Source organism: Polyodon spathula, chromosome 2, assembly GCF_017654505.1.
Source record: "Polyodon spathula isolate WHYD16114869_AA chromosome 2, ASM1765450v1, whole genome shotgun sequence".
In the NCBI taxonomy this organism is placed as follows: Eukaryota; Metazoa; Chordata; class Actinopteri; order Acipenseriformes; family Polyodontidae; genus Polyodon; species Polyodon spathula.
Window position 1 is genome coordinate 65,136,975 of NC_054535.1, and position 72,089 is coordinate 65,209,063.

Consider the following 72,089-nt stretch of genomic DNA (forward strand, 5'->3'; position numbering starts at 1 on the left):
AGACTGAAAAAAAGTGATAATTTGCTCAATATCTTAATATAACAAAAATCATAAACACTGCACCACTAGAATATAAATTGAATTAGCATAATAAAATTAGTGTGTAGCATAGGCTTTTGTCTATTTGCTTACAAGTATCTGGGAGATCTTGTTGTTTATGATTATTAGGCTATTATCTTGTTTATATTAAGCGATGAAATGGTTGAATTGATTATATGGAAATGTGACGTTCTCCTCGTAATGACGCCATTTGAATCAAAGTACATTTTTAAACAAGGTATAAATATGAATACATTTATGAATATATTCATGTTGTTATTAATAATCAATCAGATAACTAGCCTAATGTAAACTAAAGTATTCATGTTTTTAAAAACAAATATAATATCCTAATAATAGCTTGTGTTATGTGTTCAAAGTCTATGTATATGTGTATAATATATTTTTACTTTTGTCCTACTTGTTATAATAGTAGAGAATTGTTCATATGCAAAAACTAAGAGTTGCACCATCAATACAAAAATAAATAGCAATCCAAAAATATCCTTTAAGATATGCAGAGAGGACTACAATCTAAATGGAGGGATTTACTTTCTATTGCATATAAATATCATGTTTAAAATCAACTATCCTGTGAAAAAATAATGGATATTAAACACAAAAGGCATGTTTTATTTGATGGTAAGAGCTGACAATTCCGAAAAAGATGGGAAATTGCCAGTATGGCCACCACCTCACCCTTACCTGACCCATGTTCTGACAAGGCTTTCCAGCACACACTGCTTAACTGGTGCAGTAGGTGGGTTCACGTCAGACAACATGTGCAGTCACCAGTGGGTTGCTGAGAATTCAGAAGTTCTCTGAAACAGCCTAACATGTATCCTTGACAGTGACTCAGTGACTGTTAAGTCTAAATGGTTCATGGATTGATTGGTTGGAAAATGCTTGTGTAACATATTTGTCTCCTTTCAATGACCTCATTACTACAGACCCCTAAAGGGGCACTGTGTAAATTAAAAAGGGAGGCTATTATCTCGTGCACACAAGATATGAGGTCCTGCGCACCAGGGAGGAAGTCAAGCACACGACATAGTAGCCTCCCATTTAAATTTTTACACTATGTACCTTTAAGTGTTCTGTACATTACTAACTGTACCAGTTAAGCAGTGTGTGCTGGAAAGCCTTGTTAAAACATAGGTGCAGTGACAATTTCCCACATTTTTTGACATTGTCAGCACTTGCCGTCAAGTAAAACATGTTTTTTTTTGTATTTAATGCGCATGTGTGTGTGTGTGCCCTAGACCTACATTATAAGCAGTGATTGTCTCAGCTGAATGCAAAAATATGTACACTTGCTTTCAAAGATAAACCTTTGTTTGAGATTATCACAGCTGACATGTTTCCTTTTTAAATTATTTTAGGATGAAACCAAGGGAGATTACGAGCAGATCCTGCTGGCTCTGTGTGGAAGCAAGAACTAAATTCCATGCCAGAATGCATGCGAGTTCTTGCAGTGGAAGAACAAATAATCTGCTTTTACACATACCTCGCTCCCTGAAATATATATAACGGTAGATAAATATATGTATGAAGTAACTTGTTTGTTGTAAAATGCTGATCATGTAAAATTGGCTGAGATTTTTACCTTTTCTGAGCAGGGTGGTTGTTGTGTGCAAATAAAGCCAGTGTGCTCCTTATAAACGTATCAACAGTTTTTCTTCATTAGTCTCTCTTTCATGTTGCAGATATATTACAAAAAGTTCTAAAATTGACCTCTTTCTATACATGTAACATGTCACAAAACATGTTCCAATTTTAATTATGTAATGCACAAGTATTTTGAAATGGAGGAGAACTGACATATTTGTATTACGTAGACTTAATTGCTTGTACCAAAGTTGGCTTTCGAGGCTGGTTTGTAAACTCAACATATTGCATATAGATTGCTTAGGATCTTACTGCTAATCAAAGTGCACATTTCGCCTTCCACGCCACGATCACGGAGAAACTATATTCATGACAGCAACCATATTGGCAAGGTTTTAAAAAATCACAGCTGAGGAGCCTCTTGCAATTCCATTCAACTGCAAAGTTCACTCTAAACAGTATTCTCTTCATCAGCCTTTTCCCGCTTTTTAATGATATTGACAATGGACTAATTATAGATTCCACCATACCCAGATGTTTGCCGTCCTATAACCTATAATACAGTATGTGCTACACCAACGTCGATTACAGCGTTAAAAAAAAAAAGAAGACATTTTGGTGTCCTTATATACCCATATACATAAAACCAATGTGTTGGCGCTGAGGCTTATAAAGTTATCCTGCTCATGCATGTAGAGAAGGATACAAATGCAGGAAAGTATTGCAGGCTGCACAACCTCACTCCTGCTTGTTTCACATCTTAGATATTCTTTAGATGAAATATGATTACACAAGACTGTTGTGTAATGCCACAACTCAGTAAAACACTGTTCTTAAAATGCTGTTCACACAGTAATCATACTTCAGCCTGAGAAAAGAAAGTTATACATTGATGATGCAATCAAGAATGTACCACACCCTAGTTTAGTTTTTTTTTTCTTCTTTTGTTTTTGGCAATTTTCCATTTGCAGTTATCCTTGTCTGAATCATACAGGCAGTGTAGCCTGGAATTAAAATGTATTCAAATAGTTTTTTTTTTTTTTTTTTTTTTTTTTTTCATTTATCAACATATCCTACCCCACAACTTCCAAGTAAATAAAAAATATTCTAGAAATTTGTAGAAAATTAATTAAAAATGAAAACTGAAATAGCTTGGTTGGATAAGTGTCCACACCCCTTGTAATAGCAATCCTAAATTAGATCAGGTGTAACCAATCGCCTTCAAAATCACACACCAAGTTAAATGGCCTACACGTACTTTAAATTGTAGTGAGTCACATGATTTCAGGATAAATTTAGCAGTTCCTGTAGGTTCCCTCTGCTGGGTAGTGCATTTCAAAGCAAAGACTCAACCATGAGCACCAAGGTGCTTTCAAAAGAAATCTGGGACAAAGTTGTTGAAAGGCACAGATCAGGGGATGGGTATTAAAAAATATCAAATGCCTTGAATATCCCTTGGAGCACAGTCAAGACGATTATTAAGAAGTGGAAGGTGTATGGCACCACCAAGACCCTGCCTAGATCAGACCGTCTCTCCAAACTAGATGATCGAGCAAGAAGCAGACTGATCAGAGATGCTACCAAGAGGTCAATGCCAACTTTACAAGAGCTACAGGTTTTTATGGCCAAGACTGGTGCATCTGACAACAATATCCCAATCAATCCACAAATCTGGCTTGTATGGTAGGGTGGCAAGAAGGAAGCCATTACTCAAGAAAGCCCACCTTGAATCCCGTTTGAAGTATGCAAAAAAACAATCAGGAGATTCTGTAGCCATGTGGCAAAAAGTTTTGTGGTCTGACAAAACTAAAATAGAACTTCTTGGCCTAAATGCAAAGCATTATGTTTGGCGCAAACCCAACACAGCGTATCACCCAAAGAACAGCATCCCTACTGTGAAGCATGGTGGTGGCAGGATCATGTTATGGGCATGTTTCTCATCGGCAGGGACTGGGGCACTTGTCAGCATAGAAGGGAAAATGAATGGAGCAAAGTACAGAGAAGTCCTAGAGGAAAACTTGCTGTACTGTGCAAGATAGCTGAAACTGGGACAGAAGTTCACCTTCAGCATAACAATGATCCAAAGCACATAGCCAAAGCTACACTGGAGTGGCTAAGGAATAAAAAGGTAAATGTCCTTGAGTGGCCCAGTCAGAGCCCTGACCTATATCCAATCAAAAATTTGTGGCATGACTTGAAGATTGCTGTCCATTAATGCTCTCCAAGGGACTTGACATAGCTTGAACAGTTTTATAAAGAAGAATGGTCAAATATTGCCAAATCTAGGTGTGCAAAGTTGGTAGAGACCCATCCCAACAGACTCACAGTTGTAATTGCTGCCAGAGTTGCTTTCACTAAGTATTAACTCAGTGGGGTGGAGACTTATCCAATTATGATCTTTCAGTTTTGTAATTTTAATATATATATATATATATATATATATATATATATATATATATATATATATATATATATATATATATATATATATATTCTCAATAAAAATTTTTTTCCCCTTAACAGTGTGGCGTATGGTGTGTAGATAAGTGGAAAAAAAAAATCCTCATTTAAATGCATGAAACTCTGAGGCACTGACACAACAAAATGTGAAAAAAGTTCAAGAGGGTGTAGACTTTCTATAGCCACTGTATATGCGGCATATATAAAACCATGCAAAAAATAATAAGAAGAAGACTTTTATTGTGACATATGCCCAGTCCCATTGTGTATTTTATTTAAAATGCAGTAGAGTATACAGTTTGTGCACATGAAAAACATAAATCTTTATAGGGTTTGCAAAGTTAAAGTGCATGTTTTATTTCTTAAGGCTCAGATAAACCAATTTCTAATGTTCAGCCTTACCATTTGAAAACAACTAAATTCCTCAACATGTTCAGCACCAAAACTTAAGAGACAAAGCTTAGTACACAACACTTTAAATTACCAAAGTGTGGATATTGTATTCTGTGTACTGGTGTTTAAAAAAAAAAACAAAAAAAAAAAAAAAACAGACATACTTTTAAACAGCTTTCTGTTCTGTGCATTTGTTTGTATTGGACTGAAGCCAGCATTAAGTAGATAATGATTCAAAAATCAAAGCTTACATTTCTTTAAATAAGGATTTCTGGTTTAGCAACCATAAACATTTATCTGCAGTATGTAACAATAACATATGTGATCCCTGCAGCAGTGTGAACGAATAATGTTTTATTATAAGCATACAATGTATTCTAAGTTGCTTAAGCACACTGTTAGGTTAAATTACTATATGCTTGACGGACCAGTGTCCTATTTGTACTAAGTTAATAGTTCTGCGTTGTTGTGTATCTTTTAAATTTATTTCACTGTTATTGCGTTGGTGTATTTCTTGGGAAACTGCGTAATATAAACTTCTACGACCACATGAGTCATAAATTACCAGTAATTTGGGACTCATTTCCCGCTAAAAGAAAATGTTGGGTATTTTTCTAGCTGCAGTTATGTCTTTGACCAGCTGGCGGAGCTGTCTTATCTTTTAACAATACATTTTTGCCTTATTTTCTCTTCTGCTCAGTGTCAAAGTCTTTGTTTCGTTGAGGAAGAGAATGAGGAAGTACAGCACAAAAAAGAAGTTGGCAATTGGACCTAGGTTCGTTTTTATATGTATATATAAATAAATGTGTGTCACGTTCATTTTCTATACCTTCTTTGCATGTTGCCAAACAGTGAAAATGGACCACCTGAGCAAGAACTTATTTAATAATAATAATAATAATAATAATAATAATAATAATAATAATAATAATAAATAAATTACTGCTGGATTATATTGTTGTAATAGACTACATTTCGTGTTGCTTTTTGGATATCTTTTTGAGTTAGAAATGTAGAGGCGATACAGTTTACAAATACTGTACTACAACATTTTTTATGTACAACAAAAAGGGGTACGGAACCCACACCCGGAAGACAGACAACAAACAAGAGGCTGCTTTCCTGGCGATAAACTGTGTAGCTATACGCAGCTCTGATGCGTGTGCTAGTACTGTTGACATAATGATGCATTTTCTGTTGCAGGGTGTTGATGGCACATTCAAACTAGATCAGAATATATAGTTTGCACATTAAAAAAAAAAAAAAAAAAAAAAAAAAAAAAAAATTATTCAAGATCGAAAATATCCTATAAATATCGATTTGTAATAGGATACGTTTGGTACACAGTTTTCTATCAACACCATGAGTCATTTGCTGCTAGTGATTATTATTATTATTTTTTTTTAACTTTTTTCTTATAAAAATATTTGTTTTACCCCAGCCTAGATTACAATTACAACTGTGACATGTATGCTTTGTTGCCTGATTCGTCCTTTGTTAGTACATCAATTTAAAACATGTATGACATTGTCTGAACTAAATATAAAACACTTATGATAGTTGATTTTGCTTTTTATAGGAGACGGTGACCTAGGCTGATCATTACTAATAATGAATCCTAAACTGCCTTTGTTGGGCCTCCTGTACTTTGTGCAGGGAATCCCCTACGGTTTACAGTCTTCTCTACTGCCCATCTATCTCAGAACAGCTGGACTTTCCTTTACTAAAATCAGCTTGACCAAAGCACTTTACTTCCCTTGGATTCTAAAAGTACTCTGGGCTCCATTTGTGGATCAGTTTGGCTCAAAGAAAAAATGGCTCCTTCTTAGCATGTCAGGACTGGCTCTAACCTGCTTAATCAGTGCCGCCCTTTCCCCGGAAACCAACTTTGCACCTGTAGCACTGATTCTGCTCTTGATGAACTTCTGGGCTTCAGTTCAGGACATTGCTGTTGACGGTATTGCAGTCCAGCTCCTCAGAAATGAAGAAGTGGGTTATGGAAACACAGTGCAAGTGGTGGGCTATAAGCTCGGCTCGGTCTTGGCTGGAGGTGGCCTTCTGGCAGTGATGGATGTGGTTGGATGGGGCTTCCTGTTTGTATTTCTAAGTGCCATTTATTGTACTATTACACTGTATTCTTGGGGGAACCCAGCGCTTAACATGCTCTCTAAAACCTGCAGCAATGAGCAGAGAACCAAAATACCCAGTTTAAATCCCTGGCGAATTTTGCAAGAACTCCTCAGTGTGCCAGGGACTTTCTGGACTCTCGTTTTTGTTCTTGTTTACAAGCTTGGTAAGTATGACAAATTAATCACAGGAAGAATAACACCTAATTTCCAATTGCTTTAAAATCCTTTATACAAAAGCTCTGTACATTAAGTAACACTTAAAGGGATAACAGTCAAGGGTTTAAAATAATTCTCATTACATAATGTTGCAATTCTCTTTGTCCATTTATTCTGCAACCATATAGAATCACTCCATTTTCAGAAGGTATATTTCAACTTAAAGTTCAGCAAACCAATTTGTGCTCCCACAACTTAGTTTTATAGTAGCACTTTGTTTATGCAAAACCGTACAGGACTTGTGAGAATTAATTTGTTTTGTGACACTTGATGTTTTGACTGTGGGGTACTGTTACAATTTTATGAAGAACATGACATATAATTCATAAAGAAAGTAGCAACATCATAGCATATTTTTCTATGTAGTCTATAGTTTTGTATGAGATTTGATTATAAACTAATGTATAAATCAGTGTTCCACTGAAGGTTTGGACAATGCCTTTCGTTTGTGTAAAATAAATACATTATTAGACCCCTTGAGATACTCAGAAATTAGGAATGTTCAAAGAAAAATTCAATTAGCAGTTATAATTCCCTGGTAATTCATTCTTCTGGGTATTTAAATTTGAGTAATTATTTGCCAAATTAATGGAGTTGGTATCTCACTTGCACTAATTAGCATTAGTTTTGAGAACTACTGTAACTTGATAATACTATACCTCAGTGGTTTTAAACAATGTGCAAATGTGTTAAAATAGTTGTGCCTTTGTCCATATGATGCGACTTTTTGGGTTCAAGAAATGTCAAATTACAGAGTGTATGTGGGGACCTGAACAGGTGAAATGACATTTTGTTTTTTTTCTAAGTTTATATTTTACAGTAGGGTGGCAAGTATTTTAACATTAACCAGGCAGAATTTCAGGAAAGAGCTACTGCTTTTAATTTGTTTCAGGTAAAAAGACAATTTATTGGGTAATACTATTTGAATTGGACCTAAATTATGGGGAGGAGTTTCCATCGTCTGTGGTTGATGATACATCACAAGTAATTGAGAAAATTGTGTGTTGTGTGCAGGCAAGAGAAAATGTTTGAAGATAGTAAAAATGGCCATTTTGATAAACCTTGTACTTATGTTATCCATGTTGGGGAAGGCCTAAACAAATAAGCCTAATGTTTTTATAATTTTAAAGGTTTTAAGATGTTCTCAATTTCAGTGAGCAATGTGTCAGTTGTTTGCCGCGTAGATGATTGTAAAACAAGGTATTAAGTTAATCCAGTGACTCTTTAGACCAACGACTGGTTCCACACAAGAAAAAAGTGTTGCACTAATTTTTACTTGTATGAATAGAACCCGTTGGTGTTTATTTTCGGCAAAGTAAACAAATACATTTTTTTAAAATGTAATAAAATAATGAATAAAACATCATTCAGTACATGGAAATCAAAAAAGTACAATTTCATCAGTTTAACTTTCTTCCACTGTAAATGCTGACATTTAAAAACTTGATCAAAAGGTTACAATTAATTTAAATGGATTTAATTTACTAGTATCAAACAAACTAGGAGAAAGAAAATTATGCAAAACTAGTCTTGTATTTACCCAGTTTAACGTTACGTGTATACTGGTCAAAAATGTTTTTTTACCCAGTAATCCACATAGAGCTAATACACTGTGATTTTAAGGTTGAAGAAGTGGCAGATTCTTGATATGGGTTGATTATCACAATTGTTTTTATAATTTAGGCACTGTGCAGTTATTTAAGAAGAGGTTATGCTTGATTTGTCCTCTAGGTGTAGCTATTGTTCTTTCAGTGGTGTGTTTTGAATTTAAGGTGTTTCAAATTTAAAAGGTTCAAGGAATGGATATAGGATGGGAAACCTGCAAATCTGTATATTTTATGGCAAGGTAGCTTCAGTGCCCCAGTCAACAAAACCAAAACCAAAATAGATATAAGAGAAAAAAAAAAAAAATGTAGCAAATCAAAATACTGAGCCATACTGAAGTGGTGAATTAATATAAAAATTCAGTTTTGCACCAGAAGGGGATTATATAAGGATTACATTGTCTTTGTGTCTGTCACATTTATATGTTAATGAGAAAATTGCCGTGCAGGTTCCTTTCGCAGCGACAGTGTGCTTTAAGAGCTGGGATGCAGAAGTAATCTGATAAACCGCAATTACCACAACGCCAGACAGAACACTAAAAATAGTATAATGTAGTAATCTGTCTGGGGTACTACAGCACTTGGATTCATTAATAAAAATATATGGAAGAATGTAATGTAAGTTGCAAAAAGAGCCTTCTGTTTAGATCAAACAACCCCGTAGAATTTAAAAACTTAACAAATCTACAAAAATACAAACAACATTACAATTAACATAAAACAATGAATGGATAAACCATCAATGAATAGGTTCATGTTAGCCCCCATGTCAAATAGACTCCCATACTATAATTAAAATCTGCAACTGTGGAGACGTGAGACGCCCATTCTGACCCCTGTGCATTGAAAGGTCATGATGTAGTCTGGTCAGTTTCCATGTCTAGCTTGTGCACAGGGAGGCTACTTTCCTTGTGAATGGGTGGGAAATAGTGATGAAGTGAGCTGTGGCAGCTGATCGTTTGCTGAGAACAGCACAGGTGCCTGAGATGATTTTGGCGGCAGGCAGTTCTCACAGGGGACGCTTGGGCTTTCTTCAGCTCCTCCCCTCCCAGCAGGACTCGCTTGAGATAAGCAAATATTTCTAGAAGGAATGTGTTGGACTACAGGGAATTATACATACATTAATAAATTAATAGATACCACATGGCAAGCGGCAAATATGGAATTTACTGACACATTTCTCATCTACTTTGCGTTAGTATGTTCTGTTAAAAACATTATATTTCTGAAGCTTGCATCTGGTGTTCTGTATGTATAATTTACTGTATGTGTGCACACTGTTATCCAAGAGTATGGAAATTAGGTTTTATTAAAAGCAGGTTTAATAAAAGAAACTGGTATTTGTAGTGTCAAGTGCTGTCAGTATTTGATATCATTCCTGTAAGTGCAGATATATTATAAAATACATGCAAAGCAGTAGGAGAGGATGGCTGGTGCAGTATGTGTGAATGTCAGAGCAGTAATCAGAAACATTCTTCTATTTTTTAAAACTAAATCGTTATGGTTGTAAACTTTGACACTGTTTGCCAGCAGTGCATTGTTCATTTTGTAGCTTGCACACTGAGGCAGTACATCTTGACCTAATATATTCAGTATATATACAGTATATACTAAATTTATATTGTGCCATATTTTATGTAAAAAGACAGGTCTGTGGTCTTCATTTTGTGTCTTAGATGTGCCTTTGTTGACCTATGTCTGGATCAGAAGCATAGAAAGCTCATAGTCAATCATCCAGCTGGCACTAAATGCACTCATCCAGCAACAATAGAGGTGTTTCCACAGCTCATCTGTGCACTCCAGTTTGATTTTGGTTTGGCTGCAAGCACATGCTCAGATACAAACATCCACATGGAAAATGATGGGAAGAGTCTGTTAATGTGTGACATGTACAACATATAGGGCCTATATGTATGTGTGTTTTATATAATATATGGATAAGCCGTATATTTGCATCTCAGACTATACAGGGGAAAATGTCATAATTAAGTGATGTAACAACATGTCTATTTATGACTTTCCCAATTATTTTTCTTGGAATTCTCTATATGTCTTTTAAACTGCTGGCTGCCCATTTTGAAATGATCACGATAGAAGCCAGAGAATCATTCATCAGAGACTGAAAGACTGCCTTTAATATAAACCTTGTGAAAACATACTTGTGACATTTTAGGGAGCTCGATTTTCATTTAGCCAACCTGCTAGTCTGTATAAAAAACAAAAACAAGACGGGACTGTGAGAGGTATCTTTGGGAGTGTAGACAGCTATCGGAACTTTATTTCAACAGCACCACCTAGGTATGGGCCAGTGTCATAGGAAAAAGAAAGTAGGTATCTTGCCTGCTAGTGTGAAACTACTCGCTCCTAACAGACCGTTTAATAACTGCTAACATATGTTACGGGGTGCCACGAGAGAGCGCTGTGCTTATTGAATGCACCCCATGTTTTTAATATGCTGCATCATGCCCCATAGCTTCAATACTGCTATTGTGATTAGGATTCAGTAAATAATAATACAGCAGGGTTGAGAAGCACTGCAGATAAAATGCGATTTTATTTTGTGCATGCATTTTTGTTTTAAATACATGCTAAGCTAATAAGCTAATAAACATAATAAGCTAATGTGATTGTCATTTAATGAAAACAGTTAATACGATTTCAATACTGATATATAGATTATATTACAATAAATAATAGGCATCATTTCCACTCAACTGAGAAGGGGTCATACAAATTCCTCTTAATTTTTTTTTTTATAAAAAGATAACACATTTAACATATATGTAATTGCACATACAAGTAAATCACACATTAAATGCATAACTAGTCACAAATATAAAATAATGCATTTAATAATTTGTACAATGAAAAATATACTGTTCCCGGCATTTAAAAATGTAACTTCATCTTACCACCCTGTAAACAGGGTAGTAAGGTAAGGTTAACCACTATGATTAAATGATAATAGATAACAAAATGACATTACTATACAAATTAATTTAATGGCATGTCATATTAAAAAGTGTTATTATTAAAATGGTGTGATTTATGTCTAACGTATATTAGCGAAATATTTTTTTTTTTCACGTAAAATGGGGACAGACTAAAATGAATGACAAAACGGATGCCCATTGATTACGAGAGAAAAGAATGCCCATTGAACGTAATAAAAAAAGATGAATAAGGAATGAAAGTTTGTATCTAATACCTAATACCATTTCTTACAAATACATTTAAATACCAAATAAAAGTGGAATGACATGGAATGACAGCTTTTTTCCATGGAATGACAGGAACCCAAAAAAACAGTAAATATAGATGTAAGGAATGACAGCTTGGATCAGAAAATCCCCAACCGAAATCTTAAAAGCCCTACAGGGTGTGCAGTTCATATTGCCCGACGCCGGGACAACAAGATTGGTATGAAGGACAAGTTTTATACTTTATCCGTCAGACAAGTTGTCTATTTATTTATTTATTTATTTTCCCTATGTTCATTCTGTTGCTAGAAAGACACTCCAGTATATTTCTAGAGAGCCACGCAAGCTTTTGAAAACTGAATTGCGGAAGTCTAACACCTACACACAAACATTTTAAAGTGTTTACGTCCCACCTATATCACTTTTGATTGGTTAGCTGTGGAAGAAGCTGATCTTCTATTGGTTACAAACAAACCCAGAAATGACTGCCAGAGAGCCTCTGGCAAGGCACAGAGCAACCTTTTAAACTTAAGGTGTTATTTATGTTTTTTTTTGTAAAGGAGCAAATAAGTGATACTGCTTTCCTAATACATGAACCTGACATTTAAATGCAGCAATCTAGTAAAAAAAAAAAAAAAAAAAAAAAAAAAAACATAAACACCAGAGTCGCTAAGGTATTAGCGGATTCGAAAAAAATCACATCAAGCGTGTACTGGGATGTTTAAAAAAAAAAAAGAAAAGTTTACTTTAGATGCATTTCAAGAGAAACACTTGCTGGCAAAAAAATATAAGGATTTTTTTTTTTCTTTCGATGTCAGTGTTGCTATCCTAGTTTGCTATTTACCATATTTACATATTTTTTTACACTGTATTAAAAAACCTTTTTTTAATTTTTTTTTTTTTTTTTTTTTTTTTTTTTTTTTTTTTTTTTTGATTTGAACAGGTATTAGTTATTCACTGGACATGCACAACCCATTGATTTGTGAAACTAATAAAACATGAAGATTGACAAATATGATAGAAATTAAATGCTTATATATGAGATTATCTGTAAAATATTTTATTATTACAGTAATTTAAAATAAAATACAGACTGGAAGTGTCATAGCAATGTGGTTATGCATGAATTCATTGCTGTATCTATTTTTCAGTGAGCATAGTGCAGGGAAAGAATGTTACCCTCCTAAAAGGTATGAAACCAGGATCACCCTGCTGCAGCAGTGTTCCAGTTAGCCATCATGGGACAAGATGTAAGATGAGGAAAAAGAGCTGTAAGATGTTGTACACATATTAAAAACATATTTTGTCTTTGCAGAATTTGATGGAGCCTACTGTAAATATTGCGTGCATTTTGGTAGAAAAACGGTCAAAATGCAGAGAAACCTGACAGGTTATACACAAGTCCTTTAAAAATCTGGGGTTCAGCAGTTACAAAACTGAAAGAACATCAAGAAAAATCAGAATTCCACAAAGCAGCAGTAATAGTTGGCAATCATTTTGTATCTGTTGTGTAACAAACTAAAACACGTCAGGAGTTGGATTCAACTGATAGAGTGGAAAAAAAAACAAAAAAACAACCAGAAGCTATTTTTATATTTGAATAACTCCCAAAGTATTTCTTGTTATAGTTGTACTCTTTGTATGATACTTAAATTTACTAGCAAATGTGTTCCAAACTGCACTGATAGGAAAGTATGTTATACATTTGTTGAGGTGAGGTGGGGTCACAGGGAACCTTTTGTGTATCTTGAAGAATTTAGAGAACCTGTCAAGCTACAAGGCTAAATCCACCCCTGTTAATCACTAATTGTGTTCACTGTTAAATAAAACCAAAATCCTAGAAGTTATACTCTACTTTTGTGTGTGTGTTTTGTGCGACGGGGAGGGGGCACATAGATTTTTAAGAAGGACAAGTAGTGTTTTTTTAAGAAGGACAAGTGGATTTTTAAGAAGGAGAAGTAGATTTTTAAGAAGGACAAGTAGTTTTTTTTTAAGAAGGACAAGTAGATTTTTTCTAGCAGTTTTTGCCTTGGACAACAATTTTTTTTTTTTTCAAAAATTGCAAATCCCTGTACTAATACCGGTGTTGACAAATAAACTTATGTAAAAAATAACAGTGGAATCATATGGAATGACAGGCTTAGAGTGCATAACATGCAGTGTATTGTTTGTTTATATTTTAAACCGTAATGATACATTATTTAACAAATAAATAATAGTTATGGTTATGTGTATTCTAACAGTGTTATGATGTAAACTGTGTTCATTGAATGATATAATAATAATATAATAATAATAATAATAATAATAATAATAATAATAATAATAATAATAATAATATACATGTTTATTATTTATTGAAAATGGTTAGTGAGAAATATATTAGAAATAGTGAGGCACAGTCTTAATAGGTAGATTATTGTAGAAAACAAAATTTAGCAATAAGTATACATGCAGAAGTATCAGAAACATGATTTCAATTGTTTATACACTGGCATACATTAAAATAAGAAAGAAGAGATGAACAGCAATAAAGAGATGTACAGCATTCCATTAATTCAACTTATTTTTCGTTCGCCTTACATACTTAAGAATATTAAATTGTCCATCCATAGCTGTTACTATCTAGTAATTGTCTTTATTCAAGCATAAAGCAAGATAATGACAGAAAAAGAATACATTTCTATTTTGATTTTTTTTTTTTTTAAGTTTTTATTAATAGTCTATGGAGTATTATATTATTCTGTGTTTTTTCGTGGATGGCTTATTTACTTTTGAAAGTGGAGGAGCCAATCAAATGCAAAAGGGGAAGGTGCCAGATGTTGAGTTGCAGCTGTGACAGTTATATTGCACTGCTCTTCATCACTCAGAGACAGAGAGAGTACACATTTGCTTTGACTTCAGTTTCGTACACCTTTTGTACACAAAATAACAATATTTAGATGCAATTATAATTCTGTTATTAATAGAAACAATGTTTATTGCTTTCTTTATTAATCCAAAATTGTAAATTTCCACTTACATTTTTAATATGTTAATGTTATTTTCTCAGGTATTATTGGGCTACGGGGTATCTCTATATTAAAATGCCTGTTGTAAATGTTTATGCTGTAAAGCAAAATATTAATACAAGTAGTTTTGGTGGAAAGAGATTTTTCTTGTAACAACTTTAAAATCTTTTTAAGAATGAAGTTGGTTGTGGCAGTGTTTTTAGGCATTGTTGGACCTTTTGTCTCAAACTACTACACAGACCATTTTTTTCTCACTATAGTGGACAGTGTTGAGTTGCTAGACAGGTTTACAAACAGTGCCAATAAGAAGTATTCACCCCCCGCTTGGACGTTTTCACAGTTTGTTGTGTTACAACCTGAAATCTTGATGCATTGAAATGGGATTTTTTTCCCCTTTGATTTACACAACCTACTCAACACTTTCAACGTGTGAAAAAATGGGGCTGGGGCCAGGGTGTGATTGGAGTGTGTGGGTGATAAAACAAGTTATCAATTAGACAAGTATTCACCCCCTTTACTATGACACTCCTAATTAAGCTCAGGTGCAATCATTTGCCTTCAGAATTCACACAAGAAGTTAAATGGTACATATGCGTGTAATAAAAGTGGTTCACATGATTTCAGATTAAATATAGCTGTCTCTGTAAGGTCCCACAGTTGGGTAGTGCATTCAAAGCAAAGATACTACCATGAAGAATAAGCTTTCAAAATAATTCTGGGATAAAGTTGTGGAAAGGCACTGATCAGGGGAGGGGTATAAAAAGATTTCAAAGGCATTGAATATCCCTTGGAGCACAGTCAAGTCGATTATTAAGAAGTAGAAGGTATACGGCAGCACCTAGAATCTGCTTAGAGCAGGCTGTCCTCCCACATTGAGCAGCTGGGCAAGAAGGGCATTCGTTAAAGAAGCCACCAAGAGGCCAATGACAACTCTGAAAGACCTACAGTGAAACTGTTCATGTGTCAACAACAGCTGAGGTACTCCAAAAATCTAACCTGTATGGAAGAGTGGCAAGAAGGAAGCCATTTCTGAAGAAAGCCCATGAAAGTCCTGCTTGGAATTTGCAAAAAGCATGTGGGAGACTCTGAAAAGATGTGACAAAAGATTCTGTGGTCCCATGAAACAAAAATGTAACTATTTGGCCTAAATGCAAAGCATTATGTCTGGTGCAAACAACACAGCACATCACCCAGGTAACACCATCCCTACTGGGAAGCATGGTGGTGGCAGGAGATTCACATTTCAGCAGGACAATGACCCCAAGGATACAGTCAAAGCAACACTGGAGTGGCTTAAAAACAAGAAACTGAATGTCCTAGAGTGGCTCAGGCAAAGCCCAGACTTGAATCCGATTTAGAATATGTGGCAAGACTTGAAGATTGCTCTCCACCAACGATCCCCATGGAACTTGACAGAGCTTGAACGATTTTGCCAAGAAGAATTGGTGCATATTACACGATCCAGATGTGCAAACCTGGTAGAGACTTACCTCAAAAAACTCACAGCTGTAATTGCTGCCAAAGGTGGTTCTACCAAGTATTGTCTCAGGGGGGTGAATACTTACCTAACCAAGATATTTCTTTTTTTTTTTTTTCCTTTTTCCTTTAACTGCTGTTTCACAATAAAAATTGTCTTGCTTCTTCAGAGTGTTGAGTAGGTTGTGTAAATCAAATGAAAAAATATCCCATTTAAATGCATCAAGATTTCAGGTTGTAATACAACAAACTGAAAACGTCCAAGGGGGGTGAATACTTACTATAGGCACTGTACTAACACACACACACACACACACACACACACACATATATATATATATATATATATATATATATATATATATATATATATATATATATATATATGTGTGTGTGTGTGTGTGTGTGTGTATATATATATATATATATATTATATATATATATATATATATATATAGTATTAGAAAGCGTTCTTATGTGCACTGTGGAAAACTGCTTAGGAACATTAAGACATTTTGGTTAAGCTTGTTTTGAGAAAAACAAACAAAAGAAACACATTGATTTGTTTAAATACCAAGATTTGCTTCAGCCATACCCTCTTTCAGACAGTACTGCGGTTTGTGCTTTTTTTTTGCTAATATTTAGCTGCTTGTGCTGTTTTGATTTATAAATTTGTTTATAAATCAGCAAAGCAATTTGTAGCTGTACAAGCATTTTGGATTGGGTCGTTCAGAGAAAAATAATGAAATATCTTTTGGTTTTATAAACTTTTAAGCCTAAGGTCTCTTTCACAACACATGTAATTTCTGATTTCACACAATTGCTGATTTCCCTTCTTAAAAGTCATCAGAAAAAACAAACAAACAAAAAAAAAACATGCCAGTCATTTAAATCACAAAATAATAGTACAAATTCATAACACAATCTTTGTTTCTTACAAGAATCACTCGGTTATTTACGTTTTGTATTGTACTTTCCCCCACACTATATCGAAATCATAAAATTTTTTGTTCAAAGATCAAAGAGTAGAAAATACATTTCAGTTAAGCTGATCAACTTAGTGGTATTTTCCATTAATAGCATCCCACTTTGTATTGGTGCATGTGTATGGGTTTATAGTTAGTAAACCACCGGAGTAAAATACTCCCATATATGTTCAACCAAGATAAGGATCTGTCTGTGGAACAAGTGCGTTACATTCTTACCACAGTTGATTTTAATGCTATAATCATAAATCTCCCTCCTGTGCAACCAAAGGGAGAAGTGTATGTGTATTGTTCAGCATCTAGCACTGAGAATGCACTTTATATCTGTTTTGACCAGTACAGAATGCTCCAGTTGTGTTGAAACTGTACTATTACCTAAAGAAAAACAAAGGAAAAGGAAAATATTCTATTTCTGGTTTTCGCCGTCATATCTACTGCTTACAAGAGTCACAAATCAGACAACTGTATGTCATACATTACTTGGGAAATGAGGCTTTGTGTGAACCATTGCCGCGGTTTACAAAAACACTTATCCCTACCATGAAGTCTAACCCGACACATAATAAGGAGACATCAGAATCACAGAGGGACCCTATATATATATATATATATATATATATATATATATATATATATATATATATATATATATCAATATAAGTTTATATACAGTTTTTCATGAAAAATACACAGTCGAAAATTGGCGCTGACAACCAGACAGCTGTGGATCGCACACAAAATTTTCAGCAAATGAAAAATGTTATTTACCAACAAACAAAAAACAGCACATTTCCAATGATGGCATCTTCAGCTTGTATGAATTGCCAGTGTTTCCTGTTGCATTCTTTTTGCAGGAAAGAAAGTTCAAAAGTTATCATCAAGACTTTGAGGCATATTTTGTAACAGCTGAATGGAGACAAAATACATGCCGTTCCTTTTGTTACTGACAAAGAGGAATTGTGGAAACAATTCAGCAAGATTATCCTAAACCCCCGCAGATCTGCTCCAATCACATATTTCAGATGTAGATAAATGGATCAAACAGCACAGGGGTTTAATGACACAAAAGTTTTAAAAGATAACTTAAAGCAACTCATCAATAGCTCTTCATTAGCTCTTCATTGACTTCTTTTCAAGAGCAGTATGACAGTTTGTCTGGAATAGAGCATTCCATTCCAACAGTATTTTGACTGACAGGTGTAGGATCCCATAGCACAGCATGCTGCAAAATTTGTTAATGAGAAGTTTGCTGCCTTCCAGAACATAGCTGCTACAAACCATTGAAGGACCATTTAAAGAGGCAATGTCACAAACTGTTTATTTTCCAAAAGACATCACTCCGCCCCTATCATTGCCAAGATATTAATGGATGACCAAAGATACTAATTGAAATAATAACTATAGCGGCACAATATACTCAGTTGCTATAATACAGTAATGTTAAATTAGTGTCTTCATCTGCATTTGTTACACTGCACTTTCAATGTAGGAAACACATTGTTAGATTGTGGAAAAGAAAGTTGTCCAGACTGCTTATATCTATTTCAAAATATTGAACCTTTCTAGGTGAACAAGGTGCCACAAGCATGTTCCCTCTGTTTCTGCTGGATAACGGCATGTCTGCCAGGGAGCTAGGCCTCTGGAATGGAATGGTGGCAATGGGATTTTCAATCATAGGTTCCTCCATTGGTGGTATACTAATGTCCATTTATGGGTAAGTGTGTATAAACGTTAATTTAAAATGATAATTAAACATATTTTTTAGTAAAAAAAAAAAAATGAAATTGATATGCAAATGCCATTCCTGTAATGACCATTACTGCAAATATGAAACTGCTCTACTTTACTGTATACCCTTTCAGAATATGTGGTTTCAGTATGAATATTTCTATTAATATATATTAGTTTCTTGTGTACAACAATTGCCTAATTATTATTATTATAACTACATAAAACCTTAATCAGAGTACCATGATGAATGTTTAATCCTTGTAGCCAAGGTAATCGGCGTAAAATGAAATCTGTTACTTCTCACAATTCTTGGATTCAAAATGAATCCATAGTTCTACGTTGCCGGAATCCTAATATGGACATCCTCACTTCAAAACAGTAAGTTCTGAACTGAACACAAACAAATAATTCAAGCCCTACATATAGGTCATGTCAGATTTGTGATTAATCGTTAAATCAAAATTTTACCATAAAAATCGCTGTATAGGTCCCACTGGTGGAAAAGTTACACCCCTCTTTTTGACTTCAATTTTAGGAAAACAACCTTTTTGTGTTTTATATATATATATATATATATATATATATATATATATATATATATATATATATATATATATATATATAAAATTGATTTCTTTCCTACATGCTCAACACCGATAAAGAAAATTACACAGGTTAGTTAAAAATAACAGTTGTTTGCAATATTTTATTCTATTAATATTTTTACAGTGTTGTTTTTTGTTTTTAGTTAAGCTGCTAGAAAGTATTCAGTTTTTCAAAATTTCTAAATAACTGAGTCAGTAAATTTAAGTGCAAAGTCAAAATAAATCAAAATATAGATGTAATACTACAATACTATAAATTGCAGTAGTAACAGTGTAAACCACTGACACATTGTACTTGAATGGATTTATAGTAATAATTAACAGCACATAAAATCAGAGGGGAGGGCTTAGGTCGGCCAGGGTGTCCTGGGCTCGCCGAACACCAGCGACCCCTGTAGTCTGGCCAGGCACCTGCGGGCTTGCCTGTAAGCTGTGTTGTCCTCCTACGCTGTAGCTCTGAGATGACTGCACAGTGAGTCTGCAGTGTGAAAAGAAGTGGTCGGCTGACGGCACACGCTTCGGAGAGAGCTTGTGTTTGTCTTCGCCACTCCTGAGTCAGCGCACTGGTGGTAGCAGTGAGCTGAGCCTAAAAATAATTGGAAATGCCAAATTAGGAGAAAATAATAAAATAATTGGCAACTACTAAATAAAAAATAAATAAATAAAACAATTCTAGCTGTGCAAATACATTAATTGTGTTTTGTTAATCAGAACCATAACCATACACATACTTTACAAGTGTACCACTGTGTTACAGTGATGTAGAACAAGTTACAGTATGTATTAGAATCACTAAAAGTACATCCATTCATGGCCTGAATGCCGTAGATCCTGAAAAAATAATTGGGTTGTTGACAGTTAAGTTTGTGTGAGCCGTAACCGTGGCTGCAGTAATCCCATGCACTGGTACAGTAGTTTAATATCAGACACATCAGCGCATACATCGCACTGGTGTATTAGTTGCTCCCCCATTTTAATGCCCCCCCGCAAACATGCCTAGAAAATCAACTTATACAATTTTTTGACAGTAGTTTGATGAAAATAAAAAATCAAAAGGAAATCTACTAAAATAAACATACTTTACTGTATCCCTGTAAGAGATCACCATCAGTAACCGCTACAATGTAGATTTCTCCACAACTCATTCATGCTGCATGGAAGGTTGTTTTATTGCTTTAGCTCTGCCAAGCTGATGTGACAGTGTCTGGCGATCCGAGATTCTTAGCAGTTGTTCAGGCACTCAAAACCTTGACTTAAAATCCATGTATTATTTCTGCCCAATGAGGTTTTTGTTTTATTCATTGCACCATCTCCACTGTATCTCCTCATCAGCAGTGCATAGAAAGTTATTCAGTTTATGAGTGCTGTGCCGGCCATGGACCTTCAATTTTAATACTATATATATATATATATATATATATATATATATATATATATATATATATATATATATATATATATATATATATATTTGTAAGTAATGAAATTAGTAGAAGTTGCATCTTTTTTTTTATCACTCCGTAGTACTTTTTGATCAAACTAGTAACATTTATGAATGTGATTTTATTTATAACAATTGTTATATGTACCAGACATCAATGAAGTAGACTGTCTCAGTAACAGTCTTCATGGAAAAAAAAAAAAAAAAAAAAAAAAAAAGAGTCTGGATTTAGTTTTCCCAACCAAGAAAAGATACGTTCTTATTACCCATCATATTAAGGCATGTGCTAGGAGTCCATACTTTAGAAACACAGCTTAAAGGGTACATAGAGACCTTTTTATTTCATTGTGCTGCATGTTCCCATGTGTTGTTACAACTGTTTACTTAAGGTATGTGCATTGTTTTAATTTCTTTTACCACTTTTTTAAACATTTACATTGCATTCCCTGCCTCAAGATGGCTTCCCATGTACCTGCATGGACCTCTCAGAACTACATTTCCTAACATCTTCCTGCTCAGTGGTAAATTCGTCTCAGTTACATATGTGAGCAGGAGGATGATGGGGAATGTAGTTCTGCCTTTGCACGTTCACATATGGGACTGAAAAGCCGGCCTAAAATGTGGCGAATTGCATTTTTTTTGTGTGTGTTTTCACACACTGTCTGTGTTGGAAAAACTCTTCAGCGAAGGGGTTAATTAAGGAAGCACCCTAATCTGAATACAGCAATATACCGTCAACAACATGCATGACACATAGTAAACCACTGCTGTATCACCAGTAGAATAACACTAACAATAATAATCACAATAACTCTGACATATCACAGTGAAAATACAAATTGTTACACTTTCAAATTCTAAGCAAGTTACAAGCTTACCAGTGCTGTTGTTAGTTTCTTTTCATTCAATTTATGTTTAGCGCTTCCATGTGTTCTATAAGGGTCTGTCTATGAGTGTAATCTACAGTCTGCATGAAGTACAAAACATCACATTACCACCAACGTGAAATTCGTCCTTGCCAAACTCGTTGATCCGATCTTTAGGGGTGATTATTATTATTTTTGGCATTTTTGAATAGCTCTGGATACTGACTGAAGTAAAGTGAAACCCATTCAACACTGAACTTGAATACCAGAAGCAGTTTTATTAGACAGGTATGTTTACATAAATTTAAAACAAAGTTGCGTGTGTGTGTGTGTGTGTGTGTACGTGCGTGTATATATAAAAACAGGCCTTGGAAAAATAACCACCTCTGATTGGTTAAACAGCATCACAAGACCGTGCATATATATACTGTATACCATGCATACTAATGAGCCGCTTCACACTAAATAAATCACTATGCACCACTACATTCTAAATTCCATGACAAACTGCCATTTTATTTGTTATTACTTACAAAACCTTTGCCAAAAATGAGTGGCATTTCACTTATTTCCTTTAATATATTTGGGGATGAAAATCCACATAACTGGTACAACACCAGCTTTCTGAGTGAAGACAGCAGTCCATCTGAAAAAAATAAAAATAAACAAAATAAGTGCATCAGCAAGTACAGAAACAACAGCTGATGAGGCTCAGCTAAATGAATAGAAGAAAACAAAGATTGAAAAAAAAAAAACTACAGCATGGGCTGGTTAATGTACTTAAAGAAAAAAAAATATGGACATTCATTTTATGGAAATAAATCCAAAAAAATCTCAACAACATCAGGGAATTTTATGCCAGTGCAAGAAGTTAAACTAAGGACCAGTATTCAGTTTCCAGCTGTATAACGCTGAGCTGGACTAAACAAATATTTTAACAGTAGAAGTTTAACATCTCTGTTGACAGCGAGTTTAAGTCCAGCAGTAATGTATTCATGTCAGTCAGGAGAACTCTTAGAAAAGCAGGTAACGACAAGGCCAGACACGACCCCCCGAATTACCGGCCTGGATTTTAAACATCTGCGGGAAACTGAGGTACTGCCCCCTGACAACGCTGTCGGATCAGTGCGTAAAGTCTGGTTCGATCGTCAACTTAATCTGACACGACTTGGCGTGAGAGTGTCTGACAAATAGCAAAAACATATTTTGAGATCCCAAAGAATTAAAACGTACTAGAATGTGTATAAACTTTATAGTAAATGCTCGCATATAACGACTTAACAAACTCACTTCAACATCGGGCTTCAGTCTCTATCAGCTGCTCTCCTTACTTCCTTAGTGTAATTTGAAACTGTGCCTATCACCCAGTTTGTGCTAGTCATCTAGTTTCTAGCGAGATAGCACGAACATATGCAATTTATTTTTAATAAGCAAACAATTAATTAAATTAAATAAAATTTGGGACTATATTACACTGCGGATATATACACAATAAAGTTTCTGGTTTTGTCGTAATTTGTGTTTTGATTATTTGTTATTATTTTTCTTCCCACAAATGATAGGTAGTTGTATTATAAGCGGTATAAACCACTTCGGGCCATGCAGTTCCGATGATGTATACCACTTCTGGGCTGGTTAATTATCACCATCCCACCACCTTGTGGTATATATCATGGGAACTGCACAGCCCATCGTGGTTTATACCTTACACACACACACACACACACGTGTGTGTGTGTGTGTGTTAATTTGCTTATTATCAAACAAACAAAAAAAAGCCTTGCTTGTTTTTTCCCCTCCCCAAATTTAAAACAAAAAAATCTTCAACATCATAGAAAATCCGTGTTTTTCAGTGTTATCATAGAAAATCAGCTTTTTCCCTTGTTAATCCACAGCAAACGGATTCCTATGATCCCTGCTACTGAGCTACATAATCAAATTGGTAATGTGGTTATGGAAAGGTGGTCCTAAGTCTGCTTTGCGTTCATGTGTATGTAAAGGCTGGCCTTGGTCCCAGATTGCAGGCACTGGGCCACATCAAAATGGTGGCCTAAACCTGGGCTGCCTTTTCTTTCACATATGAGAAAAGGCACCCCTTAAATCGCAAGTGTGAATGGGGTTGTCTCCTTTCTGAAGGTATCCTGCCACAGGCCCATATTGAGAAGTCCTAAAATGTTAACCACACATATATTAAAAATGACAGGCCATAGAAGGTTTGCATTCTCCGGCAAAATGGTACTACCACAAATAACCTTGTTGTTTCACCTTTTAAAAGGACTCTGAGGTAAGAATCACCGTTGTAAAATATCACATGTAATATTAACATTTACCTGAAACCACGTCCATTCACCCTAACTTCCATGCGGCTGAGATATAATTTCCTATTCATTCATTTCCTAATTTGCTAGTTTCGTGCTGTTAAAAGCTAATTTGGACAGTTATCCAACACAATTTGATACGCTTGCTAACAACTGACTTCCCGTACACAGTTCCTCACCTGTAACTCAATAGTTTAAATCTCATCTTGCTTTTCTACAGATGAGATGTTATAAAGTGTTTTCCTTATTCTCTTTTACTGTTTCTTCCCACCAACATCTATTTAAAAAAAACAAAAACACAAACATATGACCAAGCGTTCCAGGTATATTAATCAAACGTAATGATAACACATTACGTTTGATTAATTTAACAGAGCTTATAATATGATACAGTGACACATTTATTAAGGATTCTGCATCTAAGAGAGATCGCATTTCATTGGACAGTAAATATTCCTTGATGAACTTCAGGGATTATACTGTAGTTACAATAACAATAGCAGTAAATAATAACATTTGGACTGACCTATAAGATCCCTATATTTATTGTATTTGTTTATTTAAAATAAATTTGCATAGCCTTGAATGAGGTAACTTACTTATGTTGCCAAAGAAAAAAATATGTTTACAATGACAAGCAATGACATGTCTGGGCCTCCTGATTTGAAGGAATATTGTTTTGATTTGCAATGTATGTAAAAGCTTCATTTCCATTTAGTACCAATATATTTTCATAACATAATTAACTTAAATAGTTAACACAAAAGCAGAGTACTTTTAATGAGTTCTGTTTTGTTTCTTGCTTCTTGCTTGAGCTTATTAACTCGGCCGAGGTATAAGGTTAGTTTAGAGTGAGTGTGTGTTTTTTTTTTTTTTTTGTTTGTTTTTTTTTGCATGGAGATATGACATGACAGAGCAAATCTAAAAGAAAAAATCAGAATGGAGTCTACTGAGATGACACACACACTGTTTCTGAGAGAAAAAAAAATGTGTCAAACATCTTGATTTTTGTAGATACGTGCATAATTTGTAAAATATCGTCTAAATAGGAGATATCAAATATGCTCAACCAAAAAAGTTACAATATGGGGGAATTGGGGTGGGTGAGATATCTAAACTATTGATTGCAGCAAGAAACAGGCGTGGGGTCAGATTTGACACTGAAGTTACATGAAACAAAAAATACTTAAATCCTAAAAGCACAGAATAAGGAGGTGAAGTGTATTTAAGTAATAATTTACACAAAATCTGCCCATTCCTAGTAGTTAATGACTGCTTTCTTCATCTTGTGGTATTAAGAGTAGACAAAAAGGTCATTAACCACAGTACTGTACCAGCAATGGATTGATTTTAATGATTATTTTTACTATTATCATCTAAGAATAACTGTATTTTAATAAGAGTAGATCAATAATTAATCTTGCCTCCGGAAACTTTTTTCCCCATACTGTGTATTGCTGTGATCAGTGCTGCTGCAGGAAGACTACACAGCCTTTAAAAATGTCTTTTACAGTCACCATTCTTTTGAAAAAATGGCAGTATTTCTGACAATTGAATATAGATGAGGCTTTGTGGCAGTGCAGTGTAAGAATGTTTGTTAATTGGGCACTGTGTTTTCCCAAGAGCGACTGAATGATTTACAGTATAAAATATTGTAGTGTTGCGTGGAAATGAAACAGGCTGACACAAGATTTGCAGGTTCTAGAATGCAGAGGTTTATTAAGCCGAGTCTCTACACTTCACAAGTAAAGCGTGCTGCTTTATCAGCCAATGGTACAGCTCCAGCTTAGCAGCATAGTGCTACTCAGACTGTGCCAAAATTAAAGACTTGTAGGACTCGAGTCATGGACGCAAAGTACTTGCATAATAATAGGGCATGCTATAGACCGCCAAATTCATGCACAGAGCAAAATAATCTGTTATACAATGACATTAAAAATGCATGCAGCAAAGGAGAAGCCATATTAATGGGGGATTTCAACTTCTCCTATATAAAATGGGAAAACCCAGTGGGGAGCAGGACAGACCAAATTGAAATGGTGGAAATGACAAATGACTGCTTCCTAACGCAATTTGTCAAGGGGAGGCATGCCTTGATTTCGTTTTTTAAAATAATGAAGACAGAATAGCTAAAACAGGTCAGACAACCAATGGCAAACTCAGAACACAACGTGGTCTCATTTGAAATGCTTTTTAAAATCTAAAAAGTAATGACTAAAGGTTTTCAATTTTAGAAAGACAAACTATGAAGGTATGAAACTTACTATGAGACTTACAGAAGTAGACTGGAGTAAAAGAGAGAAAACATCCACGGAAAAAGGATCGCTGTTTTTTAAATGCAGTACTAGAGGCGCAAAACAATTAAATTCCAAAAGAAGACAAATTTAACCCTTTCATGCCTCAATTATGGTAACCTTACACAAGATGTTTTTTCAAATGGTTTTTATTAGTCTTCAGGGCCTATAAAAACATTAAAAAGTTTGTACAAAATTTAAGAAGTTATACATATGACCTGAGTGGACAACATGCATCTGTAACATAACAAATTGCCCTATTATCCTGGAACAGCATATTATGAATGAAAATCTTTTTCTTTTATTTGGGAAAAAAAAGTAATACAAAATGCAAAACTAAATGACTGGTACCATTCCAACTGGTATGTCATACACATCAAGTTACCATTCTTCCCTCTTTAGTGAACTGAATTTGGCTGATTTTAGCACTGGGTGTGGAAATTGGCAAAGCACCCAGGATACAATGGCTCAAGACACTGCATGCAGATGTACTTAGTTTTCCGTGTACAAGCCGCATCATGGCACCTGTTATCATTTTTTGCATCAGTTAGCTTTGGCAACATTGCTTTCTTTGAATATATATATTTTTTACCTGCTCTGCTCTTTTTGTGTAAAAGGATTTTACAGAAATCCCTGAGGTGCTCGGTGCTGCTGAACTTTTCTCTGCATTGTACTGTCACCTTTATGTTTTTGTAGTACCTATCAAATGCCACTAGATGGCGGACGTTTTAATTTCAGTAGACGTCCAATGAAGCGAATACCATGCATTAGTGATGTCAAAACAGAGTTTCTGTAGGAGATAATCACTTAAAAATAGCTGTCCACTGTAGTGACCTCTATGCGTGAAAGGTCTAAATCTAAAACAAAATTGCCGAAATGGTTTAATAGATCAATTAAAAAAAAAAAAAACAGAGAAAAAAGGCATTTTAGAGAGCTTTTAAAAAGGACCAAGAACAAAGTACACAGAAAGAGTACTTTGAACTCCAAATACAAGTCAAAAAGGAAGTTAGAAAGACCAAGAGAGAGAAATGAGCATTGTTAAGAGGCTAAAACCAATTCCAAAAAGTTTTTCCAATATTACAACAGCAAGGGAACATTCAAAGAGGAGGTAAAATGTTTAAGAAATTGAAATGGCAAAATCATAGACGAAGAGAAAAAATAGAAATATATATTAAATGATTACTTTTCACAAATTTTTAGAAAGGAAGATACGGGCAACATGCCCCACATGTCGACCTGTTCCTATCCAGTTATAAATAACTTTAGCATAACAGACAGAAGTGTTAAAGTGACTAGGAGCTCTTAAAATAAACAAATCCCCTGGGCCGGATGAGATCCTCCCAATAGTACTCAAAGAAATGAAAGAAGTTATTTAGAAACCGCTAACCAAGATCATGCAACAGTCTCTTGAGACAGGGGTTGTACCGACAGACTGGAGAATTGCAAATGTAATACCGATCCACAAAAAGGGAAACAAAACCAAACCAGGTAACTACAGACCAATGAGCCTCACTTCTATTATATGTAAACTTATGGAAACTATAATAAGATCCAACAAGGAAAATTACCTATATGGTAACAGTATCCTGGGAGACAGTCAGCACGGAATCAGGAAAAGGAGATCGTGTCTAACTAACCTGTTAGATTTTTTTGAGGATGCAACATCGACAATGGATAACTGCAAAGCATATGACATAGTTTATTTAGATTTCCAGAAAGCTTTTGACAAAGTCCCGCATAAAAGATTCATTCTCAAACTGAAAGCAGTTGGGATTCAAGGAAACACATGCATATGGATTAGGGAGTGTTTAACATGTAGAAAACAGAAAGTACTAATTAGGGGAGAAACCTCAGAATGGAGTGAGGTAACCAGTGGTGTACCAAAGGGATCAGTATTAGGTCCTCTGCTCTTCCTAATCTACATTAATGACTTAGATTTTGGTACAGTAAGCAAACTTGTTAAATTTGCAGACGACACAAAAATAGGACGAGTGGAAGCAGCAAATGTAATTGAAAATGATCTGGGCCGACACAGGGCAAATGACATTTAATATAGAAAAGTTTAAGGCACTGCACACAGACAATATAAATGTGTATTATAAATCTCATGGGAGATACTGAAATTGAAGAAGCAATCTAAGAAAAAGACTTTAGGAGATCTAAGCAGAGTTTATGTTGACTCAGAAATGTGTTCATCCAGACAATATGGAGAAGTTATAAGGCCAACAAGATGCTTGGATATATAGTGAAAAGTGTTGCATTTAATTACACTGCATTAGTAAGACCTCATCTAGAATATTGGGTTCAGTTCTGGTCACCTCACTACAAAAAGGATATTGCTGCTGTAGAAAGAGTGTAAAGAAGAGCAACCAGAATTATTCTGGGATTAAAAAGCATGTCATATGCAGACAGGCTTAACCCTTAGCGGTCCATTGATTCAGCGCTTGTCAGGCGCATCATGTCCAATTTATTTTCACATAAGCTGTTTATTTTACACGCACTGTTTAAAATGTATATTTTTTAGAGTAAAACAGGTTTAAAAGGCATTGAATCGCAAAAGGACAATCAGTATTGTATCTCCAGCCAAGCCACACCCCTTGTTCTCTATGTTTCACATACCTCTTTATAGACATGCATACTGATAAATCCTCTCCTGATCACTCTTTTTATCACCAAATTCCTCAATAATGCAATCCAAGTCATTATTGTATTACTGTAACATCTCAAAAAACGTGATATTCTTTGAGCGCTGGATGCAGAAGCAACTATCGCCTTTGTTTATGTCCGTGTTATCTCTGTGATGCAGGGGCTATCAGATAGGCCTTTTTTTTCGGCTTCATTCGGTCATTGAAAGGTTTTCTGGGCTTTTTCCGGAGAAAAAATGACTAGAGACCTGTGCTTTACGTCTTTTTGATGATGTCGGTCAGGGTCAGATATCGGACTGGAAAGGGACCACAAAAGGTTAAAGAATTTAATCTTTTCAGTCTTGAACAAAGAAGACTACGCGGCGATCTGAAATTCTAAAAGGTATTGACAATGTCGACCCAAGGGACTTTTTCGACCTGAAAAAAGAAACAAGGACCAGGGGTCAGAAGTGGAGATTAGATAAAGGGGCATTCAGAACAGAAAATCACTTTTTTACACAGAGAATTGTGAGGGTCTGGAACCAACTCCCCAGTAATGTTGTTGAAGCTGACAGCCTGAGATCCTTCAAGAAGCTGCTTCATGAGATTCTGGGATCAACAAGCTACTAACAACCAAACGAGGACGAATGACCTCCTCTTGTTTGTAAACTTTCTTATGCTTGTATGTTCTTATTATCTAATCACTGGATAGCCCAGTTGTCTTTGCAGCCAATCATAATAAGAATAAGAAATTTGAAGCAAGGTAGGTTGCAGCATCAAATCCAACTGGCTGTAACCCCAACCCTCCCACCACCCAACACACACACACACACACACACACACACACACACACACACACACAAAACCCAACTGCAGCTAATCGCAAACCAAGTTTTTTCTTTTTCCTCTTTTGCATTAAGTACTATAAGGAATAAATGATGTCAGCATCATACTTATTTCTCTTTACTACTTTAAACCATGTTCTAAGTTTTTTAAGCAGTGTAGAAATAACTTACATTTCTAAAACTGCATTCTTGAAAAATACATCATTTAATTTTGAGTTTACTGAAAAGAAAAAAAAAATTAAAAATATTAATCATACAAGTTATAATCATACTTTTAGTACTTCTTAATTCATATAAGAAAGTCGCTGTGTGATTAAGTATTTCTTTCTAATCTCCACTCATTCCTAGCACACGCCATCACTGCAAGCAACGTTAATTAATTCACCTGCCAAATTCAGTCAAAAATTGCCTACCGTCAAACAGGCAGATATATCAGACTTAGGACAGAAAGACATTAACAATATACTGTGCAGCATCAATCTAGAAATCTGTCTTGAACTTCATGTTTTTGTTCCGTTATGAACCTACACAAAGGGGAAATGCCAGGGGCGGACTGTTAACAGTGTACACTTGCCCAGTCTCTTATCAATGAATTGCGCTCAGGGTTGCCAACTACTTTTACAAAAACTCACCCACTTCTTCCTGAAAACCCACCAAAACCTGCCCAATCAGGAGTGTAAGTTGTGACGTCACAGTCACCGCTGATGTTGCTCCCCATTGTAACAAGTAGCAACTACACAATTTGCAATTGGAACTTTTGGGGTTTTATGTGCTTAATTACCAGGGATCCTAGCAATCCGTTAGCGGAAAAACACAGATTGTCTATGCTGTCAGAGAATTTTTTGTTTTACACTTGCAAAAAACATGCAAGACTTTTTTTGGTTGTTTGATAACCAAATCAATCCACTTATCATATATAATCAATACACCTATCATATATAACCATCAACACAGGCAATTTTTCTTAAAGCTTTACATTTAGTAAACATACTTGTTCAATAAAACTGCTTCTGGAGTACATAGGTCAAGGTTGAAACATAGCTGCAGTTTACTTCAGTAACCAATGTGTTTTTACTACTCAACAAGCTGTTTAAAGATGTCGATCACGATAAAAATCACCCCAAAATATCTGGTCAATGAGTTTGGCAGTAGCCATCCAGATGATAGAAACTCACTCGAGATAAACTGATATAAATACTATTTTGTGTTTTTTATTATTAGTACACAGATGTATTTGTAATGTTTAAAGTAAAATGGTACGTTTGTTTATATTATTGATTGATGGCAATCTGGTAACTTCTTTCGAATTTGAAAGTGTACCAATACATACTTCATGTAAAAGCTAACTGTTATTCAGTAGTACTGTTTGTGTATCTTATAATGTGAATCTTATAATTTTTATTACGGAAAACTAGGATCTCTGGTAATTACTAAACATTCACCTGAAATACGAATCAATCAATCATTCCTTTTCTTTAATCAAGTAAAACCCTTGAGAACAAATTCTCATTTGCAAGCCTAGTATCAGACTGTGCCTTTTAGAAAGTGCTATGTTTGCAGCCCAAAGTAATGCACTACCCACAATGCAGTGTGTGTCATATCCACAGATATTGATGCGTGTTATTGTTACAATGTTTAGCAACAGTGATGTTAACACTAAGGGTTGTGTATCATAGAGCTTTGTATTTTGCTTAAAAATATTAATACTTTAAAGCTATTCATAAAATGTAATACCCACACAAATGCCCAAAACTAGCCCAAAAATTAGGCACCCGTCCAAAGCCATTTTTTCACGCACAAAACAAAAAATACAAGCCCAGACCTTGGGTGATGTGTTTTTCATCCTCCCCACTCACGTGACACTGGCACATATACAATGCCGTTCATCCCATCTGTTTAATGGGCTGAAGCCGTGCTGTGCTCGCTGAGAAATGCGAGCCCCCAATCCACCTTGCACATGCCCAGTAGCAGCCAGCCGTCAGAGCCATCTATGATTGGCTTAACAATGTCTGGATGGAGCGCAGTCGGTTAGTGAATGCGGTGATCAGGTGATCAGAGCGCATGTGCCAAGACAACAAAGGCTATAAATACGAGCAGCGCGACTTCGGCTCTTCACAGTTGCCAAGTCCGCTTATAATAAGTCGCAGGTTGAAATTTGCGTAAAGACCTATACTGTAACATGGATTGTGCTTGTTTTGACAGGCAGTACTGCTTTTTTTTTCTCGTGAGACATTGCAACAAGTCTAATTATCTTAGTCTAACTTTAAGTTAATGTTATTTGTCTTATTTGTTCAACTTTGTTCTTTTCAAAGTTTCAAATGCTTTTATTTTGCGCCCTCTGTCCTTGTTATCCCGAGGATGCTGCCCTTCAGCAATGCTTTAACTTAAGCACAGTAATATCTTGCTGTGTTTGGCAATTTTTTTTTCTTTTTTGTTGTTGTTAATTTACCTACCACTACTGCCTGTTTAGGGTAATCTGTTATTAAATATTCCGTACAGTATATTTGTATTATTTTAACATTATTTATATAATATTTTATATTATTATTATTTTTTAATGTTGTTGATAGCCGCGTCAGGCTGGACAGTGCTTCTACCACTGAGGTTGGCCCCCTGGACCCCACCCCCTCACCTGCATCTGAGGTGTAACACCCAAAAGATTTGGCCACCAGCCACCACTGGGAAATATATAAACATAATGTTTTTGTGTAAAAGAGAAAAGATAATAAATACATGATCTGAAATCGAATAAACTGAAGCACAATCTCTTAAATGCATCATTCTATTACAAACTTAATAAAATTGCAAATGCAATGAAAGTGAAACATAATGTTTCTGTTTTGCAAAACAAATAATAACAATAATACTAAATTTACTATTGAAGAGCACAGTATATATACAGTTCTGGCAATGTCTAAATCAGATTGGCAGATTTGACCTGAATTGATGTAAAGTAGATGCTATAGTTAGTCAGAGGTGAAAGTAACTTTAATTTCTTACCTGTGTAATGTTATTTCTAGGTATGCGTTAAAAAGTGGTACTCAGCGCACTGCGCTTGCTTGCGCATGCCTAAACAACTTCCACTAAAAAAGTAGGGAAGCGCTCATTCGAATATGGTACGTTATGCTGTTTTCGGTCATTCACATCTTTTTTTTTTTAAATGTGTTTTTTGCATAGTATGCAAATATTTATCATATGCAAAACATTTGATCTTGTACATTTTTCTTTTTACTTCTATAACTGCAGTGGACTTCACATGAAATTTTTTTTTTCTTTTTAGAGAAAATAATTGTCTGTTGCCAGTTTAAGTTTGCAAAAAAATTATGTTTAAATAATGGTAAATGTGCCTCTTCAGTCAATAGGAAAACATCCATCAGATTGCAATTGATTGCACATGTACCAAACTATAACAGTGCACAACTTGCAATCTGACATCGTATCACTTTCTGCCATTACATGAGTCAACTTTTGGTATGCGTACCACATTCTGACGGTGTACCACTTTCTAACACTACACCGGCACTATAGTTCAGATCACGGCTTCTATCAAAGTGAAAAACAATGTCCACAAACTTGAACTTAAAGCTTATTTATAAACGTCAGGTACATTCAAACAGTAATTCCAAAAGAAACGAAGATAGTGACAGTCAAGTTGAAAAAGATATGCAAGTAGAATAATCTAGCTAGGAAAAAGAAATCAAAAATAAATTTTACTATTTTTATTTTTTATTATTTGTGCATTTTTCCTGAAGGATATCAGACAATGTTCGTTATGTAAACAGTTCCCCCACTGCTACCAGTAGTTGAATGACAATTGATTTTGACTTTGTTTTAAGGACTCAGACTTGAGACTCGAAGTCAAGGACTCATGACTCAGACTCGGACCCGGACCCGGACTCAGACTCGACACTCGGGACTCGGACACAGACTCAGACTCGACACTCGGGACTCGGACCCGACTCAGACTCGAGTTTTGAGGACTCATCTACAAGTCTGCAGAAAAGAAAGTCCATAGCACACTGTTTTGACCATGTGCTACAGCCAACTAAGTGCAGTCTCTGGTTTTCCTTGGTTCTCTTCAGTCCTGCTTCTCTCTGGCTCACCTTGGCTGTTTTTCTCCAATCTTTATCTCTGTTCTTCTTACTCCAGCAAACATTTCTCTCAGCAGCAGTAGCCCGTTTCTCGCAGCACCAGCTTCAGCAGAAGCAGTATGCCCGCTTCTTAGCCCCGCATCAAGGTTCACCAGCCACCAATCACAAGCATGTATGGTTTCCCACTCTCGATCCCTTGATTGTTGCAACATCTTGTCCCCTGATTTGTGACAACAATGTTGCAACCGAGTCACACTTGTGCGGCAAGCTGAGCCTTCAATTGGTGGTGATTCTGACTTCCCTGAACACCTGCTGCCTTGAACTTTTGACCGAGTCATAGAACCTTCCCAAATGTGTTTACAGCAGACCCAGGGTCATTACAATATTATACAACTCCTGAGGAAAAACCTCAGAAACTTTTTTTTTTTTCTTTTTTCTTAAAACAGTTGTGGTTCAGTTATTTTATGGAGGTTTTTACAATTGTCTTTTTAATCACGACATTTTACTATCTAAATTTAAAACTGATTTTGATAACTATATTTTTGGTGACTGTAAAAAAGTGTGTTTCATGAGCTGTCCTTAGTGAACTCTACTACTGCTATTTTGAATAGTATCATGAGTGGGAATGCTAACTGTTACTGCTCTCCAGTTTCCATTACTAGTATGCTATTCTGCAACTACATTTAGGTATTTTTTCATTGTAATTACCTAGCTTACTTTTTTCAAGTAGTAGATTTTTTCTGGAATTTAAGATGTTACTCTACTGCCCTGCCAATGTTTTATTGTAACATGCAATGATGCAATGATACTGTGTTTGATAATTGGTCACGCACAAAGTAAATCTAATAATAAGCAATGCTCTGTGTTTTAAATGATTATGTTAAACTATATATATATATATATATATATATATATATATATATATATATATATATATATATATATATATATATATATAATTTATTGTATTTAATTTAACATCTTCTGTGTCATCATTGAATTCTAGAGATCTAAATCCTTGGTACTCCTTGGAAATGATCGCTGTAGTTTCAGTGGACTGTAAGGTGCTCATTGACATGTTTATTGCTGTTATTATTATTATCTCTAGGACAATCTGTTTTCATGAATTAGTAAACATGGTGCAAGGATGGTAATTTGAAACACGACAGTGAGTTTGACTTGATTTATTTACAGGGCTGCACTGATAGTGAGTGACAGAATGGCAAACTGTTAATAAAACATTTGATGGCTATTAATTACTTTCCACTTAATCATCCTGCCATGAGGATCTTGTAGGGATATTGATTACTGGCAAACACATCCCACCAGGGATACTGTACTTTAACTTCCAAGGAGTCAATTAGCTAGAGTGATGCTGGGAGGTCTTGTGCTTCGCCTCAACAGCTGGGGAGTGTTGCCAAGATGGGCAGATAAGCCATTTTAGTTCATTTAAAGACTGAAATATTCAACTGAAAATGTTCGAGGGAGCCTTTAAAGGCTTAAGCCTTTTGCTGGTTTTATTTAATTAACAAAACAAAATTAATATATTTGTACAGCTGGAAGTTTAATGCAGTTGTACGGCACCGTATGCAACACCAATGTGTTTTGTTTACTGATTCTTAGATGGTGCACTGTTTAGTTTATATCTGACAACTCACACCCATAAAACCTGTTTTGCTCTAGAAATTGTGGTGATCTGATACAATATAAAAAGTATGTATTGCAAGTGGAATTTTTTTTTTTTTTTTCTTACACGAAAAACACATAATAATGGCTTTACAGTATATTGTCTAAGCATGGTTTTGGAAATAAATGTTCAGTAAAGCAAAGAAGATATATTCTTGAAGTGGGTACTTGTAAGCTAAAATAAAATAGGTTAATACAAATGTGATGAGGGATGTATAACCTGATTTTACAATTAGATTGTAAAATTATCAATGGAATAAAATGTTGCAAATTAGTTATTTCAAAACTAAACCTGTGTCACTTACTTTATTTATCGGTGTTGAGCATGTAGGAAAAAAAAAATTGTAAAAAAAAGTTTAAAAGGCACCTATTCTAATTCTTCTTCATTTTGAGTGTTTATTGAATGAGTATGTCTAACAGATCATCTACAATAACTTCTAGACGGGTGCATGAGGGCTATGTGAAGGGCTGCAACATGACTACCTTGGACTTAGTAATATAAAGTACAACTAGTTTTCTTTTCTCAATCAGTTTCTTCAAAGTTCAGATCCAACTCTAGAAGATCAGTGCTCAAGAGGCTTAAAAATAAAAGGTGCATTGTTTAATTCAGTTTATTTGTTTAACAAGCTGGCCCGATATATAATATCTTAGTATCTATTTTAGTGATCTAAACAGCTGCAGATCAAAAAAATGCACAGGTGTTATCTATTGACCCAAGTAACACTACTAACTACAAACATAAAAACCACCCTTTATTATAAGCCACCCTAAACGTCTGAACATGGTACATTAACATATCCAAAATCACATGCCTAAATAAAGCTACCATTTTTCAATATAATACAATTAATTTAATGTATATACAGTAAATAGTGTATACTACATGCAATTTGTCCTACATTATTATTTAATATAATTTGGAACATTTTGAACTGGGTATAAGATTGGTAATGCTCCCAGTGCTAGACTATTGAGTTGAGTTAAATTTAGGGGTGGGGGAGGAGACAGGAAAGATGTAATTAAGAGACAATACAGACGCTCACTGTTGTTTCTGTTTAAAACAGAAAGGCTTCCAGCTTAATAATACACTCTTCACTTACTAACCTGTACACAAACAGTACAGCCCCACCCAGGGAGGCAGACCTGTAAGCACGCACTAAATGTTAATACCCTTAAGGAAAGTTGGCCTCTAAAAATCCACAACGTTTCCCAAGGTTCACTTCCCTCTACTTTAATATTGTGCGTTTGTGGAGTAGCCACCCATGGACCTCCCGCTGCCAGCATTGGGATGCCTGGCATCACCATCTGCTGACTAGTTACAATGACTATTACCAATGCAATGAATAAGTGTACAATGACTTTGAGTCAGATTTCAAGTGGGGGCTATGATAAGAATGGGGTATCTTGGCAAGAGCTTATCCACTCGAGCAATTAGCAATATCTTCTCAGGTTGAAAATGGTCTATATGGATAAAAGGAATACCTATACTTAGCATCTCCTTTTAGAGAGACGGTTTCCCATCCATTAATGTTTTTTTTGATGACAAGATTACTGACCATTAGCACTAATGTTAGGGACTTTCCTAACTCTGTTTTGCATTACACACATTGTTGCTAGCAAGCTGTTTTTTTGTATAGTTACAGCCTGTTTTGTTCCTTTGCCTTGCAGTGCATTTTCTCTGATGAAGACCTTCTTTGTTATACGGCTGGGAGGCTTGGCTTTCCAGACATTTCTACTATTTGTGTTTAACAGCAACTCATTGCTAATGAAAGGTAAGAGTCTTTAGTTAAAAGTGTAACATTTACTTACAAGGGTGTTACTTAAGCAAGCAGGGGCTGCCTGTAAGCTGTTGAACGCTTCTCAAAAATTCATAACACAAAATAAATACAGTAAAACCAGTACAATCCAGCATCACTTGGTATCAGAAAATATGCTGTATTACAAAATTACTGTAAATAATCTAATAATCTGCCTAAAAAGGTGTTAAATAACTAAACTATTTAATGCTTTAAAAGAAAAAAAAAAACAACTTTATTACTGAAAAGAAACATCACAGTACCCAGTGTACAGTCAAATTTACATTGATTTTAGGCAGAAGAGACTGTAGAGGGTATCATGCCATTCATTTCAATAGGGATTTGGTTGGGACACAACAATTGTGTTGATTATACAGAATGCTGTTTTATAGAGGGGCTGGATTAGACTTTTACTGTACAATGACTTCCATCTCTGCAGTCATCATTTGCTTCTAGAGCGGGCTTGTTCATGCTCATCATATGTAACATGAAGCATAGCTTTAATGCATGTACCTTGTTTGCATATCTGCTAAGAATTAGTTTTATATATTTATTAGTAGGAACCAAGCCTTAAAGTTGTTTGTTGCATGAAAAGTGCTTGAAAAGCCAGGTTTGCAGTACATCACCAACAAAAATAAATGTAGCCATCAGTAGCTAAATTTACACATTTTTGGGATAGATTCCAACGATATCTACTGTACATCGTCATTAAAAAAACAACAACAAAAAAAACAATGAAAGTTATCAAACTGAAAATAAACCTAGAGATTTTATTTTGAGGCCCGTGGGTAGCTTTATGTTTTATTATTATTATTATTATTATTATTATTATTATTATTATTATTATTATTATTATTATTATTATTATTATTATTTTGTTTAAGAAATGTAATTGATGTTGTTCCTTGCTGGAGTAAATTAAGAGCTTTGAGAATCTATCCCAGAGAAGGTCCACTTACCTCATACATTGATCCAACTGGGTATTGACATTGGTATAAAATAATTAAATAAATACATAAAAAAAAAAAAAAGGCATAATGCTTAAATACATGATTAAATAAATGCTGCAGTTATCGTTTAGTGCGGCTTTAACACGATTGATTTCCTACATCATATGCATATTAAAATACTCTATACTACGATAAAAAAAATAATAAAAAAACACTTGTCGCAGTGGTAAAAAAGTCTTGTCCACATTGCCATCAATATTTCACGATTTAACATAATATTTTGTTTGTGACAATCGTCCAAATTAGACTTTTAGACTTGGTATGTAGCACACTGACACTAAATGATAATGCAAAGGCAAGGGACATTTTTGGAGAGGGATACATCATATTTATATATATTAAACTCGCAAGAAATTATGGTTAAAATAACTGATAAATTACTGTTTTGATTGGTTCATTTCTAGTTGTATACTATTACAATGAAAGGTGTTCTTCTCAGAAGTGACTTTGTTTTACTGCCACCTTATTTTAACCTCAAGCCATATTTCAGACAAACCATTTGATAAAAGGTGCCTTTCACATTACAAAGGGGAGCAGGTTGTTTTTGTTCTCAAAAATACCTCTTTCTAATAATAATTATTGCAGATTTTTTAGTTATTTTTGACAGAGTAGGGTTGTGCATGCAGACAGTTTTATCATATGTTCTGCTCTGATGTTCCCATGCTTTGAACTGAAGAGACACATTTGACTTTACATTTTCATCAGTAAGAGCTGGAATGGCACAACAACAAACATTTTTGTTTTCATTCTGATTCTGTCAACAAGTTTTTCGGATAAAGTGCTTTGATGTGCATCTTTTAAAAAGGGGGTTTAAATTCACTGGTGGTCTGGTGATCATGTTTACTCTTTTGATAGGTCATTCAGAGCATCAAACACAGAGCAGACAAACAACATCAAACAGGGTTAGTGGCAAGTAGCATTCAAAACAAATACACTGTTTATTTGAACTTGAACCCAACAGACATTTAGTCAGATTCTAAATATAACTCACATGTGTTTACTGGGTTTTAATCTGCAAACTGTCATTTGTCTACTGCTTCAAGTCGTATACCCATGCAATTGTATGTTTAAATTGAAAGTTACAGCAGTTTTTTTATTTTTTTTTAAACTATTTTCTCTCACCAAATAAAAATAAAGTTGCCATGAGATATTCCCGAAATGCAAAGTATTAAAAAAAAAAAAAAACTACTCTTAACTGTGTTAAACTACACAGAACAATGCTTTAAAAGAAATCATCCTGCTATTAAGTAGTTTAATGATAATTTTATACCATTAAGATAGTTGTATTGGCTTTGCCTTTGCACTTCCTACAAAATAGGGACACAAACTGTTTTAGAGTTATGGTTTATACTACAGTATTATGAGAAAAGAAGGTTAGTCCAGAAATAAACCAGGCTTTCTAATAAAAAACAATTCCATTGACGACAAATGCTGCTTTTCTTAGGACCTTTATTAAGCAACAGAACAGAGGGCATTACCGTCTGGCTGCTGACCGACTGAGGAAGACACAAATTCAACTGCTGTACGATAGTGTCCTGAAATGGAGCTTCCTGATTTGTGGATGAAAGTTCTGAGATTTCTAATTGACCGACAGTGCCTGTCGATGAAGGCTCTACCTCATTATTTTCTTAAAACATTTTGAAGCCTACATTTATATTGAACTTATAATGATTCGTCAGGTTTCCTTCCGCTGAGAAGTTTTAATCTAATACTCCCAAAAATGTTTTTAAAGGATCACACAGCTAATTAGAGATATACAAAAACTTTATTAAACAAATTACTTTTTTACTTGTCAGGGCTGCTTATAGTTTATCTAAGCCATGCCAGATATCTGAATGGAGCAATATTACTGAACTGTCCGCGTTTCACATTATTGTTGTTGAAAGATGCTGTGTCTGAGCTCCAGTCGAGCTGACAGGCTATAATTGACTCACTTGGCAGTGGCAGGTACAGGATTGGTTGCTTTGGTTAATTTGGACAAGTTGTGCCTTTTTTAGTATTTACTGTTCAGTAGATGTGAATTAAACTTAAAAATGCAGAAAGTCAAAAAGAAAAAGCTAGTACTTGCGTGGACTGCTTTTAAATTTGATTCACTGGTGATGCTGGTACATTCCAGTAGGCATCTACTGTGTATTATTGACTGCTATATCTAGAAGCTGATTGGCTGATGATACTGAATCGTTTTCTTATAGTTTATAGAGATGTTCAAAAATGTGGAATGCCATAGATGTTTCATGTCTGTAAGCTAGTTTCCATTTATAGTCTCTACTGTGATTTTATATTTCCAACAGTCACTTGCAAAGGTTAGACAGTGGTAATGTTTTACTGTTGTACTACAATTCACTTTCATATATTTGTATCCATTAGGTGCTGCTATACTGAGTATAAGTGTACAACATTTTATAGGGGGTCTGATAACTACCCTAACATTTACCATCATGATGCACTGCTCACAAAAGGCAGATGAGCGAATACAGGTAAGATTACTGAACATCTTTGGCACTTCAAAAATATATTTCAACATATACATTGAAACTTGTATCTGTAATACAGTAGGATCTGATTTTCTTTTGTTGTTGTTGTTTTTTTCCTAACTATTACATACTTGTAACACAAATGGGTTTGCTTCATGCGTTCCTCATTTTTTGTTTATTGCTTCAAATTAATGTCCTACTTACCATTTAGACCAATGTGTAAAACACAGTATTTGTAGTCACTCAGTATGTTAGATGTTTTTTTTTTCCTGGAAATGATGAACATTTCTTGGGCAATGGAGCAGAGTGCTTTTAATATTAAACGGTTCAGTTTGATATGCATTAATTTTCAGTGACAGTTGGACATAATTCAGGGCCTTTTGCCAGTAGTAATAATTAATTTTATGCTTGCAAAAAAATAGATAAAAAGCTAAGCCAAGATTTTACATAATGCACCTGCATACTCCACTACTATAGGCACCTTGTGGAATAAAGAGGACTCTAATAAAGACTTAAGGTCTTTATTACAACCATGTAACATTTAAAACCTCTCATGAATGAGGTCAGTAGACCAGTGTAATGAATTATAGCAAAGACCCTGGAGAGTTCTCTGGTGAAAGCATGAATTGTCACTTCACTGACAGATCTGTAATGGGCTTTACTTCTCAAAATTGAGATTGACAGTGCATAATTCAAAATTATTACGGAGTATGTTACGTGTTGACAGACAGAAAATAGTTTATCTATTCATATCACCAATTTTTATTTTATTTTTTTTTACACCCAATTGTGGATTGTTTTAATAGAGGAATAAACAATTGTATTGAAATAAAACTAACATCATGATTACAACAAGCGGATTCCCAGGAATACAGGGAATGCCACTATAGGCCATGCAGGGCTGAATAAAGTATCAATCAATAAGTGATTGCTCATTAGACACTTGACAAATGTAGATATACATTGGTTTATTTGATAATGAAATGTTAAAGGACAGTATACTCTTTGTCAGGAGCACACAAAGTTCAATATTGAAGGATTTTTGTTTGATTGAATATACTGAGGTCATCAAGTTACACTGTTGGATATATTACAAAGAAATTTGCAGAAACTGTCTGTATGTCTGAAGATGTACCTCTATCTTACCATCCATTAGTCATGTTGGAGAGGGATGGCAATAGGATGTAACCCTGGTGAAGAAAAATCATCAGCTGGGGAAATGACTGTATTGTGTGACGACACTCCTCAAACATTGCACAATCGGCTCAAAGTAGCTTGTTGTTTTGGAAGATTGGCAAGGAAGAAGTCATTTGTGAATTCAAAGAATTGTAAGGTCAGATTACTGAGTATGTGATCAAGGAAATTACTTCTTGTGGACCTGTGAGACGAAGTTCAACTGCCCGGTATCCCAGTGTATGGTTTTTGTGTGGAGTAGGCCCACAATGCATGAAAGGCACTGTGAAGAATGTGGTTGTGTCACAATTTTTGGTAAGTTCCATTTTATTGAAGGAAACACAAATTAACCAATTTACTTGAATATTCTTGAGAAAATCCTTACTGTTTAAATGCCGCAGATAAATGACCTCAAGCACACCAGCAAAGTGGAATACTAGCACATCAGATTTCAGACCAGGAATGCCCTAAGTATTGCTTCAGGATAGTCACATTACCCGGAACTAAAGTTGAGTTGAATGCCTCTGTGTAAATATACCATTTTATTCTGATGAATGAATAAAGCTTTTCTTTGCCTGTTCCCTTCTCATTCAACAAAGATAATCCTTTTTGCTTGAAGTAGCCTTTTGAAATATAAAACAGAATTCTACAATTTACAAAACATTTAATATCATCTACTTGAAGTTCAGTAGGACTATTAACTTTACGTCTTCATCTTTATCAAGTACAGTGGCTTGCGAAAATATTGACCCCCCTTGGCATTTTTCCTATTTTGTTGCCTTACAACCTGGAATTAAAATGGATTTTTTGGGAGTTTGTTTCATTTGATTTACACAACATGTCTACCACTTTGAAGATGCAAAATATTTTTTATTGTGAAACAAACAAGAAATAAGACAAAAAAACAGAAAACTTGATTGTGCATAAGTATTCACCCCCCCAAAGTCAATTCTTTGTAGAACCACCTTTTGCAGCAATTACAGCTGCGAGTCTCTTGGGGTATGTATCTATAAGCTTGTCACATCTAGCCACTGGGATTTTTGCCCATTCTTCAAGGCAAAACTGCTCCAGCTCCTTCAAGTTGGATAGGTTCCGCTGGTGTACAGCAATCTAAGTCATACCACAGATTCCTAATTGGATTGAGGTCTGGGCTTTAACTAGGCCATTCCAAGACATTTAAATGTGTCCCCTTAAACCACTCAAGTGTTGCTTTAGCAGTATGCTTAGGGTCATTGTCCTGCTGGAAGGTGAACCTCCGTCCCAGTCTCAAATCTCTGGAAGACAGAAACAGATTTCCCTCAAGAATTTCCCTGTATTTAGCGCCATCCATCATTCCTTCAATTCTGACCAGTTTTCCAGTCCCTGCCGATGAAAAACATCCCCACAGCACGATGCTGCCACCACCATGCTTCACTGTGGTGATGAGAGGTGTTGGGTTTGTGCCAGACATAGCGTTTTCCTTGATGGCCAAAAAGCTCAATTTTAGTCTCATCTGACCAGAGTATCTTCTTCCATATGTTTGGGGAGTCACCCACATGCCTTTTGGCGAACACCAAACGTGTTTACTTATTTTTTTCTTTAAGCAATTGCTTTTTTATGGCCACTCTTCCGTAAAGCCCAGCTCTGTGGAGTGTACGGCTTAAAGTGTTCCTATGGACAGATACTCCAATCTCCGCTGTGGAGCTTTGCAGCTCCTTCAGGGTTATCTTTGGTCTCTTTGTTGCCTCTCTGATTAATGTCCTCCTTGCCTGGTCCGTGAGTTTTTGTGGGCGGCCCTCTCTTGCCAGGTTTGTTGTGGTGCCATATTCTTTCCATTTTTTAATAATGGCTTTAATAGTACTCCGTGGGATGTTCAAAGTTTCGGATATTTTTTTATAACCCAACCCTGATCTGTACTTCTCCACAACGTTGTCCCTGACCTGTTTGGAGAGCTCCTTGGTCTTCATGGTGCCACTTGCTTGGTGATGCCCCCTGCTTAGTGGTGTTGCAGACTCTGGGGCCTTTCAGAACAGGTGTATATATACTGAGATCATGTGACAGATCATGTGACACTTAGATTGCACACAGGTGGACTTTATTTAACTAATTATGTGACTTCTGAAGGTAATTGGTTGCACCAGATCTTATTTAGAGGCTTAATAGCAAAAGGGGTGAATACATATGCACGCACCACTTTTCCGTTATTTATTTTTTTGAATTTATTGAAACAAGTTATTTTTTTCATTTCACTTCACCAATTTGGACTATTTTGTGTATGTTCATTACATGAAATTCAAATAAAAATCCATTTTAATTCCAGGTTGTAAGGCAACAAAATAGGAAAAATGCCAAGGGGGGGTCAATACTTTCGCAAGCAACTGTATGTGATGTTATACACTCACTGGCCGCATAATAACGTATTGCGCCACCTTTTGTCACAGTGCCTGGAGTCAGGATATAGAGGTTTGTAACCCTTTCCTCCAGAAATACAAGTAACTGGACCAATGACGTAGGTCCAACCCAAGCTGGTCCATAGGTTGTGGACCTTTTTTTACCCATATCAGAATATTTGCTATTTATAAATTGTTATAACACAAAATATAATGACAAAGACATTATTTTTTTTTGGTCATAGCGTAACACAACCTTTTCCATTTATTTGTGAAATGAAGATTAGCTGCCAGCATCTAATCATGGCCACTAACTGTTAGATCACTGATGTGCAAACTTGTTATATGCCTCCCCCCTTTACTAAGCACATATTTTGTTGCGCCACCCCCTCACTGACACACATACTAAAACATTAGAATTTAAAATTTTAACAGGTGTTTGTTTTCCGGATTTAATTTAGCTAAATACATAAATGTTAACAAATACATTCTTACAAGTTTTGAAAATTGTACTTTTAGATATAATTTATATTGCTGGAAAACGCGTATCGTAAATTCAACATTTAAATCCGTCTGTAAATCATTTTTTAAACTTGGTGAGTCATCATTTAGCTGACACATTAAATCTGTGTTTCTAATAAATAAATCAGTGAATTAAAATATTTTTTTTACACTTGGCGAGCCAACATCTACCTAACAGATACATCTGAAAAACATTAGCGTTCATCAATTAAATCTGAAAAAATAAATCTGGGTTTTCACAAAAGAAATATTTATTTTGCCAGCTAAATCTGAAGCTAAATGAACCCCAGCCCATTGAAGCATTTGATTTGGCACTGTATGCAGCAGAGCTGCACTTACACTGAGAGCCAGTGTCTTCACTTCACTGCCTCTTCTGCATACTACAATGCCAAAAAAGAAATGTACACATATGTGAACAGGATGGCTTGCAGTGGTGACATAAGACCAGAACAGAAACCAAAACACGGAATGCCGGTGCTACAGCGCTCAGTACTTTATTAAATAATAAAACAAAGACCTGAACAAACAAAATACACAAAACAAAAAGGCACAAGGGCCAAACAAACATAACAAATAGTATGCTGGCTGTGAAACCAGCATACGTAGCAGTTGTTTATCTTTTTTTGTAAATTTACGTCTCTCCTCTGACAATCCCTGCCTGAGCACAGAAAGCTGCAGGCTTTTATAGAGGTGACCACCTCCCGATTAGCAACAATTAATGAAAGAATGCACAAGGTTTTTATGAATGGGGATTTTAACCCCATTCATGTGACTATTATGAGACCGGCTTTATGCCGGTCTCACTCAACAAATAATAATAATAATACAAATAATAATAAAACACACACACACACACACACACACACACACACACATATATATATATATATATATATATATATATATATATATATATATATATATATATATATATATATATATATATATATATACACACACACACACCGTCATATATATATCCCACCACTCCAGGTGGTGTTGTCAGTCAAAAATTTTTAAGAATGATTAAGCTAAATCAGAACTTTTTTTGGTTAAATCTAGGAACAAGATACACGATTTACATTAAATCAGGGAAAAACACTATTAAAATGTAACTCCTTTTTATTATTATTATTTTATTTTTTTTTAACACTTGGTGGCCCCATACGTGGACGCCACCATTTCGTCTCTCTTCACTGCAGTTTGAATGACACTCGCCATTTCTAACGTCATTTCTCCAGAGTCCTAGAGTGATTATCAACGGCTCATTTGAAAGATAATAACTTAATTAGATGTCATTTATGTATTTATTTAAAATGTTCTCTCCTTTAAAAACATTTTTTTAATTTTTATAGAAATGCTTCTTTAGTCTGAATTGCGCCCCACACTTTGCGCACCACTGTGTTAGATCACAAATCCTGTCTCTTGATCATGTCTCTATTAAAGGTAGATAATGCCTGTTTACAGCATTAAACTTTATGGTACAGGATATACTTCACAAATTGATCTGGGAAGCTCAGACCTCAATATTTCACATTTTGTTGTGTCAGTGCCTCAGAGTTTCATGCATTTAAATGAGGATTTTTTCCCACTTATCTACACACCATACTCCACACTGTTAAGGGGAAAAAAAGTTTTTATTGAGAAAAAAAATAATACATTAAAAATATAAAACTGAAAGATCATAATTGGATAACTCTCCACCCCCCTGAGTTAATACTTAGTGGAAGCAACTTTGGCAGCAATTACAGCTGTGAGTCTGTTGGGATAGGTCTCTACCAACTTTGCACACCTAGATTTGGCAATATTTGAGCATTCTTCTTTACAAAACTGTTCAAACTCTGTCAAGTTCCTTGGGGAGCATTGATGGACAGCAATCTTCAAGTCATGCCACAAATTTTCGATTCTATTTAGGTCGGGGCTCTGACTGGGCCACTCAAGGACATTTCCCTTTTTGTTCCTTAGCCACTCCAGTGTAGCTTTGGCTGTGTGCTTTGGGTCGTTGTCATGCTGAAAGGTGAACTTCTAAGATATCGCTTACAGAAGTTTTCTATGGTAAATTTGCATGGTAATTGTGTACTTACTTTGCTTTTACCATGATTTGCCATTTATTTTAAATGTGCTTTGTCATGCTTCTCTGGGCTTTACAGTGCTATACCTGCGCTTTACCGTGCTTTAAATATACATTGTCACACCTTTCAATCAATGGATTGCAGTCCATTGATAATCCCCAACAAACTTATCAGAACTGGAGCAATTTTCCTGTGAAGAATGGGCAAAAATGTGACCATCCTACTGTGCAAAGCTAGTAGAGAACTATCCAAAAAGACTCATAGCAGTAATTGTTGTAAAAGGTGCGTCTACCAAGTACTGACTTAAGGGGCTGAATACTTATGCAACCAGTAAATTTCATTTTGTACATTTTCTTTGCAAGTTTTGCTGTCATTTAATCTCCTCCTCATATAACAGTGTTCAGTTTAACCACTACAGCTTTGAATTAAAAAAAGTTTGTTTGAAAAACTGTGCACATATTGTTTGTAATTTAACAAAATGTGAAAACTTTACAGGTGTGTGAATACTTCAGCAAACCACTGTAAATCTGTATCCTCTTGTTAAAGTATTGGCTACCATGTCTGCAGTATATTCTGTAGTTTTAATTAGGAAATAAATCCACTTAATTTTCACAAAACTATAATGTCTAACCTCATGATGAAGCACAAAAGCTGCTGTAGGTTCTGTATTTCTTAAATTAATCTACAGAAAAAATGTAATATATTGGCTCTGATCCCATGTTAACAAAACTGTTGGTATCCTTTTATAAAAACTGGCATTTTCTTCTTGTTCTTTTTTTCTGTGCTCCTCTAACATCTCTAAAATGATGTTCACTCTGGGGGCAGAGGTTCTAACTGAAAATAATTTAGTTTAAAAGACATGACTTTTTGTCTGTGAATTGTTTTCAAAGTTTACTCAGAAAAACAGTGGATGACTTATGAAAAATAATGGTTGCCACATGATGCTGATAACATTGTTAGCTTATCATTTTATCTGTGGGTTCTTTCATGCACCATATTCATTTATTAATGCATCTAATTTCTCATTTGCAGGCTACCCACTACAGTTTCCTGGCAACCTTGGAAGTGATGGGAAAGCTCACATTCAGTGCCCTTGCCGGCTGGATTGTAGACTGGATTGGATTCCCTGCCAGTTTCTTTCTCTTTATAATTCTCTCCACTGCAGCTGTAGTGCATGTCTTTAAAGTGCAAGTAACTGGAAGGTAACAGGACACCCAATTGCAATGTTAATGGTCTCCTTTTGTTTTCCTAAAAGATTTCATATTAAGAATACATGTAAAACATTAGTATCGTGTTTTGTCACAACAATATCTTTAGCAGCTTATAACAACTATTTATATTTCTTTTAAATTGTAAAACAGAAAATGGGTAATATTTGTTTATAAAACTGATACATGTTCAGCTGGTATCTGCTCACCCAGTTCATTTTCACATCTGTGTTCCTTTGGAGGATTGGCAGTCATTGTTTTATTTTTAGCAGCCATTTGCAGACAGAAGAATAGAGCCTGATGAGTCCTGTATTGCAATGAGTTCTGCACTGAACATTTGATTTGCTTGACCGGATTGTTAATAATAAAATACTGTAAGGTGCATGTCGTATTATCATTTTTGTATAACCATATGTCGGTGCGGTGTTTCTCTTTCAGTGCAGTGGTAAAATGTGGTTTTGTCCAGTTGATGAGGAACCCCAGCAGAATAAATTAAAAGGACCCCAGAGTTGGGTCTTTTTTTTTTCTTCTTCTGCTCCATCTCAGTTAATCACTTCATTAATCACTATACATTTGGAAGCAATTATTGTGGTTTATTACCTGGTAATGCCAAAATCATTGCCTACGAGGAGATTTTAAGCAGGCTACAACTTAATGGACCTCATGTCATTTGCCTTTAAGACACATACATAGTTTTTTTTTTTTTTTTTTTTATTATTATTTCTATTGATTCACCCATTATTATTATTTTAATGTATACAGCTACATTTGTGATGATTGGGGCACTGACTGCAGCAGCATTGGTGTTTATTTGAGAATGGATGGCCTCAGTCTTCATCTTCTGCTTGTGCAAGTTGTTTTAGCAGATACTTGTTGATTTAAAATCCATTCTGAATATTTTTTGTCTGACCTAGATTCACATTAGCACAACATCTTGTGAACTTCATTATATCAATGGACTCCAGGTCTGCATAAACACAGCTGTGTTGTATGCAAAGGGTGTTGATGGGGTTCTACTGTACATGACTGAAATGCATTTGTACAATACGACAGATCCTGAATAATGCTTTCTATTTATACGTGTCACAAACACGGCTGGAGTGGGTGGCGTCAGACCAGAGCCAGGAAATAAGCAACAGAGAGGTGGAGGGTGGTGGAGCTGAGCGAATGGTCTCGCTCCGCATTTAATAAGTGAACAGACAGTCAGGAAATAAAAAGGTTGCAACAAACAAAAACACAGTACTTTCGCCAAAATAAATAGACAAACAAAATGGACGACACAGACAAACACAGTGAGCTTCTATTTTTCTTACAATTATCACTATTACTTCTGTCCCCAATCCCGTTCTCCACTCCCCGAACACACAACCCCAGGTATGTGAAAACATGCTGCTTTTATGCAGCTGTACCAAGACTCAACTGCTAATCAATCATTCAATTGGAATCGTGGTACAACTGCACATGAATTAATAAAGTACAATTCCCCGTGCTCACATATTACTTTTTACTTGCACGTGAAGTGCTGTGCACTCCTCGTGCACAAATACAAATATACATTTTAAACACTCGTATTACACAGACCCATTTATATCCAGTGTACCAATGACTACACACCAACATTAACACACAACATATAATACACACAGGGGTGGGCATTTTGCCCCAATACCATATACTGTTTTTGGTTTGATATGAAAATACCCTGCTGTCTTGTTAGTGGAATATTGCCTGTAAATCATTTAAGGAATAAAAACAGCATTGACGGATTTGATAAAAATTTATGGTGCACATTCAGGAACCTGCTGTTACTTGAAGAGCTCCAAAAGCTTCATGGTAGGTTATATCAGCAGGCTCAGCTTACTGAACAATGTTATACAAAGCATGTGTTAGAATTCCCCACACATACAGCGTAAATCAGTCTGCACTTGCGGTCGTTCGTTTGCCCCTTCTAACATAGGCCCAGATAGACAGACTTGATGTTTCAAAACGCTTATGCACTATTTTTAATATACACCAAAACACAAAATAAACACCTAGCTCTTACGAGCACTAACTACACCAACACAGGAAACTAACTAATACAGGACAGCTAAGCTGTTTACCTGCAACACAAACACTAACCAAACAAAACACACAAAAAGGCTTTCACACAGTACCTTTTTTTTTTTTTTTTTTTTTACTATGATTGAGCCCACCTTCAGTTGGGCTCCTTTACACCACAGCAGCCCCAAACAAACTGGCTGCTTTCCTTAAATACACTGCACCAGGCTCAAGTTTACAATAATCACCAGGTGCAGGGGATAACTAAGGACAGCACGTCTGGGTGCTTGGGGAGAGCGGAGTATGGAACCCAGGGCAGAGCTGTGGCCAATGGTGCAGACTCCTGGCCTCCAGGTCTAGCACAGGGAGGTCTAGGCAGAGCGGCAGGGTGTCCAGAGCAAGGGGCAAGGGACCACCTGCAGTAGCGCCGGACCGTGTCACGGGTGATGGTCGAGCTGGGCTCTTCACCTCCCCCCCCCCCCTCTCGCCCTGGAGACAGTGGGGCTGGAACCTGCGGGGCTGCTCCTGCCTGCTCCCACTTTTGGAGCAGCAGCTCCAGCTCAGTCGGCTCCCGTTGTGGCAGTCCCTCGTTCCTGCCTCCACTTCTTGTTTTGATCTGTTTGAGCAGCAGTGTTCTTATTGATCTTCGCGATCAGTTCCTCTATGCTTTTCATTCTCTGGGTCGTAGGGGCGCCAACACTCGCTGCAACCATATGTAAGTTGGCTGGAACTTGCAGTCGTTCGTTTGCCCCTTCCAACGTAGACACACAGATGGAAGTTTTTAAAGTGCTTACGCACACTTTTTAATAACACAAAAACACCAAACACAAAATAAACACCTAACTCTTACGAGCACTAACTACTCCAACACAGGAACATAACTAAAACAGGACAGCTAAGCTGTTTACCTGTAACAAAAACACCAACCAAACAAAACACACAAAAAAAGGCTTTCACACAGTACCTTGAGCACACCTTCAATCGGGCTCCTTTACACCACAGCAGCCCTGAACAAACTGGCTGCTTCCCTTAAATACCCTGGCTCTAGTTTACAATAATCACCAGGTGCAGGGGATAACTAATAATTAAACAATTAACAGAATATACTTAAATTACAGCAATGTGCATTTGCACATGTTTTTGGCAGGGAGGATAGTAACCCCCTCCCTGCCGTGTCACAACAGTTTCTCTGCCTGTGCGAATGTGGATGCAAGACTTGGCTGTTAGTTAAAGTGGGAACTCAGCTGCTTTGATAATCCTCAAAAGCAAGCAAACCCATATCTTATTTAAAAATGCAGAATCATGTTAAGTTAGAAAAGAAATAATCAATGGCATTTTGTTGGCCTCAATCATATTTGGTTTCTCTTGTTATAGTATTAAGAATGTGGCTTGTTAATCTTTGATACAATTAAAAGGATTATTGAGTGTTTTGACAGTGCCTGGAGGTGTTGGTGTCAGTTTTTAGCTTGCATTGTGAACTAACCTGTAAAATGGCCTGTTAGGAAATTATATTTATGGGAACTTTTAAACAAAGGAGCTGAGTGACTTGGTGCAGAGGCATTAGATGTCTATTTGTTTCCTCTCTGATATTTAGAGCTTTGTTTGTCAGCAGCATAAGAAATGTTGGCAACTCTCCAACCCAGATTGATTTCTGAATTATCTCTTCCCCCTTTCTTGTTCATTTCTTTGGGGTTTTTCTTTGTCATTTTGAATCACTATCCAGTGCAGATCTTCTGCCTGTGTTTTTAAAATGTTGGTAGTACTTTTGGGTTGTGTGTGTTTCCACGTAGTTTTCTTTTAACCAGAGAAATTCTTGTTCCAAATGCAAATAACCTGATTAATATTAAAATACAGGAGGGTAGATTTAAATGTTTGTCTGAGTTCCCATTTTTGGCGTATCATACAGCTTTCTTATACTGGGTTTCCACTCATTTGGAAGTTTGTGTTGAAGCACCACCAGTGCAGCCTGTCTCAATTGGCCATAAAGAAAAAAAAAATGTAATACAAAAAACTACGGGAAGCAAAACAAAAATCGAGGTAGCGTTACACAAATACAAAATAAATAAATAAATAAAAATCCATAAGAAAGGGCTGTGCTACAGAACTATAACTTCAACAATTCTGACGAATGGCGCTAAAATACCAGCACTTTAGGTTAATGATATAAAAAATACCCTGTCAAAATGTTTAGGACAGTATCGGTAGTATTTTTACAAACGTCTCGTAAGCATAATGTACGACTTCTGGACATGCTTCTGCAAATTTTTGTAAATTCTGTGGCTTATTAGCGTGAGATTTACCCACCCTTTAGAGTCGTGAATATTTTAGATGCGCACTTCCTATAGAGCGTGGAACGTGTGTGGTATGTACTGCTGCGTAACGTTAATAATGACTGTGGAGAGAGAATGACGATTTTCTAAGCAGTGTGGAAACCCAGCCAGTCTCACAGTACATTTCAACTACAGATACAGATACCAACTAAAACATATTTAAAATGTTTTATAAAACACAACCAAAACTAGGTTAATACAGTTTTTACAGTACTGCATCCAAACATTATTCAAATGAAAGGCTTTACAACTAAAACAGCAAATTACTGTTTCTATATATCCAGTTTAAAATTTAGCAGAAAGTCATTTGTGATACAAAACAAATGGTGCTAAAATACAAGCTATTGAAGTTGATAGGAAGATTAGGCTCATCAGATGACACCACTGGATTGGGATACTTTAATGAGCTGTTAGAAGAGCCATAATTTAATTAGAGCAAACAGCAAGCTTGTGGAGCACTGAAATTAAAAAAGAATTTCACTTCAGGTCAATAACATCACTGCAAACTATTTTTAATCTGCATATATGTTCCAAAAGAATAATAGGGATGCAGTAGAAAGATAGCTAATCTCTATAAAAAATGAAGAAAAGCTGACATCTCTGTTAAAAGTTTTGCATTAATTGTAGTGGATTAGTGATGATATAGGCCTTTGGATTCCCTAGTGAGTATGCTAAGGGAGCACAGCTGTTGTTTTAGCACACCTGGTGGACCTTACTTTAACCCCTCATTGTTTGTGTTTATATAGTCATGGCAGTGTTTGGTACAGTATACTATTAAAATCTGGAATTGAAACAATTCCAAAATGTCACCACCTGGACAACAATTAATAGTCAACTAAGGCCTGCAGTGGTTCAGTGCTATCGTAGTCGGCCAGCTCTATCCATGTAAGCCTGGAAGCTGATTGGCCAGCCCTTTATTGGATTAATAGGTTTGTTGGGAATCATTTTTGAGGCAATAGGTAATACATGAAGACTTTGTTTACCCTTTTAGGTTGGTTTTGTGCAGGATTGTAGGTCTGTGGGTGGCAAGGTCTATTTAGTTACCCAATGTACAGGTTTATGATAGTCTGGGAGTAGTCTGCTGGTTTTTTTTTTTTGTAAGCAGAGGGCTGCTGACCCCAATACAAGTTGGTTGCACAAAAGTAATTTGTTACCCCATGTTTGTTACACTAGGCAATGTGAGTTCTATAGGACTGCGTTGGGAACATAAAGCTATTGCACTGGTACACTGTATATCAGTAAAACTCTTTGCTATTATGTTGTGCACATTTTGCATCTATCGTCTAATTGTAAAGTTTATTTTTATGTACTAAAGTAGTTCTATTCTTATATACAGGTATTGTTGGTGGGATTGACAAAGGAAGCTGCATTTAATCTTGTTTCCTTCAATATTGAGGTGTGCAGAAAGTTTTATTAATGTGACTCCCATTGTTGATCCCCTGCTTTTTGCCAATGTGTATAGCATTTAAAAGGGCTAATATTCAGAAAGAGAAACAGCTTACTATAATTTTACATCTGAGCATGAGAGGAAATAAAAACTTCTGGAAGCTAAAATAAGAGTTATTATTGGCTATACTAAAAAATGTTCATGTCACTCTTAACATATGCCCCTTTCACAGTGGCGTGTTCTACCCGGGTCGGAACCTATTCGGGTCAAGACCTGGTGTCATATGTGTTGGCTACACGATTTCACACTGCTTTTGATAAAGCAGGGTTGACCTGGGTGGCAAATGCAAGTACACAATATGCGTATCATGTCCCAGAAGCAGCTTGTTATGAACGCTTCCATCCAAGCTTCTCTGGATTGAATCTGGCCCAAATGTTGATTAAAGCTAATGTTTATTCATCCCTGCTGCAATCTGGCTCATGATGTCTCAAGCAACAACAGTATGGCTGAACAGAATAAACAAAACCATTCCTTGTGGAAGTAAACCTTCGCGCATACGTGGCCCTTTGTTATTTCATGGGCCATCATGTATTTTGTCTCACTCAACCTGGGTTAAAGCATGTCAACCCACATCCTGAGGGTCGCTGGGACCTGGGTTAACCCGGTACGACCCAGGTCCGTGGTTTCGCAGTATGCGGGATTGTGACCCGGGTAGCCAGTGTGAAAGAGGCTGTAGATGATACAAATTTAAGTGAGACATTTTTTTGTTGGAATGACAAAGTCTGATGCGTATCTGGACACTGCGGAAACACAAAATTTGGAGAAGGCGATACCAAATATACTGCACACAGTGAACTATAAAAGTGAAAAGGAGTGTGTGTATGCAGTCACAGCTGATAATTGGCTAGCGCCGTTGCCTGTCAATGGAACAATAATACCATTCAAACAATGGTGTGCCATCTATGTGTGCAGCCCAGGTACGACCCAGACACGTGGTTTCACGCTACGCAGGATTGTCTGGACCCAGGTAGAAGTGCCAGCGTGAAAGGGAAACAACCTTCACTTAAGATCTAAAAGCACAATATTAACACTTATCCAAAGCTGTACATATGGACTGACTAGAATATTTCTATATTTATTATTCTAAGGTGTTACTTTCTCACCTTGATTTCCATCATCTCACATTACATTACAAGACAAGTGTATTCATTCAATCTGATACGATACCCAAATCTCTTTAATTAGTTACATTCCTCTGGGCCAGTTCTGGTGAAAAATAATGCATAACTACAGTGTCCTTAAAAATCACAAACCCTTTGTGAAAAAAATTAACATTCCATCTAGGGCCACTTTTGCAATCTGACATACAGGTCTTATTAATATAATTGTATATATCAGGTTTTCTTCCCCGGGAACTTTTTTGGAACTATTGTTCCAAGCTCACTGCCATAAGAGACTTCTCTGTGTTAAATATACAATGTTTCTAAAAATAATTGGCATTCACCTTGTATTCCAAATTCACATCAGGCTTTAATCCAAGGTAATATAACCTTTATGCATAATCAAGGGTGAGAAGCATTTACTGTTACATTTTTAAAGTGTTTCCTTGTGCTCTAGCCAAACATTGTCTGCAGTGGAGACTAAGGTACAGATGACTGTTATAACTTTTTCTTTTAACATATTTAGACTAGATAATTGCCTGTAATAGTAATGCAAAATACTGATGTGACAGAAACTTAAATATCAAAAACTTTAGTATTGTGTGTTTTTTAAGCCACTTCTAAACAACAATGGTTATGTGCCCCTGTCACAAAGATGGCTTTAGTGGGTGACGTCAGACCAGAAGCAGGAAGAGACAGACACTGCAGGTACGGTGCAAAACGGTGCTTGCTTGCGCCAGTTTATTGTAAAATAAAAGATTGAACAAAACAGAAAACACTGACTGAATAAACAAAAACGACGCGTTGGCCAAAGTAAACAGACAGACAATGTGGACGAACCACCACATGCAACACACAACACACAAATAAACACGGGCGGGGCACATTGCCACAGCCCCACATTGTCATCAATCTCATTATGACCAAATGGGGCACTGTGCATCACTGTTTTACATAGAATTGCAATAACTAGAATCTGCACTGTATTAAAAAGACAATTCACAATGCTCTAGCAGGTTAGTTGTATCCAGCAGAAAGCAAATAAACCGTGTTTATCTTTATTATGCCAACAAGAGATACAGCTTTCAGAGCTTATCAATAATTTCAGGCCCTTGCAATGCTAATGCGTTGGTCAGCTGTCAGTACCCGTTTTTCAACCATTGCTGTTTGGTCCCCATGGTAACCCACAATTTATAAAGCAGTATGTGTTGCACAATTTTACACATTTAATCAAACTATGCCATTATGATTTCATTTTTACTATAAAGAATACTGACTGTGACCTGTTCAGAGCATATTCTTATTTATCTGAAAGTTTAATTAGACATATACGGTTCTATTCACCACCATTCTCAACCTGAATTTTATTAATGGAAATCTGCAGTTAAGAGGTTTAACAGCTGGTTTCACAGGCCTGGAATTGATGGTCTTCAACCATCTGGTAGAGAAAGAGTCCCAAGATTAATGGAAAACTAGTCATACAACTTTTGGTAATAAACTAGCCATACATCTGCTGGTAATAAACTGGCCATACATCTGCTGGTAATGTCCAACATCTGGAAAAGTTTATTTCTGAAAGGCCATTTGCATGCCCAGGCAGTCTCAAATGTAATATATAGCCCACATTTCCCACCCTCAATTTAAGGAAAAAATCAAACATCAAATAAAGATGTATTTACAAAGATGCAACCTCAATTACCCATATAAGACAATAATGTATGGAGGCATTTTCCATCTGTCTGCTGTCAGACAGAGCATTATAGTTATGCACTGCTTCGCACTTCCAGTCATAATTACTCACACCTGTTTTTCTCCTTTTTTGTGAACTGTTGTATTGCTTGGCATATCGAAAAACATGCTGGTACTGTTTGTTAAAAAGGAGCCTAAAAACAAAATGCTGAATTTGTAAAAGCTTCTCTTCGAATACCTCAGGAAGCTAATGACGCTTCTTTGAAAATAGCTGCCTTTATGTCATGGATGATTTGAGATCCATGCAGTGACGTTTGTGTTCATCTTTTCGTGGCAGTCAGTCATGTTGCTGTCTGTGTACTCGTGTAATCAGTCTTTTGTTGCCGATTTTAATGATTTCCTGATTTATAATTTCGGTTGTGCCTGTCACGTGACCATGTACCACTTTCTAGCACTACAGCGGCAACAAATCATTGTAGAATTATTTAATTAAACAAAAACTGATCAGTAGTTAATTATGTAATGCATAGAAAAGTGAAAAACGCCGAATAATATTTACTTCTTGTAGCCTACTGCATGAACTGTACTTTTTTTCTTTACCCAACTAAAATATACATAGACTCAAACAAAAGCTTTCTGCAATATTCTTAAATTAACATGGTAAGGGCCAAAGTTAGTCAGATTTATATTGGGCAGGGCTGGCCCAGATCAGGCCTGATTGTTAACCAAAGTATTCAAACAGCGGACCCTAATTATTCCTTTAATTGGGTTGAGTTAACTAGGGGGGACAATAACTTTTTCACACCTGAAGATTGCATGTTTGATTACCTTGCATGCCAAACAAATGAAAGAAGCACCAAACTCTCAGACTCCCTCTATATACTACTACAACCAACAAAAAGATCTGACCAAATTCAATGTGAAAAATGTGCAAAAATGCAGAAAATCAGACAGCAGGCAAATACTTTTTCTCGGCACTGTGTATAATGCTGTCTCAGGGGGTTGTTCCAGAATATCCCATAAATTCTCGATTGAGTTCAGATCTGGTGATTGACAAGGCCATGACATATGGATAACATTGGTGTCATGCTCATCAAACCATTGTGTGACCACACGTGCTTTGTGGATGGGGGCATTGTCATCCATGAAGACACTCCCACCCTAGCAGGAAACAAATGCTACAACATGGGGTGAAGATGATCACGCAGCACCATTAAGTAGCGATTATCATTGACCTTGCTTCTAAAGGGAATGAGTGCACCCAAACCATGCTATGTAAATGCATCCCACAACACTACAGAACCACCAGAACCCTTCACTGTTGGAACCGAGCACTCAAGGCTGTAGAGTTCTTTAGGCGGGTACCACATGTGCACTTGTCCATTTGTCGAAAACATGGTTAAGGAGGATTCCTCTGACCATATCACATTTCTCCACTCTTTGCCTGTGCTCTTTGCACCACTAGCAAATGCGCAATGCCAAGTGTGATGAGTGGTTTGTACCGAGTGGGATACCATACCCAACTATGGTATCCTGCTATGTAGAGTTCTCGGCAGACTGCTTTTGATGAAACTGGCTGCTCACACCCCAGGTTGAAATTTGCAGTCAATTGATCTGCAGTTGCTCGCCTGTTTTGCCTTGCACTTCGATTTAATGCATGGATTTCACAATGCTGGAGTATGCACTTCTGCCCACTGTTGCCCTTTGCTGATGATGTCTTTCCCTCAGAGTTCCATGCCGACATCACCGTAGACACCGTTGCTCATGAAACATCAAGTTGAGCTGTTTTGGTCACTGAAGCTCCTGCCAAACGCGCCCCAACAATCACCCCTCTTTCAAAGTCACTGAGGACTCCTCTAGCAGCCATAATTATAGGCAACCAGACATGTCCAGCATTTTCATACATGATCCTAAACATGCTGGGATGTAGCCACACCAGCCCTTGCTTTCAATATACTTGGTGTCCATCATTTACCCAGGTGTTTCCATTTTTTGTCTACTACCTGTATATATATATATATATATATATATATATATATATATATATATATATATATATATATATATATATATATCCAGGGAATGTTGGAAGCTTCAATTAATTTGTTCAAGGGACCACGTGTATGTCTTTTTCTAAAAAGATTTATACATATACTGTACATCCACATATATATATATATATATATATATATATATATATATATATATAATATATATATATATATATATATATATACACACACACACCACAGTACTGTGCAAAAGTTTTAGGCAGGTGTGAAAAAATGCTGTAAAATAAGAATGCTTTCAAAAATAGACATGTTAATAGATTATATTTTTCAACTAACTAAATGCAAAGTGAGTGAACAGAAGAAAAATCTATATCAAATCCATATTTGGTGTGACCACCCTTTGCCTTCAAAACAGCATCAATTCTTCTAGGTACACTTGCACAAAGTCAGGGATTTTGTAGGCATATAGTCAGGTGTATGATTAAACAATTATATCAAACAGGTGCTAATGATCATCAATTCAATATGTAGGTTGAAACACCATCATTAACTGAAAGAGAGGGGTACACCCCTCTACTGTCCGGAGAAGTCTGGTCTGAAGTGGCTTTCATGGAAGACTTGCAGCCAAAAAGCCATACCTCCGACGTGGAAACAAGGCCAAGCGACTCAAATATGCATGAAAACACAGGAAGTGAGGTGCAGAAAAATGGCGTACAAGGTTGTCCTGGAAGAAAACTTGTTTCCTTCTGCTCTGACAATGTTCCCCAACTCTGAGGATTGGTTTTTCCAGCAGGACAATGCTCCATGCCACACAGCTAGGTCAATCAAGTTATGGGTGGAGGACCACCAGATCAAGACCCTGCAATGGCCAGCCCAGTCTCCAGTCCTGAACCCCATTGAAAACCTCTGGAATATGATCAAGAGGAAGATGGATGGTCACAAGCCATCAAACAAAGCTGAGCTGCTTTAATTTTTGCACCAGGAGTGGCATAAAGTCACCCAACATCAATGTGAAAGACTGGTGGAGAGCATGCCAAGACGCATGAAAGCTGCGATTGAAAATCAGAGTTATTCCACCAAATATTTATTTCTGAACTCTTCCTAAGTTAAAACATTAGTATTGTGTTGTTTAAAAATGAATATGAACTTATTTTCTTTGCATTATGACCAGTTGTCATTTTCTGCAAATAAATGCTCTAAATGACAATATTTTTATTTGGAATTTGGGAGAAATGTTGTCAGTAGTTTATAGAATAAAACAAAAATTTTCATTTTACCCAAACACATACCTATAAATAGTAAAACCAGAGAAACTGATAATTTTGCAGTGGTCTCTTAATTTTTTCCAGAGCTGTATATATACAAGGCAGAGCTTAATTTTCACTGTCAGTATTGCAATAGCATCTCACTGGTAAAGACACTCTAAAATGAGGAGCTCCCAGGTTGGCAGTCAAATAAGTTTTATCACAGCTTCTGGACTAAAAGAGCATAAGAGAGTAAAACCTTTGGAAATAAAAAAAAAAAAAAACATTTAATCAATTTAAGGCTGATTAAATTTGTTTGAAATTGCATAGGGTCAATATGACCCAAGACATAACAGATGTACCTAAATTCTGAACATAATAGGAGGGTTAATCTTGCTACATAATTAATTTATTAAAATGTTTGGATATACTGTTACTTGATTGATTACTCTCTTGTTTAACCAATTCAGTAAACCTAAGTAAACAGTATTTCAGAGCACTATAAAGCCTAAAAATAGTGGTACTTGTTTCCTTACTAAAACAGAGTGCTGTCATATGTTAAAGGCAAGCATGTAGCATCCCCCTGCAGTTGACTTGCCAGTACATTGAGACTGCATGTTCTGCACCCACTGAATTGGTTGGAACTTTAGGCAAAGCTTTGCCAAGTTATACAGATGTGGAAATTGATTAGAAACAGCCAAGGGAATCTGGCATACTTAATAAATCAATGTATGCAGCTCGTTCGTTGTCATGTTAGTTGTCCCATCCAGTAATTCATTTTATTAGTACCCAGTCAAAACACAGAGTATGTGGCTATTCGGGTCTAAAATTACAACTGCGAAAAAATAAGCAGCAGGTTGAGGCGAGGTGCGTTGTAGTGCTGATTTTATTTACCGACAGGAATACCGTTTGTCTGCGCTGACTTTCCAGTTTGGTTTCTGAAAGTTGTTTATTTTACGTTCTGTTCAGCAGCCTCTGTAGTAGCCTTTTGTTTAATGTGTGATTCTGAAGTTAAATACCAATCGATCATATTTTCTGCATGTACAATTTCTTTGGGAAATATCTTGAAATGATCATCAGCCAAAATATACTTTGTTTTCTTTGTCGTCCATTTCAATCATTTTACCTCCAATGCTGAAAACTAGATTTTAGCAACCTAAACAAAACAATGCAGCACCAACTTTGTCCCACCCCTTACTGCACAGTACAGGTCACATAAAAGCAGTAAAGACGCACTGGTAGGCTGATTAAAACTTTGTTGTCATTTGAATAGTAAACAAAAACATTATCCGCTTTGGAGAATATTTTTTGTAAATGTTATTTGTGGATGTTTTTTGTTTGTTTGTTTTTTACTTAAGCGCAATGCACACAGGACAACGAAGGAATAAAAAAAGGCTATCTATAGAAGGAAGATACGTAGTCTGTGTCGCTTGTGTTGTGTAGTAGTTCGTTTAAACAAGGTTTCTTTTTTCCCCTTCTCAGCACTTGTTTATATGCATTGGCCCCTAAAAGAGGTGAATTGCACGGTGACCCCTCCATTTCACTATTTGTGTGAAATCGTGATTTAGGTAGACCCCTATATATTAGGGATAGGACAAATGCAGTGGTTCCGAATCATTTTCCTTTAGAGTCTGTGTGGAAGGGTGTGGGTATTCACTGACACGGGAGACAGAAGAGTATTTGCAAACACCGTATTTCGGGAATTATTTATTTCAGCCCGCAGAGGGTGTTGTTGTCTGTGGCCTGAGTACCGACAACGGTAATCAGGACCACCATAATACCAGTAATGGTACATTCTATTGCTTCCGTACTCACAGGTGCTCAAAAGAATAATGAAAACCAAAGGAGAGAGAACAAGTTTATTCTTAACTATAAATATTTTAAGGGAGCAGGTCAGTGGTTACTGTGGATTGCAAGAAGACAGAAAGTAATGACTGATGGGCGATTATATAGTTATCAGTGGTATAGTTAACCCAAGTGATAAGGCGGGCGACTTTTTTTATGTGTTTTGCTGTGTCTGGTCTGTCATGTTGTATAGCTCTTACGAGTTTACAGTTCTGTATAAAATAACTTACCGTGAACTGCTTTATAGCTGTGTTATAGTATTAATAAAGCTGTTTGAGAATACCCTTACTTCTTAAATGTCTAACTGAATTAAGTCCCTGTCCTTTTTTCTGATCTCAGCTATGTTCAAAGACAACGCATGTCTGACCTCCAGATTAGTAAATATAGTTGGTGAGCTGGATGTCATGAGCCAGTTCGATCGTTCAAAACAGTGCAACAACATCCAACAAGTTTTTGATGCTTTCTCAGAACTGACCAAATATACTTGCAAAAGAATGTATTGATTGTGTTTTATTTGTTTGCATCATTAATATTTGTATTCTTGCAAATCTGCCAAGAAGAATGGGCCAAAATCACTCCGACACTGTGTGCAAAGCTGGTGCATACTTACCCCAAAAGACTTTAAAGCTGTTATTACAGCGAAAGGTGGCTCTACCAAATATGAATGTGTGGGGGTTGAATACTTATGCAGACAAGATATTTCAGTTTTTTATTTTTCTTAAAAATATTTCCCAACATAAAACCAATGTCTCTTTACAATAATTGATTTTGAGTTTAAGTGTTTTAAAATAAAATATCAAACAGTACGAAATTTCAATGTACCATTTGTAATTCGGTAATATGAGAGAATTGGTCAGGGGTCTGAATACTTTTGCAAGGCACTGTATATATATATATATATATATATATATATATATATATATATATATATATATATATATATATATATATATATATGGATGGATGTGGATGTGGGATGTGCAGTATATGTAGAAATATTTTTCTTAAAGTCATTCACGAGGTTCATTGTTTCATTTTTGCTTCAAATCATTCACAGGGTTCATTGCATTAATGAAGCTTCAAATCATTAATGGGGTTCATTGATGCTTCGGTAATTCACTACTCCAGTGGTGATTCAAATGACCACTGCTTCATGTGAAGCAAACAAATGACGCAACCCTTCTCGAACCATATGAAGCAAACAGTGTTCAATTGGTTCGCATGAAGAAGCACATCATGTGATCTAACTGAACCAGAATATTTTAGTTTTGCATTACAGAAAATGTAATTACTTTTCTTATTTAAAACTAAAACAAACGGTTTTCTACAAGCACACTTCCTTGCATCGGTGGAGATTTGAAAACCGCACTTTAAAGAATCTATAAGTACATGACTTGTTACACCACTGGAGAAGTGGTTTACAAGTAAGATATAAAATAAGAATATAACAACATAAGAAAGTTTACAAATGAGAGGAGGCCATTCGGCCCATCTTGCTCATTTGGTTGTTAGTAGCTTATTCATCCCAAAATCTGGCCAGAACCTAATAACAACCTAATGACATTTAAAAAAAAAAAAAAAAAAAAAACCCTACAGAAAGACGTTACACACTATTGTTATGCTTATATGTTTATAATGTAGATCTGCATCGGCCACGTGAAACTCACCCGTTTACAGATTAAAAGGTGACAATTAGTTTTTAATTGAAACCACTTTGGAGATTATACACATAGAACAACTTAATTGTGTTATTTAAAAGGTTAACCGGCTTTCAATTGAAATGTATCGGTTCAGTGAGACCTTAAAGTAAAATTATTCTGAACCGCTGTATTCGTCCCATCCGTATTATATATATATATATATATATATATATATATATATATATATATATATATATATATATATATATATATATATATATTCCTGTAAATCTAAAATATTGTAATTAATGTCCTTCTTAAAGTTGTCCTAATTAGAAAATGACTTTAAATGATTTCAATTTCAATTATCCTCAGAGGTCTTAAACTAGTTTTTGAAAGGAGAGCCAATGTCATCCTGTTTGGGGAAAAACATAAGATCTTGTATTTGTACAAAGAAACCCACAAAACAGCTCAGATATTGTTTCTTTTAATCCGATGTTGATAATTATAACCACCTGAGATTATTTGTGATATAATTTAGTGCAATTAGTACTTCAAATCTGCTTTTTATCCATGCCACTAATTACCCTGTTAGATTAAGAGTGTGTATGTGATATTACGAGGGAAGTGCTAAAAGAGTGTGATTTAAAAATTGAAAGGAAGAACCCTTGACATTACACAGAGTTGCTTTGAAAAAGCTGAAATAAGAAAATGCCACAGTTAGCATTTTAATTTAAGGCTCAGTTATAATTAGATTGCCAACCAGCTCTTGGTGATAAGAGTATTCAGTTATATTACTGACAGTTACAGGTCAGACATTGAAATGTCATGGTGATGTTTGCCAAGTTTTATAAACATTTTAAAACTAATAAATTCACAATTACCACAATGAACATTATCGTAATACGGTGCTTAAAAAATAATAACAATAGATTTATAATAGAGTTCAGTTCTTACCTATAAACAACAGTAACAAGTTTAAAATTTGAGACTTGCTTACTAGCTCGGTGTTGTTTACATTATCGTCAGCATATTTGAGTGATTGGAAGCTGAAATTATTTTTTTTAAAACATAATTTTCTTATACCAATACTGTACTATTGTACAACTTTAATAGCAAAACTGTATTTATCTTACGTACCAGTATTTAAATTGTGGGAAAACCTCAGCATTTCCAGAAATATACTTTATTCTCGTGCCTAGTCTCACTAAATCTGCATTATGCCACACTCGCTCTGGTGTTCATAGATAAAGGGCCTCATTTACGAAAGGGCTCACAATTAGTAGTACTATCACAATCACAACTATTATTGCAGTGTTTAAAAAGTAAATCATTCACTGGCGGCTCTGACAACCGGGAAGGCGATCCTTCATATATTCAAATCTATTTATACAAAGTCCCCCAGCTTTCTACAAAAGATCAGCATTTCCCGTGTTTTTCTTTTGTATTTCTTTTGCTCTCATTAGTTAACTCAGCGTCCCTCAATTCTGGCAGATTTTATTGTAGTTGCTGAATCGGTTTTATCCCATTGCTAATTAATTAAAAAAATAGAGCCACCTAGCTAACAGTTTAATCTTGAGGCCTACAGTGAAAAGTGCTGTCTTTAACTTGGGACTTTAGCGAAGACCGCGTGTGTATGTGAGTACATTAATTATTGCAAATAGTAATTCACAGTTATTTAGTCACTCACAGGCGCTAACCACAGACTAGTCAGCATTTTTGTAAATAGCAACACATGAACAATAAAATAAACATTCCAATTGTGACACCGGTATCAGTTTCAGGTGGAGCTTCATAGTCGGTGACAGAGCTGAGAATTTTTCCTGTCATTTCTTTTGGTGCTGTCAATGTCAGTTTTTCAGCAGAGAGTACAGTAGTCGCTCAGTATCTGCTCAATAATGAGATGCAAACCAGAGACTGATCGATCTGTAGGAGGGTTTACTAAAGCAGTGGTGCGCAAAGTGGGGGGCACAACTATGACTAAAGGGGCAGTTCTGTAATAATAATAATAATAATAATAATAATAATAATAATAATAATAATAATAATAATAATAATAATAATATTTTTTAAAGGATAGAACACTTTAAATAAATACATAAATGACTCATTAATTACCTTACCTTTCAAATGAGCCATTGACGATCACTCTAGGACTTGTAGAACCAGATAAGTTGTGTTTGAAGTGGCGAGTGTAAGTGAAACTGTGGCTTCCATGTACACTGTGAATCCAAACGTTTAAGATCTAAACATCAAAATAAACACCTACAGGCAACAGATAATAAACGTGTTATTGTGTTTATTTTCGGAACACATAGTGATTATAATTTAAACACATGGAAGTGTTTAAAACGTAACCGCTTCAAATATGAACATTTTAAACATTCGTGTGTTTAACTTTTAAACACTCTAACATGTTTAAGTAGGGCAACAGATAATAAACACAATTTGGTGTTTATTTCAATACAAGTGTTTATTTTATAAACACTGGTTTAAACAGCAAATAAAACAAATACATATTCACATATATAAAACACATAAATATTCACAACATATATACATTAAAAATACATTTTAGGCAGTTACACAACAGTTGGTTATTATATATTATACATTATATAGTATATACATGCTGAAATTACAATATGCAAACAAACAATAACAAACTGAATAACCCTAAAATTTAATTTTTTGGATAGCTGAAATCAGAAACTTAGTAGACTGCTAGTAAGACAGCTACAGCATCTAGAATGGTGTCAACCTGACAACACAGTAACGCTGTCCCCCACTACCACTGCCTCATTCAGTCTCCCATCTTCAGAGAATAAAACTGTGTGGTGCTTTTTCTCTTGTTTTTGCTGCATGCTTTTCAACCTCGTCGTCAGGGATGTTCTACAAACATGAGTAAGACAGTACATCTATATGAAATGCTCTCCAACTCATTAGTAATTGTAGTTTCATTTAAGTTACTGATTGGTTTTACAAGCTTTGACTGTGACTTTTAAGTGTCTTTTCCTTATGTAGGACTAAACATTTTACTGACTTCTGAAGATTATACCATTTGTAAATATATTTCACAATGGAATAGTAAAAAAGCACTCTGCATTAAAAAAAAGAAAAAAAAAAAAAACATTCATTCATCTACAGCAAAAGGAACGCTTCCCCTAGAGTCAAAATACTATTCGTTGCATAGCTTACGCAAATGATTTTTGATCATCTCCATCACAATTAAACCAATTTTTGAGAATGTCAGTGTTAATATAAATATTAAAATCCACATCCAGATAATCTTTGTATCAACAGCACTGTGTAAGCCACTGAATGCTAACAGCAGAATGACATACCTGTTTCTCCACAAAAGCAGTCCCTAGTCTTTTCTCCCTTTCCCTTGTCATATTTGATGTTGTTTTCTATGTAGCAGAAAACATCAAGAAAGTCTTCCCTCTAAAAAGAAGAACAAAACCACATGTATATATATATATATATATATATATATATATATATATATATATATATATATATATATATATATATACACACACAACATGTTTTAATTGCATAATTGATCTAATTAGTTGACCATTTAATAATATAATATAAAATAAGAAACATTTTTTAGGATAATTTGCATATTGATGATGTTAAAGAAACTTGATCGAAGGCCCAGTATCTGTAAAACATTATTAGGCCTGAGCAAAAGTGTTTCATTGTTCAAGTTTATCAAATCATTATGATGCCAGTTTACTAAGTGAGATTGTTGTTATAAAAACCAGAAGACACTGCGACCCACAAGAACTGGAGTTGAAGAGCCTGGTATACAATATGGATACTATAGGTTATGAGTTCTCTCACTAGGTGTTTAAAAAATATATATTTAGGAGGGGAAAACACCTTTCTAGGCATTTCTCACCCCTCCACATAGTGTATCACCAACTTGTTGAGAACCCTGATGAAGAGTCTGGAACAACAGCACAACTAAAGCATTTTTCTTAGGTATTAAGTTAATGACGTGATATAGCAAAAGGTTTAATAAATGGAATAAATAAGCTGCCAAAGGTTAAATTATTGATTACCTGCATATTAATGGAGTGTTCCCTCATCAACTCCTTAACAGCAGTAAGCAACTGATTTTTTTTTTAGAATTCATTCAGATCCTTCTTTCCAGTTCTTAAAATGAAGTCATATATCACCAGGAAGAAGTATGCACAACATTAATATGGATAACTCAATTTAATCTTTCTATGTCAGTTTATCACGCTGCTTTTAACCACCCATTGCTGCAATATGTTTTCTTATTTGTGTGCAATATACTTTCCCTGTTCAAAACAAGGGAACTGGTCCATAACTGTTTTCATGTCCTTAGTTTGTCTCTTTTAAAAGCATTTTATATGATTTTCATTGGGCTGTGGTTTTGCCCATTCCTTGGATAACTCAGACACGTTTCTCTCATAGTCATCACTGTTTATCACTATTGCATTTGAGCAGTGATCCATTGCAACAGTGAAACTACTTTGGTTTTTTTAGTGGTGTTTCACCACCAGAAGACTTTCTTTTCTCACTCCATCTCAAATGTCGAATGTGAGCACTTAAGGATGTGCAGAAGAAAGACTGTGAAATACATTAAAACACTGTCAAGAGAAGAGCAGGGGGCCGGAGTATCTGTGAGTTTGCCTGAGAAATTGACTGCAGGTACACAGAACACATTAACAATAAATAGTTTGAGAGGAACTTTAAAAATGCACTAAAAAAAAAAAAATATTGAAAATTCCTCTATATTAAAATATGTTCACAGCCATACCCACGGTTCATTTCCTTCCTGCTTGACTGTGGGATAGGTCTGGTAAAATTTGTGTCCAATGCTGTGGTATTCTACACTTTGGCCAATGTGTGGAAATAGGCCCAGATAGTAACGTGCGCTCTTGTCAATCATTTTGACCATACCATGACAGATTTATTTTCCTTCAGATGTCTTTTTACATATTCACTTAATGGAGGCAGTGGAACATTCATATCTACGATTTGGCCTGTGAATAAAATAAATTAAAAAAATCACAACAGTATGAACAACAATTTACAGTCTCTGTTTCTGTCACTCTCTCACATGTTGGCATTTCATTTGGAGGGTTTTTTTCAATTAGATTTTCCTGTGGGTCTGACTTTGGTTCTGTCCATACATCTCCCTCCTCCAAAAAAAATTTAATTTCACCCCCCAACTGGCTTAAAATGGCGTGATTGTCCACTTCCGTTCCATCACTATTGAGCACAGTTCTCATTGGCTTGGATACATTCAGTTTCAATGAGGCTTTGAAAATCAGAAAAAAAGATAAGAAAACAAAGAGAATACATTTAAACACAAAAGTAATGTAAGCTTTTGCTTTTAAAAATGGTTGTTAGGTTAATTTAAAGGTTTATATAACCCTAAATGTTATCGGCATGCTTTTCTTTTAAAATAAATGGTTTGGTTACCTTTATCAAATAGTTCCTGAAGTGAGTCTGTCAATATCAGTTTCTTCTTTTGCCATCTGCAGTCCCACACTTTAAATAGTGGCATTGTTTACTAATACAATAAGGTTTAATTAAAAAAAGAAATATATAATTTTAAATAATTCAAATATTTGACATTTGACTGTAGACATTTTATCTATCTATCCTATACGATCAATGTACAATTCCCTATTATGGTACTATAATTAAGTATAGCCATAATAATAAAAAGGTATAGGTATGCTATAAGACTTGCAGAAATTATACCTAAGAGGTGATCTCACAGATCATAGAAATCATGTCATTCTTATAATAATAAATATCCACACTGGGTTGATGTGGTCAGATTGAATGTTTTCCATCTAATGTGATTCCGCCCGTTTCAAACCGTCCCAATGTACATGGGAACCTATTTAAAACAGGTTCCGTCTAATAAATGGTCTGATGTGGGTGTAGTGAGTCTGATTACTTTGGCGATGGAACCCAATGTGCTGCTAGCGATTGCAGTGATTTTAGGGGATGAAAGGGATTATATATATATGCATTAATTAATGAGTTCATTTATTTTTCATTTTGGCATAAAATATCCTCGATAACCGAAGCTATAATTTACATACAGTATACGTTCTTATCCATGTATTGTACTTACTGCTTGCTCTTAATGGAATTTACTCTTATAACTAAATATTTTAACTAGAAATTTAACTGCTCTTACTCGAAATCGCTCTCAAGTGTAATTATTTACTGTATTTATTTTCTCTTATTTGATTTTGTTCTTACTTACTACTGACTTTATTGTATTTTATAACTGTGCTTATCTGTAATGTGATATTTTGTTATAATTGTAAGGGTGTCTGCTAATAAATAAATAATAATACAAAATAATTAGGCTACATTAAAACAGGAGCTCCATAACTTTTTCTTTTTTTCTTTGTGCTGACGTACTTGCTTTTTTATTATATTAATGTATCTTCTTTTGTTTCTCCATCTATCCTGAAACACTCAACTGTTTTGTTTTTCTCCGCTTTGGCTACCTTTAAATCCCACCTGTCCATTGATTGAAATCCTAAAGTTACATAAAAACTGTCATTTGTCTCATTAACATATAGGTTTCTCATTTAAATACTGAATAGTTTTTCTGCCACTTTTATGTAAATTGCACCCATTCCACCTGTCGGAAAACAGCAGAAAACAGCAGAAAACAACGAGTTTTGGACTGTCAAAAGGCACTTTTGATTTACAGGGCTAGTGTGTTTATTTTGATTTGCAGGGCCAGTTGTACTAAGATGGGCCAGTCACAGTGCAAACATACCGCAATTTGCATTTTCGTTGTGACACTTAGCAAAGTATACATTTTGTTGTATGTACTAAGAGAAAATATGTGTAGTTTGGGTTACGCTGTAAAAAAAATAGGGTAGGTAGGTTAAGTCAATTTATTATTATTTTTTTTTTATTTCCTGAACAAGCAGCGTGAGCATGGTAAAAGTGGCAAGTGATAGTTTACAGTACATTGTTAATAACCTCTGTTGTACTTTCATTAGTTACAGTGTCATCCTTTCTCCACCCCACAGCTGGCTCATTCTCATTTTGAGGTCTCGTTTTAATGAATAGATTAATAAATTGTATTACTGTGGGGTGGATAAATACAGTGTTATTATTTTGGTTGTGCAGAACCCTTTGTGTAAATACACTCTGTGCTTTACGCAAAGGTGTGTATTGCAGGAGGTTTATTGTTTTGGTCACCAGACCGGGAATTACAAAATAAAGTCTTTCTAACTGGATTACAATTGCCTGTCAGTGATTATTCCTGCACTGCATCACCCATCACCTATACACAATCAGCAGCCACTTTGCCACACGTGGTGTCAGAACACGGGATATGGATTGCAACGCACTAGCTGAGCTGCTGGAGGCACTGGATAGCAGATGGGACACAGAGGAGAGAAGGAGAGAGGAGCGCTACACTACACTCATTGAAGAGGTAGGGCTGGCATTTTCTGCAGCGCCAGCCCCTACCGCTATACCAGTAATGTCGGCACCAAAGGTTCAGGCAATGAAGATGATGGCAGAGGATGACCCAAAGGCGTATCTGGTGGCATTTGAGAGAATGGCTACCAACGCGTCATGGCCGCGGGAGCTCTGGGCAAGCCAGCTGGGACCCTGCCTGATCGAGGAGGCTCAGGCAGCCTACCAGGCTATGAGTGACCTCAATGCTGCCAGCTACGACCTGATCAAACTGGCTGTTCTCCGCCACCTCAACATCACAACAGAGACCCACCGGGCTCGGTTTAGAGAGTACTGAAGATCCCCGGAGACACGCCCCAGGAGGTTGTGGAGCGGTTGTGTGAACACATGATACACTGGCTGACCTCCGAGAGAAAAACCATCCAGCAACTGGGGTAGCCATGGTCGTGGAGCAATTCTGTCATGTTGTCGGCGCCGATACCCAAGCCGGGATACGGATGCCACAACCTCGACTCCCTGGAAACTGCAACAAAACTGATGGAGGAAACCAAAGTTTTCCATTTTAATTTTGACGACAAGACTTTGTGCACCACTCAGTGTTCAGTCAAGGAGGATTCAATTCTACAGTTGGGAAGTGAAGTGCATGTTGCGTCGTATTGCCTAGGCAACTTGGAGCATTGCATGCCTTGACCAACAAAAAAAGAAGATTGCCGAGGCGAACAAATAACTTGCATACAGGGCTGTCATATTCTCGAAAATATTGTAGAATAAACACATATTTCTATCATATTCTTAAAAATGTTGTATAATAATATATATTCCAAGGCATGCAATGTATGCGTTGCATACATAGACAGCACACCACTGTTTGAATGGTATTATTGTTCCACTGCATGCAGACAATCCTTTTCACTCCTTTGCCATCTCTGAATTTTGTGTTTCAGCAATGTCCATATAAGCATCACACTGTATCATTCCAACAAAAAATGTCTCACTTAAATTCATCTCATCTGCAACCTCTTTCACACTGGCTACCCGGGTCACAA

At 35.8% G+C, this 72,089-nt stretch overlaps 2 protein-coding genes across 4 annotated transcripts in view; both read left to right on the top strand.

Annotated features, from left to right (window-relative positions):
* The window catches only part of LOC121299140 (annexin A1-like), an 8,514-nt gene extending 6,809 nt beyond the window's left edge, over positions 1-1,705 (top strand). The window contains exon 13 of the mRNA XM_041226711.1: positions 1,422-1,705. Coding sequence (XP_041082645.1) covers positions 1,422-1,481 — 60 coding nt within the window. The 3' untranslated portion in view covers positions 1,482-1,705. The remainder of the gene's footprint in view (positions 1-1,421) is intronic.
* A 3,485-nt stretch (positions 1,706-5,190) lies between these two features.
* Positions 5,191-48,629, top strand: mfsd3 (major facilitator superfamily domain containing 3). 3 transcript variants are annotated; one of them, XR_005947369.1, is made up of 7 exons: positions 5,191-5,275; positions 6,080-6,793; positions 18,689-18,836; positions 37,292-37,395; positions 40,797-40,906; positions 42,060-42,391; positions 48,072-48,156. XR_005947369.1 is itself a non-coding variant. In XM_041226728.1 (5 exons), exons 1-5 carry the CDS (start codon positions 6,112-6,114, stop codon positions 48,243-48,245), a joined length of 1,218 nt encoding a protein of 405 aa, XP_041082662.1. In that variant the 5' UTR covers positions 5,440-6,111; the 3' UTR covers positions 48,246-48,629. The 3 variants fall into 3 exon arrangements, 2 of the variants coding, with proteins under 2 accessions (XP_041082672.1, XP_041082662.1); XM_041226728.1 differs by lacking the exons at positions 5,191-5,275; positions 42,060-42,391 and having other exon boundaries at positions 5,440-6,793; positions 48,072-48,629; XM_041226738.1 differs by lacking the exons at positions 5,191-5,275; positions 40,797-40,906; positions 42,060-42,391 and having other exon boundaries at positions 5,439-6,793; positions 48,072-48,629.
* The last annotated feature ends 23,460 nt before the right edge of the window (positions 48,630-72,089 follow it).

What these genes read in the sequence shown, in the direction of transcription:
- mfsd3 (XM_041226728.1), top strand. Translation starts at nt 6,112, where the DNA reads ATGAATCCTAAACTGCCTTTGTTGGGCCTCCTGTACTTTGTGCAGGGA. An exon ending in ATACTAATGTCCATTTATGG is followed by an intron (nt 18,837 to 37,291) that starts GTAAGTGTGTAT and finishes TTTGCCTTGCAG; the next exon opens with TGCATTTTCTCTGATGAAGA. An exon ending in CAACTCATTGCTAATGAAAG is followed by an intron (nt 37,396 to 40,796) that starts GTAAGAGTCTTT and finishes TGTATCCATTAG; the next exon opens with GTGCTGCTATACTGAGTATA.